Consider the following 72,089-nt stretch of genomic DNA (forward strand, 5'->3'; position numbering starts at 1 on the left):
ATCATGAACTGGGGCAGCAGGTGGATCTACAGGTGCTGCCCTAGCTGTTGTACGGGCCACACCCATGCCCCTACCACGGCCTCGACCGCGTCCTCGGCCTCTAGTGGCCCCAGCTGGTGGTACTGGTGGTCATTCATCCTGTCCGGTAGCACGTGTCCTCACCATCTGTGAGAGAATAGAATAAGAGAAGTTTAGTACTTGGATCAACAGATTCACACGACAAGAATTCAAGAATATGGATTTTTCCTAAAGGTTCTGCAGTCTCCCAAGGATAAATACAGACGTCTCCGTACCGATCTGCGAGACTCTACAAACCTGCTCATGACTCGTGAGACCTATGTAACCTAGGTTCTGATACCAACATATCACGACCCAAAAATCTAACCATGTTGTGATGGTGCCTATCGTGATACTAGGCCAGCCACTTATTTCCAAATACTCCTTTTTTCAAATAAAACTGAAGAAAACCATAGTTTTAACAGAAATCCAATAATATAAAAATATAAGTCAAAATCCGGCGGAAAGAAATGCAATCCCGACCTCGAGTGTCACTAAGTTATGAGCTAAAAACTACTACAACTGTTCGAAATAACATGACCAACACAGTCTGAGAATATCCAAAACAAATAACTAAAGGAAGATAAGGAAAGGAGAAGGCGGAACTGCGGTCGCCAAGCTGTTACCTCGCAATCTCCACAGAAAGTCTCCAAATGGCAAGATCAACAGCCGATACCGTGCCCCGAGATACCTGGATCTGCACACAAGGGTGTAGGGGTAATGTGAGTACACCAACTCAGTAAGTAACAAGTCCAAACTATGGACTGACGGGCAGTGACAAACCAAACCTCAACATGTAATAACATATATCTGAACAGGAAAAGTAGAAATGCTTACAGTTCAAGTAAACTTCAACAGTATTTAAATGCAGCGGACAGTACGAAGTTCAAAACTCAGAGATTTCACATATACAAATGCACAACTAGCATGATCAATGTTCCATGAACCTCCACTCACAAGTACGCAACCCCTCGGTACTGTATATGGTCATCCGGCCCAGGGAAGATCCATCCTGGAATATACATCACTGACCGCAGTCATCCAGTACCGAGGACACATACAGTCTAGCCTCACGGAGAAGATCCATCTCCCGGTATAATACTTAAGATAAGATCCATGTCCAGGGAAGATCCATCCTAAAAATCATCATCTGCGCTCACTGGGGGTGTAAAGACTCCGGATGGGCTTCTCTCATTAGCCCAAGCGTTATAACAAAGCCAACAAAGGCTTGTCCAATATCTCACTACGGTGTGAAGCCCAATCTCATACTGTCAATCAATATCAGGCTCTCGGCCTCACTCAGTCAATACTTTCTAGTCTCACACACACGGGCTAACATGTCATGATACAAGCCCGAGCAATGATATGATATGATATGTCAAGTAGCAATAATCGAGACTGAGGCATGATATAATATGCATGAACAGGACTGAGTATAGATTATAAATGAAGCTAATGATATGATAGCAAGAAATGACCTCTCGAGTCTCAACAATGTTGGCGTGCAGCTTTAACATGATAATTAGCATGATTTGCAGCTTATTAACTTAATCACATAATTACAACACATATATCAACATAAAAGAGTCACTAGGCAGTGCCATGGAATGATCCAGGCCGCCTTTCACATGGTGCACGCCCACATGCCCGTCACTTGGCATTTGCGTCACCTCAATAGTAATCATAGAACACACAGTTTGGGGTTTCGAACCCTCAGAACCAAGTTTGGAAGTGTTACTTACCTTAAGTCAAGCCAAACTCTAGCCCGCGACGTCTTTTCCTCTCGATTTGGCCTCCAAATGTCCCGAATCTAACCAAAATCACTATATAACCATCAAAATATGCTAAGGGAACAAAGCCCATTCGAAAATAATCAAATTACATCAAAATCCCGAAATTGATCAAAACCCGACCCCCGGGCCCACGTCTCGAAATCCGACAAAAATTTATATCAACAGAATCCTTATCCCCCCACGAGTTCATTCATACCAAAAGTACCAAAATCTGACCACAAATGACCTCTCAAATCCCTAATTTTAGGTCTCCAATTTTCCAAGCCCTAACCCCCAATTTGCTACTGATTTTTCCATAGATTTCAAGCTTACAACCTTAAAAATCATCATAAAAACGAGTTTATGGGCCAAGGACCTTACCTCTAAGAAACCCTCTTGAATTATCCTTTGAATTTGCTCCCCAAAGCTTCTTCCCGTTTGAAATATTATGAAAAATAACCCAAATTTGCGAAGGGTGAAATATATATGTTCTGACCCAGCAAAACTGCATTTGCGGTCCAATTATCGCACCTGCGGATTTCACTTATCCGCCCAACCACAGAACCTGCGATCAAATCCTCGCACTTGCGCCATCGCAGGTGCGCCCAAAGTTTCGCTTCTATGGCTCCAGCCCTTCCCTCTCTTGGATGCATCTACGACTTCACTTCTGCTTATGCGTGCTTGCACCTGCGGTCCCCGAGCCGTAGGTGCAATTATGACAGGAACTTAGCACTTCAGCTGCCAATTCCAACTCAAAACCTCTCGTCAACCATCTGAAATCATCCAGAGGCCCCCAGGACCTCAACCAAAAGTACGAACAAGTCATATACTACCTTCCAAACTTATACCAATCTTCAAAACACCTAAGACAATATCGAAACATCAATCTAACCACGAATTCAAGCCTAAGAACTCTAAAAACTTCTAAATTCCGCTTTCGATAAAAAATTCTATCAAACCTCGTCCGAATGACCTGAAATTTTGCACACACGTCACAAATGACTCAACAGACCTACTCCCACTTCCGGAATTCCATTCCGATCCCTATATCAAAATATCACCTATCAACCGGAAATGCCAAAAATCCAATTTCGCCAATTCAAGCCTAAATCTACTTCGGACCAACAAAACACATGCCGACCACGCTCCTAAGTCCCAAATCAGCTCCCGAAGCTATCTGAACCATCAGAATTCACATCCGATCCCTTTTCACATAAGTTAAAATTCGGTTGATTTTTCCAACTTAAGCTTACTCAAAAAAGACTAAGTGTCTCATTCCTCTTCAAAACCTCTCTGAACCTGAACCAACCAATCCGATGTCACATAATACAACTGATCAAGACAATAAGAAAAAAATGGGGGAAAACGGAGCGGTAACTCATGAAACGACCAGCAGGGTCGTTACACCCCCTCCTCTCGAGTTAAGATCGTACTCTCTTCAATTTTTCTCTTATCTAAACATGGCTTTCCCAAGCATAGCATAGATAGTAAATAGAACCTAACTGCTGGCCAGACAATTAAGTAGTTAATTACAGAATTAAAGAAACAACCATGTATTGGTGAATTATATTTAAGGTTAAGTCAACATTAAACAACAATATTTATGGATAAATCAAAACCCCAGAACTATGGGTTTTAGCCATTCATGATAATATCAAATCCAATGCATGAGTGTTGAACAATTGAAACTACTAAGAAAGATGAAGAAAAAACTGAGAATCCTTTCTCCCGAGTGTTTTGTGTCTTGTTCTCGTCTCCCAAAAATGACTCACCCCCTCCCCCCAAATAGGTTTAGAGCCCCTTTTATATATGTCAGGGGCGTGTAGGGTTGAAATCCCAAAGTCCCAACCGAATTAGGATAAAATCTGGCATTACACATACAAAACTCACGCACTATGAGTAAAATCTGAGGCGTTATGCATATAAATATGCATACTTTATGCTGAATATAAAGGTAGCAATTGATGCTCTTGGTACAGTGCTTCATGCTTTTGGCTCTCCAATCTAGTCGGTTGAAAATCTAATCATTGTTGAAGCTATGACAGTTAAAGAGATTTTGCAGATTGCTATTCGTAAAAGGCGCTTTTGGGAGGGGTTGGATGAGATTGTTCGTAGTATACCGCCTTCTGAGAGGTTATTCATAGGAGGAGATTTCAATGGTCATATTGGGTCATCTGTAGGTGGGTACACTGAGGTGCATGGTGGCTTTGGTTTCGGAGAGCGGAACGGAGGGGGCATTGCGTTGTTGGACTTTGCCAAGGTTTTCGATCTAGTCATTGCGAACTCGAGTTTTACGAAGCGGGATGAACATTTGGTTACTTACCAAAGTTTAGTGGCGAAGACTCAGATTGACTATCTCCTCCTCAGGAGATGCGACAGAAGGTTGTGTGAGGACTGCAAGGTTATCCCAGGTGAGACCCTCTCAACGCAGCATAGGCTTTTGGTGATGGACATTTGTATTAGGATAAGGAGGAAGAAGAGGTCAGTACAAGGACGCCCCAGGATTAGGTGGGGCGCTTTAACTAAGGATAAAGCTAAAGAGTTGGAAGGAAGGTTATCGGCAATGGGAGCTTGGAGAAGTGGTGGGGACGCAAACACAATATGGTCGACGACGGCGGACTGTATAAGAGAGGCGACGAGAGAGGTGTTAGGGATATCTATGGGCCACAATGGTGGTCACAAAGGAGATTGGTGGTGGAATGCAGTTGTCCAAGGTAAAGTGGAAGCGAAGAAGGCGGCTTACCTGCGGTTAGTAGGGAGCACTAACGAGGAGGAGAAGAGAGAGAACAGTCAAAGGTATAAGGTATCTAGGAAGGAGGCAAAGAGGGCAGTGACAGAGGCTAAGACGATAGCTTTTGCTCGTCTGTATGAGGAACTAAGGAACAAAGGCGGGAAGAAGAAGTTATTCCGACTCGCTAAGGTGAGAGAGAGGATAACTCGTGATCTAGATCAGGTGAGGTGCATAAAAGATGACGACGGCAAAGTTTTGATGGGAGATGACCAGATTAAGAGGATGTGGCAGACCTACTTTCATAAACTGCTAAGTGAAGAAGGAGATCAAGATATTAGACCTGGGGAATCGAGGAATGCCGACAGTCACCATGAATTAAGTAATTGTAGGGACATTGAGATCGATGAAGTCATGGAGGCAATGCGTAAGATGAGAAGGGGCAGAGCTACCGGGCCAGACGAAATTCCGGTTGAACTGTGGAGGTGTGTGGGTAGAGCAGGCTTGGAATGGCTTACTGCATTGTTTAGTGTTATATTCAAGACTAATAGGATGCCTGAAGAGTGGAGGTGGAGTACAATGGTCCCGTTGTATAAGAACAAAGGTGATGTCCAGAGCTGTAACAACTATAGGGGCATCAAATTACTAAGTCATACCATGAAAGTTTGGGAGAGAGTGGTAGAAATGAGAGTGCGAAGGACGGTGTCTATTTCAGACAACCAGTTCGGGTTCATGCCGGGGCGATCTACCACAGAAGCTATCCACCTTATTAGGAGGATGGTGGAACAGTACAGGGATAGGAAGAAGGATCTCCACATGGTGTTTATTGATCTGGAGAAAGCGTACGATAGGGTTCCTAGGGAGGTCTTATGGAGTTGCTTAGAGGATAAAGGGGTCACGATGGAATATATTAGGGTGATTAAAGACATGTATGATGGAGCTAAGACTCGGGTTAGGACAGTAGGAGGCGACTCTGAACATTTTCCAGTTAGTACGGGTTTGCACCAAGGGTCTGCGCTCAGCCCATTCCTATTTGCCCTGGTGATGGATGTACTGATTCATCATATTCAAGGGGAGGTGCCATGGTGCATGCTATTTGCTGATGACATTATTCTAATTGACGAGACACGAGGCGGCGTCAACGAGAGGCTAGAGATTTGGAGACATGCTCTTGAGTCTAAAGGTTTCAAGTTGAGCAGGACGAAGACGGAATACCTCGAGTGCAAATTTGGAGTTGAGCCGACGGAAGCGGGAGTTGAAGTGAGGCTTGACTCTCAAGTCATTCCCAAGAGGGGTAGTTTCAAGTACCTTGGATCGGTTATTCAGGGGATCGGGGAGATTGACGAGGATGTCACACACCGTATAGGGGTGGGGTGGATGAAGTGGAGGTTAGCGTCGGGAGTCTTGTGTGACAAGAAAGTGCCACCGTTACTAAAAGGTAAGTTTTATAGAGCAGTGGTTAGGCCTGCCATGTTATATGGAACTGAATGTTGGCCGGTAAAGAACTCACACATCCAGAAGATGAAAGTAGCAGAGATGAGGATGTTGAGGTGGATGTGCGGGCATACAAGGATGGATAAGATTAGGAATGAAGATATTCGAGAGAAGGTGGGTGTGGCCCCCATGGAGGACAAGATGCGGGAAGTAAGACTCAGATGGTTCGGGCACATTCAGAGGAGGAGCACTAATGCACCGGTGAGGAGGTGTGAGCGACTGGCGGTAGTGGGCACGCAGAGAGGTAGAGGACGACCTAAGAAGTATTGGGGTGAGGTGATCAGACAGGACATGGCGAGACTTAGGATTACTGAGGACATGGCCCTTGACAGGGAATTATGGAGGTCGAGTATTAAGGTTGTAGGTTAGGGGAGAGTTGTGAATATTTCTACAGCACAATAGAGTGAGACTAGCCAGTTAGGAGTTAGAATAAGAATGTCATTGGTCGTCTAGTGATGCAGGGCTTTACCTGCTAGTTTTTACTATATCAGCCATCTTTTTCGTATTTCATATTCGGTACTTCATATCTATTGTATTGTATTGCTGTTATTTTATTATGCATTTTTATGGTACTAATATATCGGCTTCTGTTGCTTTTTGAGCCGAGGATCTCCTGGAAACAGCCTCTCTACCCTTCGGGGTAGGGGTAAGGTCTGCGTACATATTACCCTCCCCAGACCCCACTTGTGGGATTATACTGGGTTGTTGTTGTTGTTGTTGCTATTCGTAAAAGTTGAAGGGAAATCTATTATATTCTACAAATGCAAAGGAGTTGGTAATGATAATATAGGGTCAAATATCATTTCCTTGAACCGCGCAAAACATGTGTGAAGATAAACGGTCACATGAAAGACAATTTAAATGTATTTCGCTTCTCTGTTATTATAAGAAATAAAAATAGAGTAGTCACCTTACTACTATTGAGAACTATAGAGTTAAGCCAAAAATAGATACTTACTTACTAACAATTAGCTATTAAGTCAGAACTGCTACCAATGATATTTAACATTCAACAAAACCTAGACAAAAAAAGAATTCTTTTCAATGGTTATGATTGAAATTTATTGAAAATATATGGATAATGCAATATACATTATTTAAGGAAAATTGAAGGTGATTTGGACTGGTTTAGCATTAAAATTCATTAACAATATTATAGATTTTTTTCCTCTCGCATCAAATTCAGTGTTTTTTTAATGGGAGAGTTTAATTGATCTCCTCTATTTGATAGAGAGCTTTTTCCTTGATCTTTGAAGTTTGAATTTGTAATGGATCCATATTTACTGAAGAAGATAGAGATACTTTCTATTGATTCCAACGATGAACAATACCGGATACAAAGAAAAGGAACCAACAAGAGCTAAACCAAATTAAAGAAAAGACTCAGTATTTCCATCAGGATATTCTCCGCAATTATCCCACTTTATTTTCATATAGCCTTATCTTAGTCAGGGTCCCAAACGTCACTTGACATGGATATTTGGGCCTGCTTCTCTTTCTAATGGATCCACTTTCACCATCCATGTTATCTTTGGCCGCATTCATAACAGGATTGCACGAACAATGGAATCGAAGAAGGGACAAGCAACAATACCCATCCCCATTTCGAGAATAAACTGGCTAAACTCAATAAGCTTCTTCACAACTTAACCTCCACAGAGCTCCAACTACACTGATCAAACTTCTCGAATCCAATTCGAGACCTGAATTTCTTCGTTTATATATATATATATATATATATATATATATATATATATCCGAAACTCGTTTACGTGTATCGAATTTAGAATAAGCTTGGGAGCTCCGAAGAGGCAAAAGTGGACTTTACTTGGTAATATGGTTGATATTGATAATATTTTATAAATTGACTAACATTGATATCATCTTTACTTTGAAAGGCCAAATTGGATAGTTATCTCGAAAGGAAAAAGAGACTCCCGAATATGGCTAAATTCTATAGTAAATAGTCCTTTGGGCCACTATAAGGCCTAGTCACAGGGTTTGGGATTTGTACCACCACGCACAAAGGAGGCCCAATTAACCATGCAACTAGATAAGGGGAGAAATTTAATAATAGCCAGATTTACAACTGGTCATTTAAAAATAGTCTAGTTTCAAAAGTAATCGAAATTTAGCCACTTTTCATGTAAAGATAAATCTGAGCGAAAATACTGTTCAAAACCCGGAAAATACGCTCGTATATTATACTGGAGTTCCAGCATAAGTATGCTTGAACTCCAGCATATTATACGGGAGTTCCAGGATAACTATGCTGGAACTCCAGCATAATATGTTGGAGTTCCAACATAATTACACAAGAACTCCAGCATAATATACTGGAGTTCCATCAAGTATAAATGTCCAGTATAATATACTGGAGTTTGGAGCACCGGTGCTCCAGTCTCCCATATATTATACAGGAGTCAGCAAAGTATATCGGTCCAGCATAATATGCTGGAGTTCGTACACAGATGCACCGAACTCCCGTATATTATGAGGGACCGGTCTCTGTTGCAGCAAAATAGTAGCTATTTTTCATTGACTTCGTAAACGGTGGCTATTTTTGAATGACCAGTCTGAAAACTGGCTATACCGTGCTATTTTAATCTGGGATAAGTGAAAAGCGCAGGAAAAAAAGAAAACCTTATAAAAATGCACATATAAATAAGTGTACCGGTAAAAGGAAAAACAGATTCAAAATCCAAAACACAGCGCAGTGATTGGTGAGTTTGTTTTTATCTCTCAAAATCTCTCATTCCCGCCCACTATTCATTGCCAGGCAAGCATGAATTTTCTCTTTTATCTTTTATTTAGTTTAATTTTATAATTGAATCTGCTCAGAGTTTGGATCTATTGAATGGATTGTAATTCGAAGATCTGAATTTGAATTTTTTTTATATCGGAATTGTTATGTGTATATCTGGGTTGTTGATTTGTTTGTGTCTATTGATGCTTAATCGAAGAACAAAAAACCCTAGTTTCTTATTCGAATTTGATCGTAATTGGAAGAATTTCTATTGGAATCGACATGAGAATCACATAGATTTAGTTCAGTAGTATTTTTTTTTTATGACCGGTGGTGTCAGGCCAGCTTGCGCACACCTGACTGTTCCAACAGTTTTCTGCAACCTTCTACCAGCACAGGTACCAGAGCTCGCCAAGGCTTAGACATATAGGAAGAAATTACCTGCTTTTTGCTAAACTCGAGACCTCATGACTATTCCTTGTTTGTAAACTCTAGCTCTGTTTTTTTTTTGTGTGGAAGAGGTGCAACAAATTAATTAAGGAGAAAAGAGAAGGAACTTGATGCCCGTGGTCAGAGTTAATTCTCTCTCCATCCCATTTTATTTGATGTTGTTTGATTAGATGTCAATTTTAATATGTTAATTTGACTGATGTATTACTCTCCTGTTTTGCTTTATGTGACATAGTTTGCCTGGATACTAATTTTAAGAAAGGAGGGAACCATAAAATTTTTGAAACTTGTAATTTTAAGCTTGTCATAAATATTTTGTATGTCATTAAGGGTAATATTGAAAGTCTAAATTAAATTGTTTTTAAATTTAGAAAGCTAGAATTCTTTCTGGGACGGCCCAAGTCGGAGATATTTCCAAATAAACTGGACGGCGGGGGAGTATATCAATTGCAGTGGGAGTTAGTTCGATAGAGAAAATACATGTCAAAATAAAAAAAGTAAGTTGTGCTTCTTCGTTTTCTTTGAATCTCAATTTGCTTCTTTAGAATTGACAGATTTTCAGTTGGAATTTGGTATGAGAATATCTCTCTTGTTTCAGTCCATTGATGTTATTCGGTTTTGTTATACCTTGCTTCTTAAAGAAAACACTGGTTCGGTAATTTTTTTGCCCTTTAACCGGAGGATGTTAAATACAAGGACAGAGGAGAAGAAAAATGATGTCTGCTAGTGAGAATAAATACCCAATTGTGCCGTCTAATTAACAGTGATTAACTGGACCCTGATTTTAAATGCTACAGTGGTTGAGAAATTAGTTTGATAGAGAAAAGCATCACTTCAAAGTTCAAAATTTGAATTCTTGAAAGTTGTAAAAATGATTTAGAATAAAATTATCTGCAAAATAATGTCAGATTTTAGGACGTTTTAAAATAGAAAGTCTATCACATTAATTAGGACGATGAGAGTAGTTGTTAATCGAACCCCCCCCCCCCCCCCGGCTCTCTCTCCTGAATTTGGCACTTTTCAGAAATCTATGCTAAAGTTGGGAACAAAGACAGAAATGATTTAGGATTGATCTTGAATTTAGATTTTTGAGAAAGAGTCTGTGAAATACTTTAACTTGAACCTACCCAAGCTTTGACTTAACCCTTTTCCTTCCCCCTTTGACAATTGATAGAGACTGTGAGTTGCTTTCTTGTCCTTCAGTCTAATTACAAACCTTGACTTTGTAATGCATTGGATGTGAGAATCTTACAGCTGAGTTAACTTTTGCATCTTGACTTTACAAGGTTTCAGATAGTAATGGTGATTGCATTCCAGACATCAGTTGATTGGGGTTAAACATTTCGAGTTTAGCCTAGTTGATTTTGAGGCAGTTATGAAAGGAGCTATTTGTAAGGAAATTTTTTAACAGTTTGTGATCCATAGCTGTAAAAATGAAACGGGAGAATCATTTTGGAAACTGAAATCAAGGGATATTTCAATGGGAAGAAGTGTGCTATTTGGTGTAATATGAAAGAGAATTTTATAATTAGTTAGAATATAAATGAGATAAAAACGGCTTCGCCTAGGCTTGAGTAGAAGAAGAGTTACTTGAACAAGGTTCATGGAAGTCGGCTTTGCATGATATTCACTAGATATTTCTCTCTGTTGCCATTTAAAGCTTTAGTTTCATCTTCTAAATTGAAAAGCTTTAGTCAGTAGACCGTGGGTCTTGAAAGTGTTCTAGATACAAGTATCGAAATTGATCCACAGTTTATTGTTTAATATTAGACTAGTAGCATTTTAGCGGAGAAAGTATTGGATTATGAGAACTTGGAAAGGTGAGATAAATAATGCTAGGACTATATGCTTCATTTGCAGGTTTGGGGCACAAGGTCAATAAAGAAGTATTTACCATCCATTATATATGTTCTTATTTTTTTATTGCTGTTTACATTTTGCTCCCAGGGTAGGGGTAAAGCTGCGTACATCCTACCCTCCCCACCTCACTTGTGGGATTTTCACTGGGTTGTTTGTCGTTGAAAATCAGATGAGAGGAATCATCACTAGACTTGCTGCTGGTGGAACTTGTTTGACTGAAAACACACTGCTTATTGTTGACTTTGCTTTTCCTGAATTATTGACATTACAAGAAGTAGATGTTGATTTAATTCATTTGGTGCTTCTATAGGGACTGAATTTTTCAAGTCTGCTGTTGTCAAAGATTTGATAAATGCCATGTAATACAAAATAAGAAGATTAGTTGAATGACATGTGATTTCTGAAGTAAAAATAAATGGAAATACTGAGTTTTTAAACTTCTTTTGCAGCAGAGCAAGAAATCTAGCCGATCGATGAAGAGAAAGAAAAGTGAGGTTCATGAAAATTACAGTGACAAGGAGAATGTTGGATCAAAAAAAGCAACACGTAGGATTGGTCGGCAACATCTGAATGCAGCAGGTTAGGCAACTGACATGAATCTGTAGACAATTGTTGATTGAGTTCCATTTTGTTTGGCTTATCTCTCAACTGGGCATATGACTTTTCTTGTGTACTTCCCAGGGGAATGTAGAAATGTTTCAGCTGGGGAAAATGATGGGATTTTGCCCGAACAGGCTGCTAAAGTATCCAGCCAAATACTCCCCAGAAGGGTGACTTGTTCCCCTGTAACAAAAGGAGATGCTGCAGCAGGGATTGGGAGTCAACAACTTGATTCACATAAGAAGATTAAGCTACAGCTTTTTCCAATAAATAAAAGTACCCGACAGAGATTGGAGAAGGTATAAGTCATGCATTAAATGAATAGAACTATGCGTAATGTGCACCAATTGAATCTTGATAGTTTTGGTATTTCTGGTAGGATGGCTGCAATCCATTCCAGGAACTTACTTTAAGTACTCACAAGAAGATATCATCAGTGATTAAGCACCTTAATGCGAAGTGGAATTCATCGAGCGTGGGGTTGGCGGAGCTCTTTCTATTCCCCTATAATATTAATACAGAAAACTTGGCATCAGAGAAGCGATGGAGCTCAAAAGATACCAACGTTTCTGCAGGACAAGTGTATGCAGCAATAGAAAGTCCTGCCATTTTTCGCTTAAGGTTTTAGACAGGTCTGATTCCATTTTTCGCATATAGCTCTTCAATCGAAAGGCTTTAATTTTGCTTCCAATTTTCTAGGTATGGCTGGTTTTCTGATGTTAAGCTCAAGGCCCCTGAGGTACCTGATATCTCCCCTCCCTCTGGCACTCATTCACAATCAAGGGGTATTAAGAGAATTTTTGCTGCTGCAATGGACATTGGAAATGACAAAATAGAAGGAGCTAAGTTGAAAAATGAAGAACTTAGTAAACCAATCTGCATGAATGAGCAGAAGATGCCTCTGAACATACCTATTGATAATATGGTAAGTAATTATGTCATTCTGGTTCTTTTGTTTAATATCTTGTTCTGTAAATCTTCTCAGTCATTCAATCTAATGCCATTTACGATATTGCTGATTTTAGTTTGCTTCAGTTAGGAACTTATGCTGAAAAAGCTGAACATAAAGCAAAATACTGCTGCCCCTTATATCTTGTGATTGCTGGGGTCTCTGGCAGCACTACTGATACTGTTAAGAGTTACCAGTTGCAAAAGCTTTAAGTAATTCATTGAAAATGTTGGTTTATGTTTAGTCAACAATGACATGCTGAAAATGTTGGTTTATGTTTAGTCAACAATGGCATGCCAATTGGAAGAGTTGGTGGAAAGAGTTGGTGTGGATGCTAGGAGGAAGCTTCCTCCTTTGATGTCACCCATGACATCAAGAGGAGGTAGTTTGATGTCACCAATGACATCAAGAGGAGGTCTTTACCTCTATAAATAGATGCACTCCTTCACTTGTAGAAATCATCCCAAAATAATACAATACATTGTAGTGAGTAGAGAGTTAAGAGAGAAATTCTCTTAAGTGTAATTGGGAAATCTCCCCTTCCTTTGTTAATATTAAAAGGACAATTGTTCTCTGGTGGACGTAGGATTATTTTGATCCGAACCACGTTAAATCTTGTGTTCTTTCTTTTACGTTTCCGCTAACAATTGGTATCAGAGCGACAGGATCCTTTAACGATCCAAGGAGGAAGAACAAGCAAATATGAGTTCCATGAAGTTTGAAATTGATAGATTCAATGGACGCAACAACTTCAATATCTGGAAGATCCAGATGATGGCGTTACTGCGGAGGGAAGGTTCAATCCATGCTATTGACGGAAAGTATCCTACGGATATATCAGCTCCCGACAAGGAGAAGATTGAAGGGGATGCATTGAGTGCAATCCAACTATCCCTTGCACCTAACGTGCTTTGTGAAGTGAGTACGGGTACCGAAGAGACGGCCAAACAGTTATGGGAAAAGCTAGAAGGGCTATACCAAGACCGATCAGTGACAACAAGGATGTTGTTACAACGGCGTCTTCACACATTTAAGATGGGGTCAGGTACTTCGTTACAAGATCATTTAGATGCGTTCAATAAACTTGTCATGGACTTACAGATTGCAGGAATTAAAAAGGAGGAGGAGACGCTTGCATGTGCTTTGCTATTTTCATTGACTTCAGGATATCGTGATATTGAGAATTCAATGATGTATAGCAAGGAGCCTATCAAGCTTGAGCAAGTGCGGCAGGCACTTAACTCTAGTGATGTGCGGAGGCACATTGAAGGAGATAGAGATGACCAGGCAAGTGGCCTCTTTGTAAGAGGCCGGACTAGCCAACAGGGAAAGACCAAATCAAAGCACAGATCAAAGTCTCGTGTGAACAAGAAGAATACAGAGTGTTGGGGTTGTGGCAAGAAGGGGCACTTTGAACGAGACTGCCCAATGTCAAAGTCCAAGGAAAAGGCGAGTGCATCCACAGTTGAACAGGTACATGATTTTGATAATGATTATGTACTAACAACATCGTGTAATAATAATAGTAGTTATGGAAACAAATGGGTGTTAGACTCTGCTTGCACTCTGCATATGACGTTCCGAAAAGACTGGTTTAGCAGCTATGAGAAAAGTGGAGGAACCGTAGTAATGGGCAATAATGCAACTTGTGCAATAGTTGGCATTGGCTCAGTTCGGGTTCGCTGCCATGATGGAATCGTGAGGACTATTACACAAGTCCGTCATGTTCCTGATCTGAAGAAGAATTTGATCTCCTTGGGTACTCTGGATGAACAAGGCTACAGGTACATGAGCGAAGCAGGAACTATGAAGGTGACTAAAGGTTCTTTAGTCATGCTGAAAGGCAAGCTGGAGAACGGCCTTTACACATTGGCCGGAAGCACCATTGTTGGCTCTGCAAATGCATCTACAGTGCAGTTATCTAATGATGACAAGGCAAGACTATGGCACATGAGACTGGGTCATATGAGCGCACGTGGACTGGAGATGTTGAGCAATCGTAAACTTTTGGAAGGTGAGAAGATCAACACGCTTGACTTCTGTGAGCACTGCGTTCTAGGGAAGCAGAAGAAGGTCAGCTTCAGCACTGGCAAACACAAGACAAGAGGAGTGCTAGACTACATCCATTCAGATTTATGGGGTCCTTCTAAACTTCCATCGAAGGGCGGAAAGAGGTATCTTCTCATTTTTATTGATGATTTCTCACGAAAGGTTTGGGTGTATTTTTTGAAGGCAAAAAGTGATGCTTTTGAAGCATTTAAAGAGTGGAAGATTTTGGTTGAAAATCAAATGGAGCGGAAAATCAAGTATCTTCGCACAGACAATGGCTTGGAGTTTTGCAATGAAGAGTTTAATGAATTCTGCAAGGTTCATGGGATCTCAAGACATAGGACTGTCAGGCATACCCCACAGCAGAATGGAGTTGCCGAGAGAATGAACAGAACTCTTCTTGAAAAGGCTCGTTGTATGCTCCTACAAGCCAAAATGTCCAAAGTATTTTGGGCTGAAGCAGTTCACACTGCTGCTCATATTGTCAATCGATCTCCAGCATCGGCAATTGACTTTAAGACTCCGAATGAGGTATGGTCAGGTGAACCCTCTAACTATTCATACTTACGAGTATTTGGGTGTCCAGCTTATTATCACGTTAATGAAGGAAAGCTTGAACCAAGGGCTAAGAAGGCCATATTCGTAGGGTATGTGGATGGAGTAAAAGGGTACAAACTTTGGTGTTTGTCTTTACTCAAATTTATAGTTAGTAGAGATGTCACCTTCGATGAATCCTCTATACTTGATCCCCGTAAAGTTTCCGTGGAGTTTTCAGGAAACAAGAACAACGAGCAGGTGGAGCTTCCGGTGGAGCTTGCCAAGGAAAAGGATCAAGAGACTCAGGTTAAAGATGAGTCAGAAGATGTAGGCGTTGAAGAACTTGCTGTCAATGAACCATACACAATTGCGAAGGGGAGGGAGAAGAGGCAGACACGAGAACCGGAACGCCTTATAAATCAAGCAAACTTGATTGCATATGCGTTCGTAGCTGCACAAGAAGAGATTAAAGATCTGGAGCCCTCCTCGTATATTGAAGCAACTTCTTGCAAGGATGCCGCACAATGGCGGTTAGCCATGACTGAAGAGATGGAGTCTCTTCACAAGAATCAGACATGGGTCTTAGTGAAAAGACAAAAGGGGAAGAGGACAGTTGGATGCAAGTGGGTCTACCGAAAGAAAGAGGGAATTCCTGAAGTGGAAGATGCTAGGTTCAAGGCGAGATTGGTTGCAAAAGGTTTCAGCCAAAAGGAGGGAATTGACTACAATGAGATTTTCTCTCCGGTCGTGAAGCATAGCTCAATTCGCGTGCTACTAGCATTGGTTGCACAATTTGACTTGGAGCTTCAACAGCTTGATGTCAAAACTGCTTTCTTACACGGTGATCTAGAAGAGACAATCTATATGGATCAACCTGAAGGTTTCCTAGCTGAGGGAAAAGAAGATCACGTATGCCAACTAAAGAAGTCTTTGTATGGTTTGAAGCAATCCCCTAGACAGTGGTACAAGAGGTTTGATGCATTCATGACTACACATGAATTCTCAAGGAGTGCATTTGATAGCTGTGTGTATCACAAGAAGATGTCTGGTAACTCAATGATTTATTTACTGTTGTATGTTGATGATATGCTTATTGCTGCTAACAACATTACAGAGATAAATGCTTTGAAGAAACTATTGAGTAAGGAATTTGACATGAAGGATTTAGGAGCTGCAAAGAAAATCCTTGGTATGGAGATTTCAAGAGAAGACGATGTTGTACATCTTTCTCAGAAGAGGTATATTGAAAGGGTTCTCGAGAGATTCAATATGCAAACGTGCAAGCCTGTAAGTACACCATTAGCTCCTCATTTTAAACTTTCAGAGTCACAAATGCCTCAGTCCGAGGATGAGGTGGAGCATATGTCAAAGATTCCTTATGCCAGTGCAGTTGGTAGTATTATGTATGCTATGGTATGCACACGTCCAGATATTGCTCAATCTGTAAGTGTGGTAAGTAGATACATGTCCAACCCAGGAAAGAGGCATTGGGAAGCTGTCAAGTGGATATTGAGATATCTCAAAGGAGCTTCTGGTGTTGGTCTTACCTTTCGAAAAAGTGGTACAGGTATTTCAATTCTCGGTTATGTGGATTCTGACTATGCAGGAGATCTTGACAGAAGAAGGTCCACAACTGGATACATCTTTACCCTCGTTGGCAGTGCCGTCAGTTGGAAGTCGACTTTGCAGTCGATTGTCGCTTTGTCTACGACAGAAGCAGAATACATGGCAGCAGCGGAGGCGGTAAAGGAAGCTATCTGGTTGAAAAGTTTAGTAGCGGAATTGAGTTTGGTTCAGCTGGAATCAACTCTTAGATGTGATAGTCAGAGTGCTATTCATCTAATGAAAAATCAGAGATTTCATGAGCGCACTAAACACATTGATGTCAGATTTCATTTTATTCGAGATGTTATTGATGAGGGAACTATCAAGGTCGTGAAGGTTATCACAGACGATAATGCTGCAGACATGTTGACCAAGATAGTCCCGCTCGCTAAGTTTGCACACTGCAAGGACTTGGCGGGGGTGTGCATCAACTGATGCAACTCCGAAGAGAACAGTTGCTAGGTGGAGGTGGTATGTTCAACAATGGTTTGATTCTTCTTGTTTCTTACAACGGGGTTGCCCAGTAAGCTTAGAAGTTTTGGCCAGAGTTGTTCACACGCTCGAAACGCAAACCAAGGTGGAGATTGAAAATGTTGGTTTATGTTTAGTCAACAATGGCATGCTGAAAATGTTGGTTTATGTTTAGTCAACAATGGCATGCCAATTGGAAGAGTTGGTGGAAAGAGTTGGTGTGGATGCTAGGAGGAAGCTTCCTCCTTTGATGTCACCCATGACATCAAGAGGAGGTAGTTTGATGTCACCAATGACATCAAGAGGAGGTCTTTACCTCTATAAATAGATGCACTCCTTCACTTGTAGAAATCATCCCAAAATAATACAATACATTGTAGTGAGTAGAGAGTTAAGAGAGAAATTCTCTTAAGTGTAATTGGGAAATCTCCCCTTCCTTTGTTAATATTAAAAGGGCAATTGTTCTCTGGTGGACGTAGGATTATTTTGGTCCGAACCACGTTAAATCTTGTGTTCTTTCTTTTACGTTTCCGCTAACATTCATAAATGAGATCCCAGTGCATTAGAAATACCTCACTACAGATATTTCTTTTAATGCTAATTAAAACTGATGTATAGTGGCTTGGGGAGAAAGAACTTGCAGGAAAGTAAAAAAATGTCCAGATTTAGTATGTTGTCAATGTATGAATAAATATATGTAGGCATACCCTATTAAATGCTGATAGGTTGGTAGCTAGGCACATCATTTGCTTGGGATGTCAAGTCTATTTCAAGTTGTACTGCAGTTCAAGGAAGTACGGGCTCAGGTGCCCGGTAAACTTCTCAAATTCCTATTTAAAATCCAATGTTAAAAACATTTGACAAACTCGATAAAGATGTACGTTTGCTCCTCTACCTCTGCATTCAGGCATTCCAAAGTGGGGTTTTTTTTTTTTTATAAGGAGGCTTATCAAAGTGGATTCTGATACCTGTTTCCTTGGGATATCTAACCCTCTCAATTGGACAGTTTGTTTCCGAAAATACTCTGGTGATTTGGATATTCTGAATCTGAAATTGGTATGCTTGTCCTGCAAAATGTATACAGCCCGCATGCACCATAAACTGACAACAGAAACAACCTAGGATATGTCGTGTTTATGTAACCTGTAGGCTGTGGCTAGGTCAAGCAAACCACTGTCGCAATAATTGGGAAAGACTCAATGCTCGAGATGTGTGCTTAAACAAAATTGACATGTTTTTTCTTTTATAGGATGAAAATACAGATTAATTAATTGTTGAAATTGCAACAAAAATTGGAGGTCCTTTACTGCATGTGTAAGATCAATTGTTAACGACTACCCTACCCTCTATGATTGTATTCTCACGTGTTCTAGAATCTAGCCTCTAGGACCGGTCTAACTAGATGATTTTTACTATCGGAAATTGTCATATATGTCTTGAATTTGGTCCTTGATACTCCTTTCTAGGTTGATGGAGCAAGAAAGCAAAATGTCCCTGCAAAGATGGTAAGTCCATGGGATGATATTTTCACTAACTTGAGCATTGGCGGATTGCTGTCTGAGGCATCTTTGCAAGGAAAGATCAGCAACTGGGAAACTAAAATGGATTTGCAGCCAATCCAGTTAGTTTCTGATATTAGTGTTGGAGGCTTGCTGTCTGAAGTGTCTTTGCAGGGGAAGATGTCTACTGGAATGAAACAAGAGAACAGAGTAGGATTGCAGCCATCTTCATTTGCTTCGTTTATTAGCTCAGGAAGCTTCTTTTCTGAAGCATCTTCTCAAGGAAAGGTTAGTGATTGCAATTTAGCTTCAAAAGGAAGCAAATCTGGATTGAAGGAAACGTCAGAGTATGGCCAGCACAATGAGTCAAAATTTTCATGGGATTTTAATCTCACTAATTTGAGCATTGGAGGATTGCTATCTGAGGTGTCTCTGCTGGAAAAAGTAAAAAAACATGACCAAGGAACTGAGGGCAAACCAAGCTCACAACCTACGTCATCTTTTCCTGATTCACTCGATGCTTTTATAGCTGCCCGCCTAAATTCACACCCTGAAATTTCAAAGTCATCATCTCATGAATTGCACTCGTCTATCTTGGATGCTGAAGAGACATGCCATGCATTTCCAGTGCGTAAAATTTCATCAGGAAACAAAAATGCAACTACTTCGTGTGGAACAGCTGGTCCTGGCAATTGTCATGAGTCAAGTTCGAAATCTTTCAGAATTCCATCATCCTCTAGTGCTCCTGAGGTTTGTTGCTCTATAATCTTTTCTGGTTTCCAGACTAAAAAAGCTTCATTTTAGCCATCATTAGTTTTTGGCTTTTGATAATATTGCTTCCATGTGATCAGTTCTCAATGTGGAGCTTCCTAATCTTGCTTCCTTCATTATCACATAACTTCTTGATGTTCTTATGGAAGGATGGACCATTTCTTAATTCTGGTGTTGTTATAGTGCACAACTCAAAGTGTGATTGCACAAGATCAACCATCTCAGCAACCAAGGACACCCCTCATTTCCCGTCCAAGGGGGGTTTCTGATGAAGACAACAGCGTTGGGCTAAAGGGCATCAAATGGGTACATTTCCGCTCTTTAACTAATCTTGTGTCCATTTGAAATTTTGCTTCTTGTCAAGGAACAGGAGAAGTTAACATATTCCTTTCCTATGTTTGTTGCAGGAAGACTCTTTAGGACCATTTGATCTTGGAATGCCTATCTTGCGACCGGTTAGTAGTGGAGACAGTGTTAGCCTCAGCGAGTTCAGTAAATAACATATTTATGTAGTCTTGAACTGATACCATAGACACTAGGAAAATTTTCCTCAGCTCGAGGATCAAATTCTTGAACAGTTGAAACTCGAAAAGTAAAAATGATGCTGTGAATTGTCCATAAAAATAGCTAAAAGAACGATATTGTGATTATCAAAGACTGGTATTTTTATGTAATATTAGCCTTAAGTTGGGCTTTTCATTTACTTCAACACCTAAGACAAGGACTTTGTAGTATCTTTCATATGGAAGTTGAGATATGTTAATGTGTAGAAAAAACATTCACTGAACATGGCCGTGTTTGGATTGATAGGGATAACACAGACAACTTAATTTTCATTTGACATTAATCTACAAGTTTGCAATGTCATAATAAGAAGAAACTACCACATTTAACCTATATCCATTTTTTTTTTAAAACTTTTAACTTTTACCCACTTTTTAAACTTCAACCCCCTTTCTCCTCCTCCTCTTCATCAAAGTTATATCCACCCTCAACCTCTTTCTTTTATCGAAGTGCCGATCCCAATTAGTTTACTAAGTACACTGAAAGAAAAATAAGTAACTGATTTGCGAAGATTGAGTTGGAACGTCGATTCAAAACTTCAGCAGGAAAGTTTATATTGAAGTACCAAACACCACATAGAAAGAATTTTACAATAATTGGTCAATTGGAAATTATGATAATTACTGCAGAATTTTCATACAGTACGTCTCATTTCACTTATTTATTAACTTGATTAAGACTCGATCTTGGTCCAATGATTGCACCACCAGTGTTCATTATTCAATTGATTAAGACTCGATCATACTTCTGGCGAAAGATGGCAAAATGAATTCTGCTTTGTGAATCTTAAAAAAAAAAAGACAAACAAAAACTTCAGCTCTAGAGCTCTAGAACTTTGGCTCTAATCGCCAGTTACAAAACAAAAACTTCAGCTCTAGAGCTGAAGCTTACAAACAAATATTTCAGCTCTAGAGCTGAAGTTCCCCAGTTACAAAACAAAAACTTCAGCTCTAGAGCTGAAGTTCGACTGTTACAAAACAAAAACTTCAGCTCTAGAGCTGAAGTTCGCCAGTTACAAACAAAAACTTCAGCTCTAGAGCTGAACTTCAGGCCCGGCTACTAGAATGCTGAAGTTTTGCATGATTGTCTTTGCTACTTCAGCCCCATATGCTGAAGTTATGCGAAAAAGCGGGTACGCTTGCAATTTTTTTTGCAAAGCGGACACAAGTTAAAACGTGACACAAAAGCGGGTATAGATGCAAATGCCCCCTGCGATCTGGTATTATGAAATCTTTGTTGAAGGGATTGTACTTCTTTTGTTGTCAATCACTTTTTTTGTTTGATGTAGATTGTCTAATCTGATTCAATTGGAATGTCCTCTGACATAGTTTTATAATCGAAGTATAGAAATCACCTTTTGAGCAGATAATTTACTATTATCGTAATGAAATTAAGTTATTGATCAACTAATTTTACTGATTATCTAAAGTATGAAAATATTTGAAAATCGAAAGGCCGAATACATAAATAGCCCCTTAAAATTTGTTAGCTAGACGCTCCAATCTAACTAGTAATCGGATAAATATCTCAACTCAGATGAAAATATTTAGTAGATTTACCTTGTGGCTACATATTCGCAAACAACTAAGATTATATACTTAGTAAACCATTGATAGTACCAAAATGTCTTTCTTTTCTTATAAATTCAAATCAAAGTTAATTCTCACAAATGAAAGACTCTTTCACCTGCTTTGATTTTAATAAACTCATACTTGAAGAAAAACTAATCATAAATTAATACAGATACAAAGGGCATTAACAAGAAAGTTGTTTCGCTCTTATTCTTTTTTAGGTCAAGCAAAGAAAAGAAAAAAGAATATATGAGTGACCTGAGTGAGGGCACAAAATATCTAAGTCTTTTAGTAAGAATATTCATATGTTAGATTATGCGATCGAACTTAGGGAAAGGTCAATTCAATTCTCGTTGGAAACGGAACTTTGTAAATTTTCCTCCGAAATGAAAGATCATTTCGATATCTTCAAACATATTCGAGGGTTAAATGTTCATGTCATTTCTTTCGATTCATCCATTTGGAAAGCTAATATAAAAAGGAATGAGCATTTATGTATACGTGGAGCGCAAAACAATACTCTATTGCCGGGTACGAACTCTTCTATAATTCCAATGATGGATGAGTCGGCAAGAAATATCATATGCTTTTTATTTATTTATAACTGATAATGGTGAAATTTTAGATTTCCATGATGCATAAGATGATAACACGTGGCGTATCCTAACTGCAGACCTAAAGAAAAGTCTCATTATTATTTATTTTAGGAAATTTTACCACCTATAGAATAGGTTAGTACCCTATTTATATTAAATAAATACCATTTTAAAATATTACATCCTATAAATACCTTTTATAGTTTATAGCAAAAAATCTAAATATAGTTCCATCCTACAATTAAGGCATCATATATGCTTTAAAATATTTTTCTCTCATTTTTTATATTTTCTCTCACTTAATTAGCGTATATCTCCTCTGACCAGCTTTTCTCTCTCTTCTTCCATACACTTTACCCTCTTCTCCCACAAACCTACGTTTCATAAATTTTCTCCCACCCTAAATCTCTATTTCTCCGCCATTGTCACTTCTACTCTCTTCTCCCACATACCCACGTTACTCAAATTCTTTGTCCTCTCTGTATTTTCACAGCATAATCAATCTTTATTATTATTTGGCATACAAAAACAGATCTATAAAACAACAAATTTCAGCAAGAAAAACGGAAGAAATATAGAGATAGAGAAAGTAGAGGAGAAAGAGATCTAACCGTCCATCTCAACGATAGGGTTTTCAACCTTGATTTGTCGAAAGCCATGTTTACAGATGAAAGAGGTGAAACTGTATTCACATGTATTCAGCAACATTCATTTATATATTTTAGATGTATTAAAAAGTTGTGATTATTCTCTTGTATTCAGTTTTAATCAGTTGTAATTAACTATTTTATTCAGCAGTAGTTAGTTGTATTCAAGTGTTTTATACAACTGTATTCAGTTGTAGTTAGTTATATTCAACTATTTTATTCAGCAGAAGTTAGTTGTATTTTGTTGCATTCAAGAGTTTTATTCAGCTGTATTCAATTGTATTTTGTTGTATTCAATAGAAAAAAAGGAGAAGAGAATTGAGAAGTTCGATCAGATGTGTTGCTCTGGTTTTTCCTTCTTTTCACGTTTTTGAGTTGCTTTCTTTGAGCAAAATACAAATTAGTGTGTACTCGTTTTAGTTCTTTGAGTTAAATTAGGAGACTATCATGTGATTTGATTTTCTTCCGTTTTTAACAAGTTTAAGTTCCCAGAATTTGCGCAAAAAAGTTACTGTATTTCACTGAAATTTTGCTTGAATACAGTTAAATACAGCTGAAATTTCGCTTGAATACAGTTAAATACAAATAACACTTAGCTGGATTTCCTGTTTTTGCGCCTATTTTTTTTCTTGTATTAATGAATACAGCCGTTTAAATACATGAAATACATTGTATAAAAACATAAAAGATATCTATAGAGCGTAATATAACAAAAGGTATCTATAAATGGCTAATTAGGACTAAAAGATTGTGCTTTATGAAAAATTCTCTTTATTTTAAGTCTTATTTTGAAACGATGGAGTTGCATCTTTGCAAAACAAGTAAATTCAAGATATAAAATGTTGATTCGTTCAGTTGCATCTTTTCAATAATTTGACTTACAAATAGTCAAAATATTGTAATTTCTCCTTTCTTAATTTCTTTACCTTTTTCTTGTTTTTTGTTTATTAGTTATTATAGCCTCAAGCTTTTTACACTACTTCAGTTACTCCAAGAATTGGATCCGTAATCCCTTTGATTATTTCAATTTTGCCCATTTTATATTATTTGACTAAGTAGATTTTATATTTGGGAACATACTTCTAAAGTAGATTTTATATTATTTGACTAAGTTTCTACCTGTATCCCTTTGATTGCTCCAGTTTTGTCCATTATGCTTCTTTTTGGATACATTTACATAAAATATAATTTGACTAGGTTCTACCAGCCAAAACCTTTTGGTTTATTACAAAATAAATAAAACTGTATCTCCAAAAACAAGAGTAAATTTCCTCGAGAAAGCAGAAGGAACCTGGTCATTAATTAACCATGGACTTAATTCATGAACTGTTTTCCATATTACGTTACATGACGACAAAAGCAAAGAATTCCTCGAAAATGACTCTTTTTACAATTATTACATTATTCCATTAAATATTTGCCGGTCTAGGGACAAAGAGAATTAAACTTCCTTAACATTTTTACCATTTCCTTTCTTTTATTTTATTAAAATGCTTCATTTTGTTAGTCATATCATCATCTTCTTCTACTTATTTGCATAGTTCTCTTAGTCATTACCACCACTTAGATTCAACACTTTTAGGAGATTCGTGACGTGAAGGGACCATCCATCAATGGGGTGTGTTCAAGGTAGGGGTTATGGTTTCTCTCCCGAGAGGTTTGAGAGCATGAAACTTGATAATGGTTATGTTAAAGGACGACGACGACAACAACAACAACAGAATAAGAGGGATATGAGTCGAATTAGGGAGCAAGAAGGGAATGGGAGGAATCATGGAGTTGAAGTAGAAAAGAGAATTATTAGTAGAGATCAAAAGGAGATGATCAAAGGAAGGGATGGAATTGGAAAATGGAAATAGAAATGGAGTTGGAGTTAGAATAGGAAATGAATTATCAAATAGAGGCACAAGGAAAATGGAAGGAGATGAATTGGTGGATGGATGGCCAAAATGGCTAGTTGATAACATTCCTAAAGAGGTTTTGGTTGGTCTAGTTCCAAAGACTGCTGATTCTTATGATAAGCTTGCTAAGGTAAGTTTCAACTCTTACGTGTTCAACCTTTAAGATTCTCAATAGTAAAACTCTTATTATTCGACATTATGAGTACAGAATCTAATATCTATTGAAATTTTAATTTTTTTATGTAAATATCATAGAAAATATTGGGTTCAACTGAATATCCATAGTAGATAATGTTCATCTGCATCTGCACCCCAATCCTATTTTTTTCGCTAAAATCAATGACAATATTATAAAACTATAAACAAAATGAATCGTGATTGTACATCTTATAATTTTTTCAAGATGTTGCCTTTGTGAATGAGACGTGAAGATGCTTTCTTAGTACGTACGTATTTAAGCTATTCAAAACGATAACCTAAACATGATTTGTATTATAAAAAATCCAAATATAAATGCATCTTATTTTTGCAGGTAGGGCAAGGGACATATAGCAATGTGTATAAAGCAAAAGATAGGAAGAGTGGGAAAATAGTAGCCTTAAAGAAGGTTAGATTTGATACATCAGAACCAGAGAGTGTAAAGTTTATGGCAAGAGAAATCATAATATTGAAGAAAGTTGATCATCCAAATATTATCAAGCTTGAAGGCTTAGCCACTTCAAGAATGCAATATAGTCTTTATTTGGTTTTTGATTTCATGGAATCTGATTTAACTAAACTTATCAATCGCACTGAAGGAAGACTCACTGAGCCTCAGGTAATTATTACTTAATTATTTTCCTCCTTTTCTAATGTTTAGAAAAAATTGCATAATTTAAGTGCTAATAGTAACTTCCTAATTATTTATAGTTTTTGCTCGTAATGTTTTGGAATGAAAAAAAAAATTATTAATGAAGAGCGATATATCTAAAATCACATGGAAAAAAGTTCTGTCAAAAGATTTAAAATATGTTATTATTTAGACATATCTAACGGAAGAAATAGAAGACGACAATGAAAGTTGAAAATAAGTATAGTTTGGAATTGAGTAGTAGTTATCAGACTTAAACAAGTAAACATACTCATTAAATCATCAACCTTTTTGGGAAACTAAACTTCACTATTATTTGTTATTTTTCTAAATAAACTTATCCTTAGGCCAATTTGAAGTTATTTTAAAGAAGAATAGTAGATTGGTGTCATATTTTAGGATTTTAGACTTTAGAATATTGATTAACAATTTAATTGAGTAAAAAAAACAGATAAAATCATGGATAATCCATGTAGACTTTTTTCATAACTATGTCTTCTATTAATAAAGTACTACTAGAAAAACAAAAATTAACGATGGATAAATTTTGTAGCTAACTAAAAAAATACGTCGCTAATCCTATTTAGCGATAGATTATCAAGAAAATTTTGTTAGCTATAATTTTTAGCGATAAATTAATAATGAATTTCGTAGCTAATTCTATTTTTTTTTTTATAGTGAGCCTAATAAAATGTACTGTAACACAACTTGCAGGTAAAACGTTACATGGAGCAGTTGCTCTACTTCAACATTGCCATGAGAGAGGGATACTACATAGGGATATTAAGGGGTCAAATCTGCTAATAGACAAGAATGGGATGCTCAAAATTGCTGATTTTGGGCTTGCAAATTTTTACCAGACAAAGACAAAGAGTTGGGATTGATCTTTGGAGTGCTGGTTGCCTTTTGGCTGAGATGTTTGTTGGAAGGCCTATTATGCCTGGTAGAAATGAGGTAAACAACATTTTTTAATTGTTTTTATTGTTGAAACCAGTGAATGTATTCGCGCTTCGCGCGAATTATTAGATTTTACGAATATCAAAAAATTTAAAATTTATTTTGTCTTCAAATTCAAATATTTCAATTTAACCAATTATATTATCCACACTTAGCTTTATACATTTTATATAATTCTCCATCACTTAGAGTTTTTAGTCTTCAAAAATACTTGATTGTTGTATAATCAATATAAGTGAAAAAATACTTTTATTTTTCTCAAAAGAAATTAAAGAAGGAAAAGAATTTCAAGAAAAACTTCTTCTGTGCATATGTTTAACAAATTCAAGACGGTTAGTTCGTTGTACATTTATTATGTGCATATAAATACTTAATTATAGGAATTTGTCTGTAATTTTTGTCTTTTATTTCCATTTCTTTTTCTTTTTAAACCCTTTTATCTTTAACTTTTCCTTTTTTTTCTCCCCCCTTTCTTACTTCTCTACCCAATCATTTTCTTTAAAAATGTCGAATCATTTTTTCTTTCTTCAACATCCTAATAATAAAGATAACTAACCAAAAAATAATAATATTCAAGTCTTAATATAAACTATGAAAAAAGATTTAATAATAGTGCATAAAAATATACTCCATTATAGGATATGATTATTATTTACGCATTGATTATCTAATTTAATTAGTGAATACGAAAAGAATCAGTTTAATTAGAGAACAAATAGTTAGCAACTTGAAAAGCACCAACATTTAAAAAAATTTCTTTTTTGATTATTGGACTTAAACAAATTTTCTTAGAATCCTTGCATTAATTTGATGCATGTCTTCTTCGTGCTGCTAGCCACTTCCTTATTTTCCAATTTTGTTTTACCATTTGGTCGTTTTAATACTTTCCTAGTGAATTATGTTTGGTTGATGATTATTAAGTAACTATAAAGATGAATCTTTCCATAAAACGCTCATATACAATTTTGGGATTGGTGAAAGCCAACAGGAATAATCTTCCATCACATGTAACATTTTTTTAAGTGGACGCCGAAATAAAATTAAAAGATAAGAAATAAAACAAAAGAAAATTTTTCTTGCACGAGAAAATTTTCCTTGCACACAAGTAATTTCTTTATTTTCTTCTTTTCCATAGAGATATGATCGACTATCCTTCAACATCCAATGTAAATTGCAGGAATATTTACATATTATAAATATTTACTAATCTTCTTTGCTAAACAAAAGATTAGAGAGCCTAAATAAGAAAAACAACTGGATAAATCTATTACATATTTAACTTTTTTTGGTTTCTCAAGTTGAACTTAACTTGACAACATAATACGGTTCAAGATTTCCTCCAAGCCAATATTATTATCTTTACACCATAAGACCACTCACTCTCCTATATAAAAATGGAAGCTTCAACTCCGCTTTCAACAAAAGTTGAAATTCCATTATCATTAGAAAACAATAATTATAGTAAAATTTAAATTCATTAAACCAATGAAAGAAATTAAATGTCCTCTTCTTCAGTTTGTTTTCAATTCCACAGCAAATGCTACCATTTCTTGTTAAGCAGCTAGGTTTTGCCGCTATTTTCAAATCACTGAATTTCACAAACAGATTCCAAAATCATACTGTGTAAAAAAAATATGAACTTTGCACGTATAAAGAAATTAAGACAAATAGGAGTAGGAAAAAGTTTATGAACTTAGAGAGTGAATCTAATTACCTTGAAGAAAAACATTCAATGTCAAGGTAGATATCATCAGGTGTACCACGCTCATAATGCAGATGAGATAGCACGAAATACCAAAATCTAGCAAAATGATGGGTCGTAATCGGTCAACCGTCTCCTCTAGGGATGCTAGACGCTCCCCATGATTCACCATGGTCAGAAATGGTGATGATGGCAAATGTTTTCCCTCGTCCGATGTCGAGCCTAGGCTCTGATACCAACTGTTACGCAACGCCTTCCTGATGATCTTTGGAAGGGCAACGTAAGGCTAAGCAACCGATGTCAGTGCGGTTGCTGTCCGCCAATGAGGTCCTCGCCGCACGCTAGACTAGATTGTCAGTGCCGTGCGGGAAAACCAATGTCGTGGGCAATTGCGGAAGCTTGAGAGAGAATTGGGTTTTGAATGCTGATGATGATTTTATTGATGACTGAAAATGATGATTACAATGATGTGGTGTCGAGGGGGAGAGACACCAGAAAATGCTGATTGAAATGTTTGATTGTTTGGTCCCCCTTAATAATGCTTAAAAAAAATAAACCAACATTACAAGACTAGTCCTAATAAAGCTGTAGAAGCACACTGAAATGAAAATGATGTAAACTAGCCTATGATTACAATGAAAAGGACTTAGATTATTACAAGGAAAAACTAAGTCCGATGGCAGCATCTTTGTCTTGCGGGTCAGGGTCTGCGCGCGCGTTGCTGTGGGCGCGCGCGACACTTGATGTGCTGGCCTGAGGCTGGGCACTGGTGCTTGGCATCAGGGTCTGTGCGCGAGGCGCTGTTGGAATGGGCCTGCAGCTGGGCGCTGGCGAGGCATCAGGATCTGCGCGCGCGGCATTGTCAGGGCGCGCGGCGCTGTTGTCATTGGCCAGCCCTTGGGCGCTGGCGAGAGGCATCGGTGGGGCGACAGAGGCACATGCGCGCTTGTCACTTGGCGCAGCCAAGACCACGGGGCCGACCATGGCGCTAGGCATTGTGAGGCTTGCTAGGCCGCCATGGGGCGCGACCAAGGGGTCATGGGGCATGTCTGGAAAGCAGCCCATGACATTCTCCCCCACCTGAGTTGGCGCCGTCCTCGGAGCCTTGTGATGATGATGATGATGATGATGTTTCTGATGGTTGTTGGATGGGAGGTCTGCGCCCCTCTGTTCTTTGAGCTTGCTGTTGTAGCGAAGCAATGATTTCATGCGGCTGACATGGAAGACTGGATGGATCTTCCACCAGGATGGAGTTTTGACCTGGTATGTGGACTTCCCAATGCGTTTTTCAATGGGCAGGGGCCCGATGTATTTTTGTTGCAGCCGAGGGTCATGGGTCCTTTCTGCAAACAAGTACTGCTTTGGGATGCGTAGCATTACTTTGTCCCCTGGTTGATGTTGGGAAAAGCAACGCTGTTGTTCGGTGAACCTTTTTGCCCGCTCTTGGGCCCTTGTGAGATAGCTCCGCACTATCTCCATGTTGCGCTCCCATTCGCTCGAGAAGTTGGCAGCTCGAGGAGATTTCGGCATGGTTGATGCATTCACCGTCTGCGGGAGAAGCGGTTGCTGTCCGGTAACAATTTCAAAAGGGCTCTTGTTTGTATGATGGCTCTTTTGAGAATTGAAACACAGTTGAGCAGCATCCAGGAGCTTCACCCAATGCTTCTGTGATCCGGTTGCGAAGTTGCGGAGATATTCCTCCAGCATGTCATCGAACCGGTCTGTCTGGCCATCCGATGGTGGATGGATGGATGTGTTGTGACTCAATGTTGACCCAAAGCACCTGAAGAGATGGGTCCAAAAGTTGCTAGTGAAGCGTGAGTCGCGCCTACTAACAATGTACTTGGGCAGGCCCCAATGTTTGACAATGTGCGAGAAGAAGAGTCGAGCTGTATCTTCCGCTGATGCATTTTGCGGGGCTGCTATGAAAGTTGCATAGTCTGAGAACTGATCTATGACAACCATGATGGATGCAAGATTGCCGACTTGGGGCAATCCCGTGATGAATCTGAGGGAAACACTTTCCCATGGTCTCTGAGGGACATGTAATGGCTGCGAGGGTCCCGGCTGTGATGAGTGATCCGACTTGTCCTTGTGGCATGGCTGACAAGTCTTCACACGATGATGAGCGTCACCAGTCTTTTGAGGCCGATGACATGATGACTGATTGTTGCTGCGAAGGGTAGCCTGAACCTGAGGTTCATGTCTGTTGACTACCTTCTCCAACTGCATGGCCGAGATGTTTTCAGCGGCCATCTTTATGGGAAAGCATGGTATGGTGCAGGGCTTGGCCCCGTTTTCTCCCATCATCAGGAGCATGTTGGCAAATGGTACTGGAATGGTGTTGGTTTGCCTCATGAAATCCAAACCCACTATGATGTCGAAGTCATCTATGATTGCGATGCGCAGGTCGATGCTTCCTTTGTATGGGCCAAGTTTCACTGGGACATTTGTAGCTGTTCCACCCAATGTCTGAGGTGGTGAGTTGATAGCCTTGACGCGGCCTTTGCTCTTTTGTACCACAAGACCTAGGCGCTCTACTTGCGTTGATGACAAGTAGTTATGGGTGGCACCCGTGTCTATCAATGCGTGAAGGGGCTTGCCGTTCACTTTCAATTCGACGAACATTAGGGTCCTCGCTTGCTTAGGAGGTCCTTCGTCCATCTTTTCTTTCCCTTTCCTGGTGATCGGGACTGATGTTTTCTTAGGAGGACATGCACTGGTCCCCGCTAAGGCATGAGGGATAGAGCCAACAATTGCATTGAAGGCGCCTACCTGGTCGTCGTCTGATGAGTCTGATGTGTCTAACTCATCCTCGACCGTCTGATGAGCATTGACCTTGATGTTTGGGCATTCATTGTTCCAATGTGCCCCGCCGCAATGACGGCATTCTGAGGGAGGCTTTCTCCCCTGATTGTTGTTGATGGATGCAGCACTGTTGCTGTTGGAGGGAGGAGTCTTAGTTTTTGATGCACTCCGATCTCCCCCACTTTTGCTTGGGCCACCATTGCTGGGATGGTGCCCGTTGGATCCCCCTCGGACAGACGGCTGGGGCCTGTCGTTCTGAGTTCCCAAATGATAGTCGCCAAGGCATTCTGCAGCTTGAATGGCCTTGGGCAGGGTGTCTACCCGTTGTCGCTGTAGTTCCATACGGGCATGAGGTTTCAAACCTTCTATGAATGCGAAGAGTTTGTCTTTGTCCCCCATGTCGCGTATGTTTAGCATGAGTGCGGAGAATTCGCGCACGTACTCCCTCACTGATCTGGTGTGGCGGAGGTCCCGTAGCTTTCTCCTTGCGTTGTATTCCACATTTTCGGGAAAGAACTGCAGGCGTATGGCTACCTTCAATTCGTCCCATGTCTGAAGAGTATCTTCACCGGCCTTGATGGCTTCGTGTTTGACCCGCCACCAAAGTTTGGCATCGCCCTGAAGATACATGGCAGCAGTCGCTACCTTTTTGGATTCCTCCAAATGGCCCACGGCATCGAAGTATTGTTCGATGTCGAAGATGAAGTTTTCCACTTCTTTAGCATCCCGGGATCCGTCGTATGGCTTTGGCTCCGGTATCTTAAGCTTTTGTGGAATGGGGGTGAGGTCTGCTGCACCCCTGATGTGATGGTTGCCTTCTCGAAGTAGGCTCTGTAAGGCAGCATTGACAACGTTGAGCTTGTCAGTCAAGTCGTTTATGGTTTGCTGCATGGCAGTTAGTCTGTCTGCCTCATGTTGCTGATGGGCTAAATCGTCGGCACGCTCCTGTTGGAGGTCCTCAAATTTGCCATGGATGTTGGCAGTTTCAATGGCTGCCGTTTGTCGGTCCTCGTCGGAGTCACGACTGATGTTTGCAATGTCATTTTCGGCCTGCCGCATTCGGCGGTCCAGGTCGTCCAACCTTTGCACTAGGTTGTTGCTTTGATCAGGCACCGTTTCTACGATGGGTCGTAATCGGTCAACCGTCTCTTCTAGGGATGCTAGACGCTCCCCATGATTCACCATGGTCAGAAATGGTGATGATGGCAAATGTTCCCTCGTCCGATGTCGAGCCTAGGCTCTGATACCAACTGTTACGCAACGCCTTCCTGATGATCTTTGGAAGGGCAACGTAAGGCTAAGCAACCGATGTCAGTGCGGTTGCTGTCCGCCAATGAGGTCCTCGCCGCACGCTAGACTAGATTGTCAGTGCCGTGCGGGAAAACCAATGTCGTGGGCAATTGCGGAAGCTTGAGAGAGAATTGGGTTTTGAATGCTGATGATGATTTTATTGATGACTGAAAATGATGATTACAATGATGTGGTGTCGAGGGGGAGAGACACCAGAAAATGCTGATTGAAATGTTTGATTGTTTGGTCCCCCTTAATAATGCTTAAAAAAAATAAACCAACATTACAAGACTAGTCCTAATAAAGCTGTAGAAGCACACTGAAATGAAAATGATGTAAACTAGCCTATGATTACAATGAAAAGGACTTAGATTATTACAAGGAAAAACTAAGTCCGATGGCAGCATCTTTGTCTTGCGGGTCAGGGTCTGCGCGCGCGTTGCTGTGGGCGCGCGCGACACTTGATGTGCTGGCCTGAGGCTGGGCACTGGTGCTTGGCATCAGGGTCTGTGCGCGAGGCGCTGTTGGAATGGGCCTGCAGCTGGGCGCTGGCGAGGCATCAGGATCTGCGCGCGCGGCATTGTCAGGGCGCGCGGCGCTGTTGTCATTGGCCAGCCCTTGGGCGCTGGCGAGAGGCATCGGTGGGGCGACAGAGGCACATGCGCGCTTGTCACTTGGCGCAGCCAAGACCACGGGGCCGACCATGGCGCTAGGCATTGTGAGGCTTGCTAGGCCGCCATGGGGCGCGGCCAAGGGGTCATGGGGCATGTCTGGAAAGCAGCCCATGACATAACACATGAGTATAACAATACAAATGACCCAAAAAAAAGAAGAATATAACAGTGTAAATTACGACTATGCAATAGAACAAAAAAAATACCGTAGACTTCACTGGTGTACTTGGAGAATTTTTCAATGCACATTTTAAGTTAAAATGGATGGATCATATCTTGATAGCACAATGAGACTTACGTTATATTGTCCTTTTATCTCCTACCTTTGATGCATTAATACACATTAGTAAAAATAATTAAAGGGGAGGGGAGAAGAACCATAACGTTTTGAGAATTTAACATAGATTTTTTGGCTTTTTAATTTTAATATAAGCTAAACTAATAGAATGGAGAAGGAAAAAAATCAAAAAAGCCAGAAAAAAGATAAATATGAAAGCTGCCCAAATAGGGATGCCACATCAGCTGGCCAATTCCCAGCTTTATATTTATATATAGATGTTAAACTTTTTAGGAAACTAAATATAAAACAGCAACATCAATAACAACAACAACAACAATAACAAAAATAGAAAATACGGTAAAAATAGCACGGGCTAGCCAATTTTCGTACTGGCAATTGAAAAATAGTCAGTGTTTGCAAAGTCATTGAAATATAGTCACTATTTTGCTGAAACACGGAAAGTTCCAGCATAATATTCTGGATTTTGGAGCTCATGTGTATAAACTCCCAGCATATTATATTGGAACTCCGGGGCCAGAAAGTTCCAGTATAATATGCTGGATTATGGAGCTCCCAGCTCCCATACAAACTTCAAGCATAATATGTTGGAACTCCAGCACATTGTGAAATTCCAGCATATTATGCTGGAATCTCATATGTAAGGGTGTGTTTTCCAGATTTTATCTTTACATGAAAAAATGGCTAAATTTCAGTTACTTTTGAAACTATGGCTATTTTCCAATTATTTCTGATTTCCCCCCCAAAAATACGCTATTGTTGAATTGGGCTTTTGCCTATTATTCAAGATTCTCCCTGTGGAAGTTCGGGTCGTGTCTTAATCTTAGTGTGACTGATCATTCAAAAAAGACCAGCTTCACATCATTGACTTGAATAGCCTTTACTTGACCAATTACCTAATAAATTACCAAGTTAAGGTCTGTTATACAAGTCATTTCTGACCATCTTTCCTATAGAGGGTGATTCATAATAAATTGATTAGTTTTATGCTGATTGTTAGCCTACTGCATCCTTCTCTTTTTTTCGGGGTTAGGACTAACAATATTAGCAAATTCACACGAGTAAAGTCAAATTAATAGAAAGTTGAAAATTAATGGTATGTAAAAGCTATAATAATACTATAACTTTTTTTTCCTTTCAGATAGAGCAACTTCACAAAATATTTAAGCTGTATGGGTCACCAGCAGAGGAGTATTGGAAGAAAGTGAAGCCACCAACAACATTTAGACCACCACAGAATTACAAGCCTTGTTTTGGTGAAGTATTTCCCAATTTTCCTCATTCTGCTTTTTCCCTTTTATACACACTTGTGCCTGTGGAACCTCACTTCCGTGGCACTGCTGCTACTGCTCTTCAAAATGAAGTTAAAATATTTCATGCCAAAAATATTGTACTATTCTATAACATCTACTAACAAAATGTCAAGTTGTTTTACTTTTTATCTTTTTCTGCTTTAACTATCCGGTATAAGCCAATTAATTTAGAATCGTGTCGGATATGCCATAAGAGGGATAAAGCACTCATATTAAAACATTTTTCATTCTCGAAACTCGAATTTGAGACTTGTTAAAAATTGAGATATCTCAATCAAAATAAGATCATCTTACACCGATTTAAACGAGAGTTAGTAGAATTTAAGGTGAAAATGATAAAGCCGATTATAGGACATGAAATGTGCGAGTTCGAATTGGCAAAAACTTACCCGTACCGGGTGTATATACCCAATTTAGGATTGACATCACATTTCTATCTTTTATTTCCCTCAGTTTTTCTTCTAACATAGGTTTCACTCTTCATCGCTGATTTAACAAGAAGCTAAAGTTTACTTTTTCAACGATGCAATTGCAAAATTAATGTACAATATTATGCCAAAAACTCAATTGAGAATATATTGTGGGAGACAAGTTTTGCAAGTAAACATAGGTTACTTTTTGCTTAGGAGTAAGCAAAACTAAAATATAACTTCAATAAATATGGAATTATCTTTATGTTTGAATTCATGAAAGTACCAGGAAAGAAATGTAGTCGGCCTCCTCCTCTTCTTTTTTTCTTATCAATAAATCCTAATAAACTACAACTTTATTTTTTCGTGTAATCTATGGAAGAATTTTTGAACAAATGGGCTTTTCCCAATTGTTTTCTTGTATTTTTGGTATACTTGCCGCTAGTTCAGGTTGACTTTAACATGGTTAAATAAAATAACATGTGTCATTTATTTATAGGATGAGTGTAAACACTCGGTGCAGATAAATATTTACCGTTTGCATTGGTAATATAGAGCATTAGTAACCTTATTGGAAGGCAGCTAAATAAGTTTTTTTTAAGTATAAGGGAGGTAAATACAAAAAGAAAAAAAAGAAGATTCGTTTTATAAATTTACTTTTTACTGATAGAATATGTGTATATTGTTGAGCACTAAATTTTCCTAAATATTGTCTTAGTTCTTTATAACAAGTCCATTAGCATGTGGGCTCTCTGAACTGCCAATCATCAAAGTAGAAGAGGATGCGCCGGGCCAATCCATTGATATCACAAGGTATGTTTTCGTAAAAATGGCGTGTGGCGGCCACTAAATAAGATGGTGTTTATTTTTTATCCATCAATTCTAATACCGAGTATAGCCACTACTCTATTAAAATTTATTTTGAAAAGATATTTTTACCCTTTCTTCCATTTCTTTTCTTCCCAAACCCTCGCTTCTCTCTGTACAGAAGTGGCTGGCTATGTGTGCTTCTCTCTCAATCTCTTATGTGCATTTTTTCTCTCAGTAACAATGGCTATGTCTCTGATCTTAAACTCGTCCTTCAGCCAAGCTATTCTAAGTTTACATCCTTAAATGTATTATAATTTATTAGTTCCTTTTGTATAAAGTGTCTTTTAATTCATGTGTTTGTGTCTCGAAAAAACACCATGAATGCCTTTTAGAAGATATTTCATGAAAGAGAAAATGAAGGTTCTGTAGTCTTTTAGTTTTTTAGTTGTTTCTTTTTGTTATTAGCTTTCTGTTGTGTAATTTGACATCAATCTTATATGTAAATTGCAATTATTATTATTATTATTATTATTATTATTATTATTATTATTATTTTTGTGAAAAGATACAATTAACGTTTGGTTTTCTGCTACGTTATGGATCTTGAACTTACAGTTACAAGTTTAAAAGTTAAGGACACTTGGTCCTGAACTTCGAGTTCCAAGTTCAAAAGTTAAGGACACTTGGTCCTGAACTTAGAATTACAAGTTCAAAAGTTAAGGACACTTCGTCCTGAACTTAGACTAACAAGCTCAAAAGTTAAGGACAATAGTCCCTGAACTTATAGTTACAAGTTCAAAAGTTAAGGACAATAGGTCCTGAAGTCCTGAACTTAGACTAACAATCTCAAAAGTTAAGGACAATAGATCCTGAACTTAGGCTAAGAAGCCCAAAAGTTAAGGACAATAGGTCATGAACTTACAGTTACAAGTTCAAAAGTTAAGGACAATAGGTCCTAAAGTCCTGAACTTAGACTAACAAGCTCAAAAGTTAAGGACAATAAGTCCTGAACTTAGGTTAAGAAGCCCAAAAGTTAAGGACAATAGGTCCTGAATTTAGACTAACAAGCTCAAAAATTAAGAACACTTGGTCCTGAACTTACAGTTACAAGTTCAAAAGTTAAGGATATATAGTCCTGAAGTCCTGAAGTTAAGGACATGAGCAGAAGGGTATTCTCGTCTAGGCAGTTAAAGTTTATTAAAGCTGTAGTTAAAGACTAAAGATATTTTAAACAATGGCTTAAAAGTAAATACATGTGTTATTAGTGGCTAACCGTGCACTTCTCCCTATGTTTTCACTTCTTCCATTGAACTAAGGTTTCTAGAAAAAAAAGAAAATCAATTTGAAATATAGAGTTTTTTGTTAAATTATAATTTATGTGAAAGAAATAGGCACTCTAAGGGGCTGCTATTTAGGAATTAACTAATGTATTCTGAATTTCAATTTCTCAATTTAATTTTTCGGGACATCAATATCCTGAATTGTCCTGAAACTAAGATTTTTAGTTTAAATATTTAGGAAAAAAATAAGTACTGAAAAATCTCTAAATAGCAGTCATAAGAACGACTGTTTGTGCACTAACCTAAGAAAAACCCATATTACACGCAAATTTCAATTTGAAATGAATGTTTTTTAAGAGCTAGTATTTAAGTTCTAATTGAAAGTTATAGAACTTGGAATTGATCGTGAATGCTACAAAGAAGAAAAAATAATTAGAAAGCACGATTTTACTTTTGCTGTTAGTTGTGTGGAGGTGGTATTAGTATATGCTTCTTTCTATTTTTATTTATTTATATAATTTATAAAGAGCAAACATAGGTAACTGGTCATATTCTTTTGTTTATTTCATTGCTTTTGCTTTTTCCATGATTAAGAGGCGCGCGCGGGGAGGGGGGGAATCAATATAATTTTGACTTTGGCCCTTAAAAGTTAAAAATATCTTTCTTTCTTTTTTTCTTTTTTCTTTTCCGACATTTGAAACCAAAACTCCCAAGTTTAAGTCGTTAATTATAGTGCTTAAGTTTTTCTTTTGCTTTAGTAAATTGCTCACCAAATTCTCTCTCACAACCCCATAATGTCATAATTACATATGTGATTATTAAAATGACTATTATTGTTCTAGAATGTAACTTAAGCATCCTCTTAGGCAGTGGCAGAGTTATGTTTGACACCCCTTCATCGAAAAATCATTTTGTAATACTAGAAAATATATATATATATATATATATATATATATTCTCTTTGTTTTTTCGTGGATTAATTTTTTTATATTTTAATATCCTATAATAAAAAATTTGACTTTGCCACTACTCCCATACAAAAGTAATCATAAAAGTGAAGTATTTAGGGACCAAGACAAGTTAAGTTCTTACACATACATGTCACAAAATATACAAATATGTCACAAAGTTCATTGTGTAATCATTTAGTCTTATTTCCATTATCCCGTTCAATATAAGAGGATAATTATATCAGGAGTACAAGAAGCCATCATTACATTATTTCTTTTTCTTCTATTTCATTTGATAAATTACAACGTACAACAGATCTATATTTTATTTGTAATATAAAATAAATATATGTTACATTTAGCTTTTTAAAAAGGCTTTTGATAATTAAATTAGAACAGAGATCATCAGTTATTTATTTATATATATATATATATATATATAATTTTTTCATACTACGCCAAATGAGTAAATGATGTAATTTCATTGAAAAGCCCCTATTTCTACTTGGAGTAAAGAAGGATTTATAGATTAGCTCTTCTGTGTTCTTTTAAATATTTTTTTGCTTTAATAATTAATTAAGATGCTTTATTTTATTTTCTCTAATCTTTTTCCCTCTATTCTTTCAATTTTAATGTGGAGGGAATTGCACCACAGGAAGAAATTAAAAGGCAAACGGGTTCGGAAAAATAAGGAGGGCTACCAAAATATACTCTCTAATATTTCTGAACATTCTGCAGAGGTAAACTCTTTCTCCTTTTCTTTTTAGTTTTTTATTAAATTATATATGAAAGGAAAAAAGAACTGATAGGAATTTGTCTCTTAAATTAACAAAATGAGAGCATAAAAATGCAACTTATGACCTATTTTTCAAATTTTTATAGTTTGAAGAATATATTTCTAGTTTTTAAACCTCACGCTACTCTTGAGCTCCAAAGAATAGTATTGAAAAATAGAATATTTTCTAGTGCGATACTGACTTAGTAGGCGTTTAGTCATAGATTCCAAATATTTTTGACTTTATTTGAAATTTATAAAGTTGGAATTTAAGATAAACTTATGTTTGGTTATACTTTTTATAAAGCAAGAGAGAACACTTTATTTGAAATTTATGAAGATGGAGTTAGAAAACAAGTTTGGAGCAATTTTCCAAATTTGGAATCCAACTACAAGTTGAATTTTAAACTTTTACAACCAAACACTATTTTTAAAATAAAGTAAAAAATTATTCCGGAAAAAAATGAATAAAATACAAGGCCAAATGGCTCTTTAATGATCTTATTTCAGTAAGAGCCATGTTTGGACTGGCTTAAAAGCTTTTAAGCCATTTTTAGATGTTGAGAGTATTTGGCAAAAAAGAAAACAGCTTAAAAAAAGTTAAAATTGGCTTAAAAAAAGCCAAAAGCCACAAATTGGCTGATCCCAACTCTTTTTTTTAGCTTAAAAGCCAACTATCTTTGACCAAATATTTTACCCTCTTATCCCTAATAATATTTATTATTCCAAAAATGTCCTTCACAACAAAATCTCAATTTAACTCTATTCTTTCACGTTCTCTATTCCTACGACTTCCTCCCTTGAATTTCTTCATTTTGCTCTTTTTCTTTCTGGTTCTTCTCCGGTTGGTAACACTTGATTTGATTCACATTTTGAGTTTTTACTTTATTTTTTTGTCCACCGCCACTCATCTAGATGGGATTATCTAAAGTATTTCCCAATTGTTTTCTTTTCATTTCATACTATTTTTTTATATCAATAATCATGCAATTCATATGTTTCCCCAGTAAGCTTGGAATTTCAAGAAATAAATAAAAAATTTACATGGTTGAAAGAAGTGAATAATAAGAGTTCAACAATTATATTTATAAAAATTATCTTAGGTGATCAGTTCAAAGTTAATTATTTCATATTTATATTAATAAGTTTAAAATAAAATATTATAGTAATAAGCTTCTTTATAGTGTTAGCAACTTTAAGGATATTTCAATCATTTTAATAGAAAAATTGCTTATTAGCACTTGTTTACCAAACATTTCAACAGTTTTTTTCAGCTCTACCACTTTTATCCAAACACATAACTGCTTATTTATAAAACTAGCTCCAGTACTTAAAAAGTGCTTTTAAGCACTTGTGCTTAAAAGCTGCTTTTTTTTTAAGCCAATCCAAATGAGCTCTAAATCATATCTTCTCTATTTTCTTGATCTTAAACCGAAGGAATGGTAAAATGGTATACATTTTTATTGTTTACCTCGAAAAATGGGAGTAATAATTAAATATGATTTGTGGTTTTAAAGATATGTGATTTATTCTAATACTAGTGAATATATAAGCAATATTAGGTTTAAGTAAGAAGAATTGATATACCAAATCAGTGTTGCTAGAGTAATAAGGACCTCGAGCTCGATTTTCTTGGGGGCCTCGAGGTGAGCTAAGAGCAATGAAATATGAACAATAAAATAAAAGCAATAAAGCTGAAGAACACTTGCTGAGCACAGTAAACAACAAAAGCAGGGTAGAATATTCTATTGCAGTGAATAATGTGTCTTTTACAAATGATTGAGGTCCCCTTAATATTGGAGGAGAAAACCCCCCAATATAGTACATTCCTAATTGTGATAAAGAATTCTATTGGTAAAGGTGTATGACAACCTAGTACGGACTTGTACCATTTCGTACAAATCGTATCTTTTAATTTATGCCTTGATCCACGTGTCCTTGAGAAATTCTCACTCTTTCTTGAGTGTCCTCGAGATTGTACTGCCCTCGATGTAGGTCGTGCCAAGCCTTCGATCTGCTTCCTCGAGGTGTGTGTCCTTCAGCCGGGTCCGACCCCTACTTCGAGTCTCCCAGACTCGGACTCATAGCCCAATTTGAGACTTCAAAATTGGGCTCCTTGATTTTGACTGTATACAGATAGTCCCCGCATTTTTTAGAATAAGATGATAAGAAACGATTTGAACCACAATTTTCCCGAGCCTCTCGCGATGATGTCATGCTCATGACATAGGCGCTTGAAGTGATCGAAATGTCCCGTCGGTCTATTTTCCCAAAAACATTGAATGCATACCAGCATTGGTCGGCCACTAGTGCCGCCGAACCATCATTTTCCTCCTATAAATATGAGGCGATTCCTTCAAGTAAAGAATTTTACTCTTTCTTCTCCCTTTTTCCATCTTCATCTCTTTCTCCAATCATCCATTTCTTCCGCCTCTTCAAGCGTTGGAAAATGCAAGGCTTCCGCCTGAAACACCATATCCTTGTGCAACTTGTTTTATTTGACTTACAATCATGGCCAAAACTTCCAAAACGATCCCCAAAAAGGATAAAGCATTGTCTTCTTCTGCCTCTCGGTCGGCCAAATCGGTGGTGCCCGACACTTGAGGAAATCAACCCCGGTAATTGCATTATTAAGAAAGACTTCGGCATCGAGAATCCTCCCAATGTCCTAGGCCGATATGAGCACGTATCTCGATACATTAGCTTGGTAACGAAGCAGCTTATCATGTCAAGAGGGACTACCACTGGGGGGATAAGGTTGAGGTTCATATCCCGAGCCCCGATGAAAGCATTACTACCCACAAGGAGGGATTTTTGAATATTTACACTTACCCCTTCACACTGGGTCCCTTCGATCCGGTGGTGATCGACTTCTACAGAACGTACGAAGCCACCCTCGGTCAGATTCACCCTTCCTTTTGGCGTATCGTGATCATGTTGCGGTATTTCTCTGAAAAGGCCAATGGTTTGGAATTCACCCTCAGCCACCTGATTTGGTTGTATCGGCCTCAGTTATTTTGAGGGCTTATCAAGCTGTAGCACCGAACAACAAAATCCTTCTTTGCCAGTACTGATGAACCCAAAGATCAAGGTTGGATGAGCCGGTTTGTTATAGTAAAGACTTCGGATGTCATCCCCGAGGACAAGATGCCATTCCAGAGAGGTGGAACTTTAACCGTAAGTGGAGTTTGTATTCCCTTTACCTATTCATACTTTGCTTCCATATTTCATAATGTTGTTATACTTCTTCTGGCAGCCAATGCTTGGGCGCCTCCAGCGGTGCCCGACCTCGAGGATTGGGTCCGAAAGTTAACTGCCACTTCTACCCACGACGAGCGCAAATGGCATGAGCTAGGGAAGGGCCAGTGGGAGGCCAAGAAGCACGGTAAGTGTCTTTTAACAGTTTCAAACGCTCATCATATATTGACAGTATTTTATTTACACATACTTGTGCAGGCCTCGACGATGCATCTGAAATGAGGCCAGCTCCGATTGAGGAAAAAGCCAAGCCTTCAAATCCAAAGTCTGAGAAGGACAATAAAAGAAAAAAGTTTTCAAAGCCCAAGGATCCTCAAAACAAGAAACCCTCTGCTCGAAGGCTGCGAAAAAGATTTGCTCAAACGGGCGGAAATTCGGTCCATGACTCCCCAGATAATAAAGAATATGATAATGAAGAGTCAGCATTGGTGACTCGGACCAAGAAGCCAGTCGAGGCCACCAAGCCTTCCGAACTGGAAACCTCATTCCGTGGAAAAGATGCCCCGAAGGAAGGAATGGGCTAGGACTATGTGTCCCCGGAGGTTGAGATCGTCCCTCCGTCCTCAACAACCATTCCAGAGGGGGTAGATACTGAGACCCCCAATTGTAATGAGAATGCCCCGAGTGAAGAACTCGAGGCCGCGACAATAGGTCACTCCCTTTCATTGCCAACCTTTTTCGAGGGGGAAATCGATGAAGCCAATCCTCTGCACATGCCCGATCCGAGTAAGGTCATTGGGGATGATCTTTTCCAGGGTTGCCACACCAGGATTGAGGATGCCGATGACCTGAATGATGCGTCCACTATCTTTGAGGAGGCTCAACATCTCCTTTCCCGGGTAAGTACTTACCTTTAGGATTGCAATTTTTTCTCTCTTTTCTTTTGACTAATATGTCTCCATTTCATGTATAGGTTGTTCAAAGTTCAGAGCTAAGCTGAGCCAATGTGAGGCCGAGCTCAAGAAAGTTTCGAGCGAAGAGAAAACCCTGAGACTCTTTTATAGCCAGAAGGAAGAGGAGCTTAAGGATCTCCGAACCGCACTGGCCAAAGCTCAAAAAGTGAGTCTGAGCTAGATGAGTAGGTAACTTTGATTTTAACAGAGTACGACCTTCTTATATCTCAGTTTGCAGCAGAAGCTAGATATGATTGGTAAGCTCCGAGGCGAGGTAGATCAAGTTCGGGCTAATTGTCATTAGTGGAAGAGGAACATGGATCAACTTGCTGCCGATAAGGAAGATATTGCGGCCCAAATAGCCTCGGTTATAGCTCAGTTTCGAGGTGTCGAAGCGAAGGGTCTGGCTCAGGCCAGGAAGATCGAGGGGTTAGAGGCTGAGCTGGCTAAAGCTCGTGATCTATTGCTATATATGCGAGGGAAGCCACGACCGTTCAAGCCGAGTTGAGGGAGGCCTCCGACCGAGGGAGAAGGAGCAATGAATTGGCTAAGTGCCAAGCCCGGAGGGAAACTCTCGAAGAAATCCATGCCCGAGGGTTCAACCTCGCCGAGGAGATAGCTGAAGCAAAGACACAGGAAACCGATGCTAGGTTTCTTGTCTCCTCTGATGATGAGGATATGGTGAGTGGCTCCCAGGATGAGGAAGGTGAAGAAGATGTTCCCGAAGGGGAGGAGACTTCCGAAGATAAGGCCGCTGAAAATGAAGACGATACTCCCGGGGGTGTGACCCCAAAAATAGATTAGGTTTCGTTTTTTGTGCAAGGGCCCCTTGTGGGCATTGTAATATATTTTGTAAACTTTCCTAATGAATATAAAGTATCTTTTTGCTCTATCCTCGATTTGTGTTGAATTTTATTTTATCCCCGTTTGTGGAAAATTTCGATGATTCAAACACTTAGCTCGAGTATTGGTTCGGACTCAGAATGCAGTAAACCCTTAGGCTTTTAATTGATCAATATCATACCCCTTAAGGTTTTGTTACTCCTCGAGCAAAGTTTAAATTGATTTGATGTGAGCTTGGGATGTCAGAATTCTTGAGTCTGATTCGAGGCCTCGACCTCTATATGTTTTGCCCTTTAAGTCTTCTAAGTTGGCCCTTAGGCTATACATCGGCCCTTAGGCTCTTTGAGCTAGGCCTTAGGCTCTTATATATTGGCCCTTAGGATCTTTAAGCTGGCCTTTAGGCTCTTATACATCGGTCCTTAGGCTCTTTAAGTTGGCCCTTAGGCTCTTAAGCTGGCCCTTAGGCTCTTAGACATTGACCCTTAGGCTCTTAGACATCGGCCCTTAGGCTCTTTAAATTGGGCCGTTTCGGCCTCTAAAATGGCTATAATTTTTTCCTCTTTTTCGGCTAAAAGACTTAGTAAATATTTGTATGCCTTAGCACGTGTTTTAGGTTCGATGTATCAGAACCTTATTAGTAATTTGTTTTTGTAAACATAATCGAATACCTCTTGAGGTTTTTCCGAAGACTGATGTTTATCGAAGCCTTTAAATAATTTGAGGGCTGAATTTATCGAAGCACATAGGTATTTCGAGGGTTGAATTTATCGAAGCCCTTTATATTTTGCTTTTGCCGAGGGTAGCCTGATTTAACCATTTTTTCGATGTTTGAAGGCCTTTAATTTATGGCAGAAGTCGGACGTCTCCGAGCTGCATTATTTTGGCCGTAGCCTTTATATGACTGTAGTATTTTATATGGCCATAGCCTTCGGGTATGTCACTTGGACTTGTTTCCTGATAACTCTTCGAACTTGTTCGAAGAGTTAGTCCCCTAGTATATTGGCCTTGGCCTTTGTTTCGAGGGGGTTCCTCTTTGAGGTCTTATGAGTCCGAGTTTTTGATGACTCGGATGTATTGATCGTCAGTGATAGTCCCCAAGTATTTTTGGGGTGCTTTGGCTCTTGCCACTTCCCATAGGATTGTAAGTGTAGAGCTCATGTGTCGTCCCCTTTTTCTCGCAAAAATCGGGTTCATGACATTTGGGAGAACAACTCATTCCTTTTGGGAATTGGGTTTAATTTGAAGAGTCGCCACTTAATGATTAGGGTGCATTAGGACATCAAGAGGGTTTGATTTGAGTAACCAGAGATTGGGTAAGGGCTTAAAATTATTCCAAGGGGAAGGTGTTAGACACCCCTCAGAATCCACTAATGTGGTTCCCGGCCAGACAATTATTGTGAGTTTAGGGTACAACTAACATATAGACAAATAAAGCTCAAGTAAGAGGGGATTTCACATATAAAGGTTTGAAAAATAAACAAAGTTTAAAAGAGCAATTTGAGGAAGCAAATTCTAGAATGAAAATGTTAAAGAAATAAGAATAAAGGAAAGGGGAGGGGGGGGGGGGTCCTAGGTTTACTAAAAATATGGATCACCCCACACAACGTCCGGTAATCACTCCTCAATGAGGGGCTACACGTGACGTTATCGTGTGGTCATCATATTCATATCTACCCTTTCCACCCCGTTAAGGTATTTAAAGCGCGGGTTGGTCTCGTTTACTTATTGCATGCTATTACCCGTCCCAATCCTATCAGTCCCGGAGGCATTTAGGACTACTAATCCTAAAAGGGAGGGATATTGGGCTTATTTGTAGTTTCAAAAGTTAAAAAAACTCTAAGGCGACGTACAAAACACGTATTGCAAGTTGGGGGAAAGCACATAACAAGCAGAGGCTCAGATATACCTCCTTGAACAAAGAAGCACGTAATCAACACGACTTACACATACTGTTTAGGTCTGATTATTATAGTTGAAGAAGGACGGTTACTGAGGCAGTTTTAGTTTATTACATAACTCAAATAAGAAGTCCGAGTCAGGCCTGCCTGCTGGTTGTAATAATTAAAAGAAACAAATTTAGCTTATAATTTTACTCTAAGGCTTGCCTAAGCGTTGGACAAGGATCCTATAGGCATAATATCTACTGGACTCAGAAAAAGCAATGAAACGGCAGGGTCTAAAACATACTGGTTAAACTTGCTAAATAAGGGTAATCAGATTATTAAAAGAGAGGCAGGATTTAAGCGAATTGATTAAAAGCTCTACAACTAACAGCACCCATTATTACTGATTTTAGATTTATGCTTAAGTAAAGTGGATCAGATTCGATTAGGAATTCCTATAGGCATGCTTTGTATGCGTTGCTGCTTTTAAACCTTGTAGACATAGTGTAAAAAATGCAGAAGTCTTATAGACATAGTATCTAAATGCATAGGACTGGTTTTAAACTTAGAAACATGGTATCTAGCTCGCATAATTTGTTTAAAACCTATGAGCATGGTATCTAGATCTAATTGAATATGCAGAATTGACAATCCTATAGGCATCATTTCTATATGAGGTTGAATATGCAGAATTCAGAATGGACCTATAGGCATGATTCCTATATGCATTTAGAATATGCAGAATTCAGAACACCTATATGCATAGTTTCTATATGCATTTTGAATATGCAGAATTGACAATCCTATAGGCATGATTTCTATATGAAGTTGAATATGCAAAATTCAGAATGGACCTATAGGCATGATTCCTATATGCATTTTGAATATGCAGAATTCAGAACACCTATAGGCATGTTTCTACCCTTTGCATACACATTTACCCACCCTTTTTCAATAGCCAGCCCCAAGCATTTATTACAAATTATTACAACCCAGAATAAATAAAATTACATCAGAAAAATACGAATAGAAGTACAACTAGAGGAAGCCTGATTCTGACTTTCTCACTGAGTTATGAAGTAAACCAACTCCAAGACCATTGATCCAAATCCTTTCTCAAATCTGAGTGTGTCAAAGTTCCCTAAGAGCCTCAATGGGACTCTGGGCAATGCTCACACCCAAATTGTTTTATCAGAATGGGATAAGTACAGTGTGGAAGGGCCAACCCTCAAATGTCCAAGTTCAGAAGGAGCTCAAAGGGGTCCTAAGACAAGGCTCACAATAGGGGGGGGGAAGAACTTAAGGACTAAGAAAGTGTGCAAGTGAAGAACATAATTCTAAAAGGGGGAAAGGAGAGAGAAACAGCTACAAATAAGTACACAAAAAAAGGGTTCAGGGGAATAGGGAGATTGTAAAGAGCCTATTGCCTAGGCAAGGGCAAACTTCAGGCATACCCAACAATGGAGGATGCTAGCATACCCATAAGCCTGCCAGACCACACACACTATTAGAGGCTAGGATCCCGAGGGATCAAGCTTGATTCATGGACAATAATTTGCAGTATTGCCATGCCTCAAACCATAGCATGAACACATAGGGGTAGGGGTTTGGGATTCATAATAGAACAGGCAGAAAGAAATTACAGCACGCTAGAGTAAGTGCATTGAACTATACATAAGTAGTAGGTAGACATGCAAGTAAAGGTAGTAAATAAACACATTGTTGTGATTGCTGAAAATCTTAATCAGAACATACCAGTTTAAAGAAAGCAAATAGAGAAAAAACAGGCAGCAGGACTTGCAAACAGGCCACAGTACAAGTAATAAGAGAGAATACTTTTAAGTGTAAGTGTGAGTTCAGAAAAGCTACGAGTGTTGGTGTGTCCTTGTGTCAATGAAAGAGTCAGGTATTTATAGTGTGAAAACAAGCAGAAAATAAGGTAAGGATTGTAGTTCAGAAATAATTAAGGAAATATGTGTCAATTAAAATCAAATCAGTATCAAAGACTTCCTTTAATTAAGGAATTAAATCAAATGGTAGCATGCAAGTGCTAAATAAAGGAAGAAATCATATAGGGCTGAATATGACCAATAAGGAAATATTTCCAGCATAGTACAAGTACACAGTAGGTAATAGAGGCTAGGTTCATCGGACTCTAATCAAGGAAAGGCCTGTAAGAATCACATACCAATATAATCAAGGTGAGGGGATCAAATCGACTTAAGTAGAAAACGTAGGGGTCGAAGGTTCGAAGGAAAGTATTCAAATAAATCCAAGAAGAAGGGAAATCAGAAAGAAGCAATTACAAGAGTGCAATCAGAGTTACACAAAGAGATTTGAAATCAGTCTACAATCAAAGGTTATTTTGAGAGGGAAATTTAGTATATAAAGGAGTGCATAACATTAGGCATGCAAGGCTGAACTCATGATAAAGAGAGACAGTCACATAGGTCCATTTCACCAACTTAGTAATAGAGAAAGGGGAGGGTATCAGAAGCATGCAAAAGGTCAAGTAGAAAGCTTTTCTGAAAACTGTAATCCAGTTCCAATGAGAGCAGGAAATCAAAATCACATAAAGCACAGAAGTTGAAACAAAGATTTCGAAACTTAGTCGAGCAACAGATGAAGCAACTTCAAAAACCCAAATAGGTCCAAAGAGATTAGGGTTTCGAAACCAAACAAGTTCAGAGATGAGGAACCAAAAAATCACGTAGCAAATAGCCTCAAAACTCAGATGAACCCCCAAATTCTAGGGTTTTACCATTGATCGAGTATAGAGACGAAAACAAGTAAATCAGGCAGAAATACTCAGGAAATAATTTCAAAAATCCCAAAAGCGAACTAAGACTCTTAGCATGCATTTTCCAGTAGAAGAAACTCATGAGAAGCATAGTAAAAGAACCAAACAATAAACATAGTAGAAGAACACATAAAGAAACACAGTAGAAGAAACTCATAAGAAACATAGTGGAAGAACCACATAAGAAACACATAAGGAAACCAGTAGAAGAAACTCATGAGAAACATAGTAGAACATGTTTAAAGTTCAAAAAAACCCTAAATCGGAAAAGATAAAGGTTTTAAAAGCAGAGTTTTTGAAAGAAACTTTTGAGAAAATGTTTACAAGTTTAGAGTAAGCACAGATCTACAATGGATCTAAAAGAATCAGAAGAACCTCGACAATTAGGATTTCAGAAGAAACCCAAAGAGTGAGAAAGACTTGGAAAACATCGATCTAAGCAAGAGAAGTCAATATCAGGCTCGAACAACCATGACTGGCCGGAGCAAGATTGGAGACATCCATGGAACTCGAATCGAACAACGTTTGGGCCCAGCTTTTTCATGGTTAGGCCTTGAAACTTTAGTAACCAGGCGTGTAAGAGTTATAGGAGGCCGGTATAGGACTTCAATGGCCTTGGAAGCCATGGATTCCGGTGATTTTAGGGTGGAAGTGGAGAGAGGCGGCTAGGGTTCGAGAAGCTTTGAGAGAGAATTGAGAGAAGGGGGGATTCAAGGGCGGCTACAGAAGCAAATGACATAGGGTTTAGGGGGTAGGTCAGGTTAAAAAGGAAGGGGTGAATATGAGCCGTTGATCACTAAAAGGGGGATCCGAGTGGGTTATTAAAAAGGGTCGTGGGTCGGGTAGATTTAGGAATTGGTCTGGGTAATTGAATTTGAAATTGGGTTTAATTGGGTTCCAAATCTGGCTAAAATTGAAATGTAAATGGGCTAACATTTAAATAGCCATTTTCTCTTATTTATTTTATAAAAAATAATAAAATAATTTTTGGAAATAAATTAAAGGTACTAAAATAATTAATAATACGTAATTATCAAATTAAAAATACTGGAGTCAATTTTATTATTATGAAAATAATTAAATCTTAAAATAGGCTAATATCGCAATTATACGCAATTTAGCTTTAAAAATACTAAATAAATTTGTAAAAATATGCAAAAATTATGCCAGTTATATTTTAATATAAATATGAGAATCTAATAAGTGAATCACCCAAAATGATAATTTTGGAGATAATTATTGAATTTTTCTTGATAAAATAGGGCAATAAATAGATTTAAAAATCTTTAAAAATTAAGAAAAAAATAATAAAACCTTGGGACATACTTATATATGCATATACATACTATTTTGAAAGTATTTTGCATATTAAAATATACAAGAAAAAATTGGGTATCAACAGCTGCCCATCTTTACCTGGGAAGGATGAAAGAGTTGTCCGGTAAAGATATGATTGCCAATTTTGACCGAATGAAATGGTTTGAAGAGGCTTGGCCATGCTCTGGCTCCTGATCTACCTACATATCCCTGGTTTTACAGGAATCAGGCCATATGTAGTTCAAGATCCGTCGACGGAGTAGGCCGATGGAGACTTTTCAAAAACGGACGCGATATTGAGGACGAGGTGAATGGTCAAAGTCTAATAGGGCTACGGGAACTGGAGCAGAATCGCTCCTACTGAGATGGCCGCCGCTCGACGTTTTACCTGCAAATGAGCAATACGAGCGTATATTGTGCATAAATTTAAACATGATGCAAGTTCCCGTCGGACTATGAATGTTGTCCTTGGACGGTTAGGATGACGTCCTTAGACCATGATGTCCTGGGCCATGAAGCGTATAATAAAGGATTTGCAGGCCATGAAATGATGCTCTCAGGCTATGAGAATGATGCCTCAGAATGATGATGCCTTTGAATAATGATATGCAAAAGATTAAAAGGGGTCATCAGGCCATGGCATGGCGTTCTCGGGCTATGAAAATGGTGCCTCCGAACAATGACGCCTTTGGACAATTTGGCGATCTTTCAGCCATGAGATACAATGTTTGGTGATCTTTTAGCCTATGCAAATGCAGGAGGTGGCGATCTTTCAGCCGTGCTAATGTAAATAAGGTGGCGATCTTTCAGCCGTGCAAATGAGGTGTCGATCTTTCAGCCATGCAAGTGTAAATAAAGCGGCAGTCTTTCAGCCATGCAAGTGGAAATAAAGCGGCGATCTTTCAGCCATGCTGGTGGAAATAAAGTGACGATCTTTCAGCCATGCCAGCATCAATAAAGTGGCGATTTTGCAGCCATGCAAGTGTAAATGAGGTGGCGATCTTTCAGCCATGCAAGTGGAGGTAGAGCTTAACCTCGGAAGGAAGAATAGTAGCCTTATGCAATGCAGAAAATGCAAATGGAAGTATAGCTTAACCTCGGAAGGCAGAATAGTAGCCTTATGCAATGCAGAAAAATGCAGATGGAGGTAGAGCTTAACCTAGGAAGGCAGAATAGTAGCCTTATGCAATGCAAGAATGCAGATGTAGGTAGGGCTTAACCTTGAAAGGCAGAATAGTAGCCTTATGCAATGCAAGAATGCAGATGGAGGTAGAGCTTAACTTCAGAAGGCAGAATAGTAGCCTTATGCAATGCAAGAATGCAGATGGAGGTAGAGCTTAACCTCGGAAGGCAGAATGGTAGCCTTACACAATGCAAGAATGCAGATGGAGGTAGAACTTAACCTCGGAAGGCAGAATGGTAGCCTTATGCAATGCAAGAATTCAGATGGAGACAGAGCTTAGTATTAGAAGGTAGAATGGTAGCCTTATGCAGGAAGTAAAAGGCGAATGATAATAGAATTTTTTAGCTGATAGAGGATTGTGCTATTGCGACTGCTGGGGATACTGTGTCTGCAGGGGACACTGCGTGCGGATAGCAGTTGTGAGTAAGTGCAATGGCTCTGAGAGTTGTATTTCTGAGCAATGTGAGTTTCGTGAGTGTACAGTATATTTGATGATTTTGTAACTCAAGTGCCTGCATCCAAAGAAAAATCGTGAGTTTTGTAAAGAGGGAGGTTAGTTCGTATCCCCGCTGGCTCTGCTTGACCTGCTCGGCTTTGATCTGGTGATACTGTATGTATCATTGGGGTAGCGTTGCTAAACCAAGCAATTTCAGAAATAAACATACATGATTTAGTGAAGCATAATATAAATACATAATTAAGAATAGTTTTTTAGATGAACCGACGACTGCGACGTGGTTCAGGACATTGCAACCCTTCTTGCTACGGAATTTTGAGGGTCCTCCTCAAAATTCTACCCCAGTTTACTGGGTTGATGCTTTTGACTGTTGTTTGCGATGATTGGCTGAAATTACTTCGGAATTTTGAGGGTCCTCCTCAAAATTCCACCCCAGTTTCCAATTGCGGGGGGAAATGAAATTTATATTACATTGTGACCGAACCCATAGGGATGCCTATGTATCCCTTCTTAAACATGAATCAAGTCAGGCGTAGTTCAAATTACATCATATAGGAAAGCATAAAGATTACACATAGTAATGCTTGACTGCATCAGAATTAATTGGCTTTGGCCAGACTCCTCCGTCCATTTCTACATGTATGAGGGCTCCTCCAGTCAAAACCCAGTGAACTATGTATGGACCCTACCAGTTGGGAAAGAATTTTCCTTTGGCTTCGTCTTGACGTGGAAAGATTTTCTTTAACACCAGTTGCCCCGGTGTGAACTGTCTTGGCTTGACTCTTTTGTTGAAGGCTCTGGACATTCTATTCTGATAAAGTTGACCATGGCAAACTGCATTCATCCTCTTTCCGTCTATGAGGGCTAGCTGTGAGCACATGATTTTTGCCCTATATGAATTACTCCCATAAATTCAAAACAAAATAACTTCTTTTCATTATTTGCAATTTTTGTGGATTTTGTGGCATTTTTTGATAATTGTTTGCATTTGTCTGTGCATTTTTTTATTTTTTGTTTAATTAATGAAAAATACAAAATATGCCGCATTTGCATTTAGAATCTGATTGTGCATTCTTAAATTAATTAGTAATTTAGTATTTTATAAAAATGGAAAAATCACAAAAACATAACTTATTTTTGCATTTTTATTTTTTAGTTTCGAATTTTGGTGATTTTTTTTTAATTTGGTATTTAATTAGTTGTGGGAATTATTATTTTGGGTTAATTAATTTAATTTGGTAGCATAATTTGATTTAGAGAGGAATTTAGGTGTTATTTTAATTTTTCTTGAAAAAAAAGAAGGGAAAAGAATTTTGGAAAATAAAAAGAAAAAGAGAAAATTTGATTTAAAGAGGATCAGATTTTTTTGGGCCAAAATTAATTCATTTTCCCCCAGCCCAATTAAAATTCCCGAATACCCGCCCCATCTGAGCCCAAAAACCCACCCAATACCCGGTCTGGTCCACCCCTTTTAAAACCAAACGACGTCGTTTGGGGTTGATAGATCTGAACCGTTGATCTCCTTTCATCCAACGGACCGGAACTCCTCACCCTACCCATATATATATGTCCGAACAAGACCACCCCCCTTAGGACCCCCCCTATATCATCGTCTCGCATACCCTCAAAGACCCCAACCAAACGCCACCTCGAACCACCGTCCGCCGCCCGCCGAAAATCGCCCACGGCGGCGGCCAGCGGCCAATCACCCCCATTTTTACACCACTGCTACTCCCCCACCTCCTCATCCCAAATCCACACTCTTTCCTCTCGAATCCCACTAGAAAGCCTCAAATTTTAGAACCTTATCCCGCCGCCCTAATTCCCACCGCCATTAATGGCGGCGCCACCTCCGTTCGCCACCAAAATTACACCCCATGACCACCAAGTCTCCCTCATTCCAAATCCCTAACCATTCGCCTTCGAATCATCCTGGAGTCTCTCGAATTTCAGATCGAAGTTTAACCTGAAATCCCGGAATGAATTGATTGGCGAGGTTATTAAAGATTTGAGGTTGAGATCGACTTTAGTCGTATGCTTTCAGGTGAGAACACACGATTAAGGTTTATCTCGGCCAAAAATCAAGGTTTCTTTGAAGATTAATTCAAAACTGTGTTCGTCTGGCTTGACAGGTATTTCTAATATTTTTTCTATTCCATTTTTCTTATCTTCTTCTACTTTTCTTCTTTTTATTCCGTGTTCTCAAAGTCATCACTACATGTGTTTCTTTTTAAGTTAGGATTAATGGTTAGTTATTAGGTTCTTCAATTTTGTTTGAATTCGTTAGGTTAGTTTGTTTGATTGTTCCCTTTAGTCTTGGGTTGATTGAAGGCATTTGGTTCGAAAGGCTGATTGAAATCCTAATTACCTTTCATTTTTCTTCCTTCTTGTTTCTCCTTAATTTCTGACTTGGACCTGGCCCCAAAAGAAGGGGACTCGCCCGGGTTGTCGAAGGCCCATATCTGGTTCGTCTTGGGTCAGCATTGACCCATACCCATTGGGTTTAAAAGGAAATAACAGGGGCATGGGGGTTAGTTTGGGTATTTGGTTGAGGGAATCTCTCTGATAACAGAAATATAAAGTATCTAGTAGGGGTTTTAATTTGAAGTTCAGATTGTTAGTAGGATAGCTTGGTTAACAAGTCAAAATTTAGGGATCTCTAAGCTAAAAGCAAATTTGAAAAGGGTTAAAGGGTAAAAACTAAAATCTGAAAGGTTGCCCTATTTACTTGCCTATAAAAGCATGCTTTCTTGCATTGAAAGAGAGGAGATAAAAATTCTGAAAAATGACAAACGGCTGAAAACTCTGAAATTGCACTGATTTCCAGCCTTTTTCTTGATGAAAAACTAATCAAAATTCTGTTTCAGCTGGGATTTTTAATTTTTTCCCATTAGTTAGAATCTTTGAAAAACTTCACATCTTGCATCTGGTTTGGAGATGGCTTGATTTTGGGGTTTCAAAAGTTGGTTTTGAGCTGTGGTGGGGCTTATTGGTTTATTGATATTGCTGGGGGTTTTGCTTTTGCTGCTGCCTACTGTTTCCTCACCTCTTTTTCCCTTTCAAATTCCAGGTACATGTTCTTGGGACTCATACAATGTGATACTCAAATTGAAGATTGAAATGGAAATGGAATGTTGAAGTCTTTAAGTTACTGACTCATAACTTAGCTTTATTTCTTTTATATATGAATCTCTTCTGCTTCATGCTTCTCCTAGTTAAGTTCTCTCATGTATAGTCGACCATTCTATTAAATGTTACATGTTTACTTTAGGATTTAAATATGGTCCTATTTGAATATAGTTGATGCAGAATATTTTGGACCCTATGTAGTGTGTGCTTAATGAGTCAGAAGTTGGATCCTACATCCCCTTATGTATTTAAGTAAAAGGACTGTATTAGAGCTATATTTTTACTGTATGATTCATTTAAAATGTCGTGGCATATGTGTCATGTTTAAACAACATTCAGATTCACGAAATAGCTAATTGAATGGATTCTAGGTTGTGGTCAGTTTATTTTCCTTTACAAGTTACTTCTGGACATGTACTGTTAGCAATATTCAAAGCTTCTGGGTATACTAGTTATTGGTTAGTGATGAGACTTATCAATTCGTGTTTTACTTGTAATTGTGATTGTTTTGCTTTAGCACAGACTCGATATTGAGTCTAGGATCTTCAGCCTTGTTCTTTAAAGGTTTTGAACTCATTGAGCCTTGGATACTGAGGTCCTTGCAAAGAAAAGGCCTGTTGCTGCTACTTGGGCTTGCTTCTTGAGCCCAGTAGCTTGCTCGTTTGGTTCACTGGATGTTTCCCTTTATAAGCGGATTTGTTTAATACATGCAAAAAATTGAAATAGACATTTAGTTAGTCAATTTGTGTTGATGAGTTAAGGTTCAGAAATAATTGTTAGTCCGATCTTGCTCTGCTTATAATTTTGGGCGATTTGTAGCCAGCCGATTTGGGCTTAAACGTCGACTTTGAGATTTAGGGCCTAATACTGGACTAGTTGACGAAAGTCAAGGCCAGCTGAGTTCGCCTGAGGTATGGCCTTGGACAGTCATCTCACTCAGGAAATTGGGCTCACGTTTGGGCCCAAATCTGAAGGCACCTGTGAATAGGATTTCGACTCAAAGTTTTTTTTTGTTAGAATTCTCAAGTTCATTTATCGCTTAAACTGATTAGTATTTAATTATGAGGTGAGCCATATTAAATAAAATGACAATTGTGTGGCCTTCGTTTTAATTAATGTTGTTTTGATCCTTAGAATTCGGGGCGCGCCATTTAGCAAATTTCACGGCCCCCGCAAAGTTGCAAACGCGTAGTTGCTTTAGGCGCGTCATTTAATAATATTACCTTCCTAAATTTGGGTGCACATTTATGTGCCCAAATCCAAATCTCAAGGATGTTAAAATATGTCAAAGACCACGGGTGCATTTATGTGACGTGGTTCAAGACGTGTTTTAATAACGTTGCAATCTTCTTAAAAATGAATAAAAGCAGTTAAGGTTGAAAATGCACATAGGTTTGAACATTTACTAAAATCAGATAATTAAGCCGAATATAACAATTGAGTGACCGTGCTAGAACCACGGAACTCGGGAATGCCTAACACCTTCTCCCGGGTTAACAAAATTCCTTACCCGGATTTCTGATTCGTGGACTGTGATACACAGTCAAATTTTTCCTCGATTCAGGATTTGGACCGGTGACTTGGGACACCATAAATCTCCCAAGTGGCGACTCTGAATCTTTAATAAAAATAATCCCGTTTCTATTGTCACTTTAAGTTGGAAAAAACTCCTTATATACACCTTTCTGGGGGTGTAAGTAAAAAAGGAGCTGTGACAGCTCTGGCGACTCTGCTGGGGATCGAACCCAGAATCTCTGGTTTAGGGTTCAGAATTCGAGCTTAGATGCATTGTTATATTTGGCTTTTTTTATTATCTGATTTTATTACATGTTTGAGCCTAATGTGCTAAATGTTGCTTTTTACCGCTTATATTATCTGAACTGTATATATAAACTGCTACGAAACCCCTCTCTTCTCTCTCCTAAGGAGTGCACACTGGTCGTGACTTCTTTCTATTAGTATCATATCCTAAATAGAACGTGGTTCAGATAAGTTGCAAAGCCGGATGATCTTTTGGTTACCGGTACTCAGCCCCCCTCGGCTCAAGTTGTCCGCTCGGGTAAGCCAGGTCTAGAACAGTATACCCAGGTTTTGAACCTAGAATAACTCAGCCTCATGCCGGATCCCTAGTAGGAACACTTGTTTGCATCATATGCATTTAACTTTGGGGACTCAACACAGGGGTTGGGTCCGTCTAGGACAGGTGTACCCAAAAAATAAAAGACCATCCTGATGCATCCTAATGTGCTACGTGTTGCAATCTTCAAGGGTAAAAGGGTCATTCAGTGGACCAATGATAGTTGAGGGCAGATGAAAAAAAAGAGAAAAAAAAGAGAGGGCGAAGTGTGAAAATAAAGCAAGCAGGGCCTAGTTATGTTTTGTTACACTTTTATTAAGAAAAAAAATGAAAAATCAAAAAGATTTTGCACTTTTTCATTGCTTTTCGAAAATCAAATCAGAAAAAAAAAGGAAAAATAAAATCCAAAAAAAAAGATGTTGTATGTTTCATCATTTTCAAGGAAAAGACAAAAAATATTTTTTCTCTAAAATTAGTTATTTTTGTTTTAATTCTCGCCCGTATCTAATCTGCCCGAACTACGCATACCTGATTCTCGTCTTTCGGGGCGTGATACGTAGGTAACCCACATAGGGTCCGGTCTTCCTAGTGAGTTTAGGTTATTGGCTTCGCGGGGTCTTAGCCAAATCTTGCATTGCTAGCCACTTTTAGCCACATAGGTTAATTTTAGAAAAATGGTCACAACCATGTCTTGCATGTGTCTAACAGGAAGGGTTACTGTCTCACATAACGTTCTAGGTCTTTAACTTATTTGGTTTTAACTTTCTCAGACAGGTGTGAATTTACTTACCGGAGTTTGAGCATGACAGAGCCCCAGGACCATCTAGCCAGGATCGCTCATTCAGGATTAGATTAAAAGAAGATTTTCTATTTTTTTTTATGTTTTGAGTCTGTTTTTCTTTTTATGTTGTCTTTTTACCTTCTAGTTTGTATAGTAATGTCAAGGTTTTTATTATTATTGTACTTTCTATTTTGCATCTGGAAAAAGTGTGTATAAATCAAAAATCCAAAAAACAAATTTGCGTTTTTATATTGCCGTTAGAAGTCTTATTTAGAATACTAATGCTAGGAATTGAAAAATAAAATTCATTTGAGGTGATTTTTCCTTTAGGCAATTAATATCTAGAACTTAAAATAAAAATTGTTTTTATATTTTCTTTACTATATTAGGACCAAAATTCAAAAAAAAAAGAATTTTCTTTTAGGACCTCTTTAAAAGTTTTCTTTAAGGTATTAATTCCAAAATCCAAAAAGATTTTTTTTTGAGGTTCTTCTTTGGGAAATTGATGAAAATGACTTGAAAAAAAAAATCTTTTTTTTACTAGAACTTTATGACAGTGTACATAGAAGGAAAAAAAATAACATACTTTTTCTTTGGTTTATTTTCAGAGTTTCTCCCTTAGGTAATTAAAAAAAAATTTGAAATCCAAAAATATTTTTTTATCTTGTTCATTTCCTGTTTCGAAATCTTTCCTCTATTTTTCTCTTTTAGGATTTTTCCTTAATAGAGTATTTGTTTCCAGAAAAAAGAATTCCATTAAGCTTGAGTTTAGAATAGGTTATAGAACATTAAGTCTAGAAAACTCAAAAAAGAAGAAGATTTGTTTCTTTTATTTCCCCTTTCTCAAAGTAGTCATTAAGGTAAAGAAAAAAAGAAAAAGAAAAGAAAAGAAAAAAGAGAATGTTAGTTTGTTTGCTTTATTATCAATCTTCCAGAACTACGCAAAGATCTGATTCATGCGGCGTCATGATACGTAGGCAACCTACATAGGGTTCGATCGAATTATTTTTTTATTATTAAAAGAAAAAAAAGAAAAAAGAAAAAGAAAAAAAAGAAGAGAAAGAAAGAAAAAGAAAAAAGGGTGAAATTATGGGACGTGAGAAATGAGAGGAAAGAAAAGAGTGATAATTAGAAAAAAAGAGGAAGGAAAATGGTCAAGAAGTGCTAGAAAGGAAAGAAAAGAGAAGATTGAAATGAACAAATTGGGATGATGCCAACTGACCGTTGTACCCTCGAAGTCATTTTAGAACCGATAACTGTGGCTAGGTACATTGCACATAAAGTGAGATTATCTTATGTTAAATGCCCTAACGCTAACGTGATGGCTTCGTTTTGCTAAGTCATAGCAGGAAGGTGGTTAGTTTGTGGCATTCGGGCGAGTCATCCATGCACGCTAGGTCAAACAACAAGACATCCATGACTAGTAAGAGAACGGACATAAGTGTTGTCGAATCGGAATTTGAGATGAAAGAAGAGGCCCGAAGGTTGAAACGCCAGATAATAGGGATGTACCAGGCTTGGATTAGTAGGCACCCTCTACCTTCATTCCCCATCAACTACCGCTACCATCACTATCACAGATTCCCAATGCTGTTGATCTCTCCCCACAACATGTCCCAGGTTTTACCCCTTGCCACAACTACCCTGGCATCTTGTCCCAGCCTTTTCATGCTCCACCCGCCAATACAAGTGCTTCATTCACTACCCCCATTTTTGCAGCTCCTCCCCATGCCAACATCCCTCTATCTTCTAGTAAAACCTTGTTCCAAGTTCTTGATGCCCAAAACTACGGTGCAAAACCAACTTTCAAGACCTCGGATCCATATTGTCGCACTCCTCACTTCGGGCCTCCCATTGAAATTGAAAAACCCGCTAAGATTGTGGAGCAAGATGAAGTATCTAGAAAACGTGTGATATTTGCAAAAGGGTCTTCGAATGGTGTCAGGGCAAGTCGGAAAAAGCCAAAGCTGGTGGTACTAGGGATGCCAAGCAAGCCTGTTGTAGTTGTGAAAAGGTCTCCCATTACCCCTGTTGCTATTAAATTAGTGACTCAGTTGCCAGCGGTTGAGGCAAAGGATGTCCCGTGGAACTACAAACGAGCGACAATGACCCACAATGGAAAAGAAGTGGAGGAAGAATTTGTTGAGATCGGAGGACCGACGCATTCCGGAGGATGTCTTACCTCCAAAGAATTAAGGAAGGCCAAGCTCTTCAAGGATATCCAAATGCCATTGAAGGAACCAGTTACCGAGGAAGAGGCCGAAAAGTTCATGAGGAAGATGAAAGTGCAAGACTATTCCATTGTTGAACAATTAAGGAAAACTCCAGCTAATATTTCTCTGTTATCTTTGTTGACACGTTCGGATGAACACCACGGGGCCATAATGAAAATTCTGAATGAGGCACATGTTCCTAATAATATCATAGTAAATCAATTAGAAAAGATTTCTAGCAGGATCTTCGAAGCAAATAGGACCACTTTTGCAGACAATGAGCTTCCTATAGAGGGTACAGAACACAATCGAGCTCTTTGTATCACGGTAAAATGCGAAAACTATTTTGTCACCAGGGTGTTGGTTGATAATGGATTTAGTGCAAATATTTGCCCTCTGTCCATTCTGCAAAAGTTGAAGATTGGCACCGAAAGAATCCACATGAATAGTGTAGGTGTTCGAGGTTTTGATGGGAAAGGGAAAGGTTCTGCTGGAAATATAACGCTTGAATTGGTGATAGGGCCAGTTGGTTTCAGTATGGAATTTCAAGTGCTAGACGTGGTTTCCCCGTATAATTTGTTATTGGGTAGGCCTTGGATACATACGGCTAAGGCAGTGCCATCGTCGCTACATCAAGTGGTGAAATTTGAGTGGGACAAACAAGAAATAGTTGTGCGTGGAAAGGAGGATTTATCCCTTTATGAAGATTCATTTGTCCCATTTATTGAGGCCGGAGATGATAAAGGACCTTTAGCTTATCAAACTTCCGAAACGATGTCTGTCGAAAGGATTCCTGAAGGAAAATGCATTCCAAGGCCGAGGCTATCACCTTCGATCTACATGGTAGATAATGAGATGTTGAAGTATGGTTTTGTGCCGGGTAAAGGTCTGGGCGCATCTTTGCGAGGTATCATGCAGCCAGTATCTCTGCGTAAAAATCTGGGTACATTTGAATCTGGGGTTCAAGCCTACACGGGGTGATGTGAAGAAGGATACAAAGTTGGAAAAGAAAGCATGGCCGCTCTTTAGGCCTATCCCACACCTCTTCAGAACTTTTATCGAGCCAGGGGCAGTGAGGCGTCTGGTGTCAGCAATTCCAAAGCATGTGGTTGTCTTGGATGAGGAGTTGATTTGAGAGGGTCCGAAGGCTATTTGATGAAGTGAACACGGAAGAAATTGGGGAAGGTTTTGCTGATGAAGAAGTGCATTTCGTCGGGCCAAATGTGAAGCTTAGCAATTGGGAAGTCGCTCCTCTCCCTACTCGGAGAGAGTTTTGGTAGTTTTCTTTGTTTTCCTTTCTATTTGGGTCATTCCAGGGTTGTGACCCAGATTTTTACTTTTTTGCTTGTTTGATGAACAAACCTTGTTATCCTTTATATTCAATGAAATGCAATTTCCCTTTTTCATCACTCCTGATAGTTTTTATTTTCTTTTTGTACAACTCTTTTATGCTGGTCTCAGTGATATGACATGCATGCAAAATTCTCAGCCTGGTCTTAAGAAAGTTAGTTTAGTCATGAGGCAATGAAACAATTTTGAAGATGTAGGGACATTTGAGGGAAATAAGTGAAGGCATTCCATCATGCCGCATCGGGTTGAAGCTAAAGGCAAGTTTGCCCAATTCGACAGGGGTCGTTCGTGGTAATGAGAATGAGAGTGTTGTCCAATGGTGCTTTGTAGTTAACAGGTGTAGAAGGCAAATGTGTGGATATGATTATCAGGTCTGGTACAATCAATGATGTTACCAATATATTCCTTGGTTTGTTTAATTGTGTTGTTCGTATTTGGCATGTTTTGGAGATTGGAATGACGAAGGCATTTTGTTCTGCTATCTAAACACCTTACCCTTTGGTACCCCCTTTGAGCCTTATTTATTTTTTTTCATACCCCTCTTTTGGAATCGGTAGCAGAGATCAGAAACACAAGCATGAAAGATAAGTAAAGGAAAAAGAGAAGAGAAAATAATGAAAAGAGGAAGAAGAAAAGAAGAAAAAAAAGAAGAAGAAAAATGAAGAAAAGGAGAGAAAAAAGGCAACAAAAACAACAAAAAGAGAGGAAAAAGGTAAAGAAAAGAAAAGAGAAAAAAAAGAGAAAGAAAAGAATGAAAAGAGAAAGAAAAAAAAGAGAAGAAAAACAACAAAAAGAGAAAAAGAAAGCAAAAAGGAAAAAGAAAAGAAAGAGAAAAGAGAAAATCACAACAACAAAGTAATTTCTATGACATGAACTACGTTCGACCTGATTCCTTTTAAGGATACGTAGGTAGCCTCACGGTTCGATCTCATCAAAACAAAAATCCAAAAGTCCCTGAGCAAGAAACTGGGGCAGAAGTTATGGTTGTTGTGAGAAATCTGATTCCGAAAGTTGTAATTTTTAACCCATTTGAATTGTTTTGAGCCTTTTATACCCTTTCTTTCTAACCCTGTCCAAAAGCCCACACTACGGTCCAAAGAAAGACCTTTTTATCAGTCTTCGAGAAATGCCAAGTCAAGCAGACAGAGGTGATTCATATTAGGGGCAACTCTCTGGGCCAAGCAGGAAAAATTAAAAAGGAGAGAGTCTTATTGGTGAAAACCCTCACAGGCATCGTAAGGCGATGAGAGCTGAGAAAAATAAAAAATGAGAGAGTCTTATTGGTGAAAACCTCACGGGCACCGTAAGCGACGAGAGCTGATAGAAATAAAAAATGAGAGAGTCTTATTTGTGAAAACCGTCACGGGCACCTTGAGGCGAAAGTAAGTTGAGAGATGAAAAATGAGGAAGGTCTGTTGGTGGAAAACCTTTCAAGGCACCGCAGGATGAACAAGGTCAAGGTTTGGGTGAAGAAGTCAAGTTATGGATACTCCGGGCAGCAAAGTATGGCAATTGAAAGTCGATTGGTTGGACAGACTGGCCTGATTAATCCGAAATGTATGTCATGATCATTGGTACCAGCTATTCCACTCAGATAAGTTTCTTCTCTTTCTCCCTTTTAGCAGTCATCTGGTTTTGGATTCTTCTTATCCTTAACTCGCAAAGTCATTGCATTTCATTTTTCTTTTGGGTTTTATTTCTCTAAGATGTTTCAATGTCGATTTTGTTTGAGCAAGAAAGAAAGGGTTTCAAAGCTCACTACCAACTTCCAAAATTGCGAAGCACAGTTTGGCCAGAACATACCAAAGACAACATGATGTAAAGCGGGATAAAAGAAGTCACCAGAAGTTTCATCGGTGAAATAATTTGGCAATTTCAGGGGAGATGCAAAGGTTCAAATAAAGGGGTTAGAGGTGTGAAACAACAGTATGGGTATAGAACACTCGGGTCATCAAAGGTCATGGGGTTTGAAAGTCAGACAGAAAGTCAAGCGGTGTCACACCTCCTTTTTACCTACCCCCGGAAGGGATATAAGGGAGTTTTTCCAACTAAAGGACAATCGAAACGGAATTTATTTATTTAAAGATTCAGAATCGCCACCTGGGATAATTATGGTGTCCCAGGTCACCGGTTGAATCCCGAATCGAGTAAACTTGACTCTGTATACAGTCTGCGAACACAGAAATCCGGGTAAGGAATTCTGTTAACCGGGGAGAATGTGTTAGGCATTCCCGAGTTCCGTGGTTCTAGCACGGTCGCTTTGATCATACTTGGCTTGACTAAATTGTCTAATTACTGATTTTAGAACCTATGTGGATTTACTTTTTACCGCTTTTTAATTAAGATAATTATCTTGAAACGGGTCACGCGTACGTGTACCCATTTGTTTGGCGCGTCAAAAATCATGTCACGCGAACGTGTCCACAATTAATAATATTTTTTTATTATTAAGAGAATTTGGCTGAAGTTGCACGTACGCATAGTCCGGTTTTATTTTTAGAATCGTGATCACGTCACGCGAACGTGTACGCAATCACGATGGTTTATTAAGCGGGCCTAAAGCAACTGCGACCATTTATCATTTTTTATAACTAGGTCATAAGATTAACACGAGGGCCATGTATGATTAAGTTGTAGATGGCACATCTCAAAACTCTATAAACTAAAATTGATTAGTGGCTTATTTAAACAACTTTATAAAAAAAATTGATCAAAGTTGCGAGAACGCATACTCCGAATTGGTTTTTAGAATCGTAATTATGTCACGCGAACGTGTACACAATTACAATTGTATACTAATCTATATTAAGATAAGAACTCGAATTTAATCCCAATTCTACGTTACCTTATCTAAAATCTAAGTCCAATCCCTAAAATATATAAATAATTTCAATCACCAATGATAAGGTTTTTCCCAGTTCTCACGCCCAACCTCGTTCATGTAGCATGGGAGAGGGGCAAATCACACAAATGATATAGCAATTGGAATATGGTATTACAAAGGAATAAAGTGACAGAACAAACTATCAACATATTCTGGAAAATGCCAGACATAGAATTCAGTGTATGCTCATATGCAATTTCTACTATGGTGTTACAAGCAGAAGAAAGTTGAATCACATTCTTGGGGAGGTCAAATATGAGATCTTAGAGCTGTTACTCAAATTCCATTACATCACCTCAATTGGGATTTTTAGGAATAATAAATCATAGAAATGAGCAACAGGTTGGGAACATACACTAATCAAATCACAGTTTTGCCTTCTGATTTCAAAATTAAACCTTCATTGAAGCTTCCATCACATTCTCACATTCACTTTCATTCATGGGCTATTCAACTCAGATACACCCATTATCGGACCATGTTATTGTCCCGGCAAATGTTCACAGTATCGATCCTAAGCTGTACACGAGAAACTTAAACTTTAACGAGCTTCAATCGCTAGGAAGGGATTTAACATGGATTAAGTTCAGACCATAGGATTAAGCTTACAATCAAAGAGCATAAGACATGGATTTAGCTAATTATCATTTCAAATGAGGAACATCTCCCTTAATCAAACACTAGGTTGTCGCACAAATGCACATTTTAGGTTAAAAGAAACAAACAAGCGGACCTGGACAGCTGCACTTCCTCCTCAATTATATAACTTGAAACTTAAACTTTCTGGTCTAATAGAATTATCAACAAGCACACAGGATCAAGTAGAATTAGAAAAGATATTCAGACGACCAACGGATTAAAGCACAACACCTACTGCTGGAATATCACATGATCAGGAAGATACACAGTGCCTTAACAGCAACAATATGGCCTTAACATGGCTAAATGAAGGCTGACAAACTACTACAAACTGGAGCTCAGCTACAAATGAAAAGAAACAGCAACAAATAGCAGAAATCCAATTGAATCCACTTAGTAACCTAGGAATGCAGCAGACTTTGTTCTGAATCAATAAAACAGTTATGCTCCTTTTTGTTAGATTGTTCTGAATTGGAAATCAGTCCAGAACTCTACTATTTTTGTTTGTTTTAGAGTTTTTTTTGCTTTTTCACATCTGGTGTTGATTCTCAATCTAAGAATGAAGCAGAATCCCTGTTAATCAAGCCATCAGTAGCTAGAGCATAATGCACCTTATCAGTTGTCGGCATGCAACAAACAAAACACGAAATAGACAAATGAAATTAAGACCCACACTCATACAACTCAAAATAGAAGCTACTGGGCTATTCCTTTATACCAAAAGAGAAGCTGTTTAACTATACTAATGAGCTCATTTGAACAGAGACAAAACGAACCCTTGGTTTACTGGAAATCCATGTCAAAAACCAAAGAAGACTTCATGGAAGAAAACTGGCGAACCAAGTCAAGCACTAAAAGACAATACTACATTCATCACCATCATCACATAGGCAGAACAGAAGTACAAGAAGTAGAGAAATTGACGTTCATTTCAGATTCAAACCTCAACAACAAAGGACTCGCCAAACCCATTTCCGAACATGTAAAGTAAGGATCAACTTGACTCTACTTCATGCTTGAAGACAAAGCTTAATGCTAGTTCATATAAGAATAAGCAAAGCATTCAAGAGATGATTTTCGATCTTGTTTTTTAGGACTGTGATTCAACAAAAAAGATGTTCATGAGAAAATTGGACGAGCAATTACTGAACCTTCATACAATAAACTTTAACTAGAAATATGCTTTGTTTGAGCAATTATAAATTCTGAAAAGGACATCAAGAGCATTCTGAGAGCAATATGGAACCAAGAATCACGCTGGGACTCAGAACAAATTCACAATAAGCAAATCTAAACTAGAGACTGCTTTAAGGGCAAAGATGAACCAGGGCTCGATCAACATACAAATAGCCATTACATTATGCGATACCGAAAGCACATACCTTAATAGCAGTAAAACAACTAGAGAAACCCAGCAGGAGCTGAAATCAGTAAGCTGGAGCAAACAGCTATGCAAAGAACAGTGAATCAACCAGCAACGAAACCTCGAATCTGGAATTCGAGTGAGAAAACAGGAAAGACTTCGAACAAGGACACACAACCAAAATTCATGAATGGACCTCGAATCAGAACCAAAATTCCAAATCCAAACACCGACTCAAACTTAAACTTCAATCAAACTCCATTCTTGAGAACCAAAAATCAAAACAAATGTTGAAATCTTTTGGTGATTTTCTGATTTCTTCTGAAACAAAACTTGAGTAAAAATCAAACACAAGCTATTTTTTGTATTTTTTGTTTTTTTGAAATGCAATACCAATGTAAAAAATGCAAAGAAACCTAGAACTTTTCCTCCAAAAAATTCCCTTTCTCAGAAGAGAAAAGCTCACCTTATATAGACCCTCTTGATTTTTCTCGAACCTTCGACACCCCCCGAAAATCTCTACAAATCTCCTTCTATGAATAATTTTCGGGACAGATGGAGGACGGGGATTGATTTTCATCCATCCACGACCCCCATATATCTAGCCAATCGATCAGGAGCTAAACGATGCGCAAAAAATATCTAAAAGGAATCTTTTATTCGTCAGAAACCATTACATTGGTGACGAGGACAGAGGGGGAATGCGTGAGGTGAGATTTGGGATTCACTTGCCCGAATATGGACTGAATTTGGGGCTTGGTTCGAGTGAGAGCGATGGAGAAGAAGCACAGTATGCGTCGATTTGGGACTTAGGGCTCATCCGTTTCTTTTAGGTTTAATAGATTATTTGGGGAACGAGTCGGGTTGCAGGCGGGTTTGGGGCGTGGGTATGGCGTAATTGGGCTGGGGTGAGGGAGTTCATTTTGGGCTTGGACAAGTTAAAACAAGACAACCCACTTTCTAACTTTTCAATTCCCTTTTCTTATTTCAAAATAATTCTTTTCTTCTTCTTTTTTTTTTAAAAAAAATTAAATTAAAATCTAAATTAAATCCTAGAACCTAATTAACCTGAAAACCCCTAATTAGACCTAAATAAAGATTATCACAATTAATTAAAATAAAATTACTCAAAATCAAAATTCAAATTAAAGCGTGCAAATTAAACTATTTTTGTGATTTTTCAATTATTATAAAATAACTAATTTACTACTTAATTCAAAAATGCAAAGTTAAATCCTAAATGCAAATGCGATATATTTTGTATTTTTCGTTAATTAAACAAAAATAAAAATGCACAGACAAATGTAAACAATTAACAGAAAATGCCACAAAGTCCACAAAAATTGCAAATAATGAAACGAAAATATTTTGTTTTGAATTTATGGGAGTAATTCATGTAGGGTAAAAATCACGTGCTCACAGCTGCCCCTCTTTGCTCGGAAACACGAAGAGTTTTCGTGCAAAGATAAAGTGAGCGGATACGAGCGATTTTTGCCCGTTTGAATACTCCGTGGGAAGCATTTTTGAAAGATTTGACTGCACCTGCTTCCGAGGTTGCCTACATATCCTTGGCTAAAAAGGAATCAGGTCAGTGTAGTTCGGGAATTTTTGGTAGCTGGGACTACCATGAAGCTGTGATTTCACTGTTGCTGATGTTGTTGCTGCTGCTTACTGAACCCCCTTACTACACCATGTCAAAATAAAACAAGAAGTTAGACTAGACTATGATCTATGGATTACAAAAGTCCTATCTATATCTTCAAACTTGATCTTGTAGTTCTTGTTGCCTTGTTGTCCTCTATTCTCTCGGTGACATCCATTTGTTACCACCTTGAATTGTAAGTTGAGATGTTTTTCCCTTCTTCAGGCGGGTGCCTGACTGCTGAACTGATATGTCTTCCCATGCTCTCCAGGCGGGCTCCTGATCGCTGAACTTGAATGTATTCCCATGCTATCCAGGCGGGCTCCTGACTTCAAAACGTGAATGTATCCCCATGCTATCCAGGTGGGCTCCTGACTTCAAAACGTGAATGTATTCCCATGCTATCCAGGCGGGCTCCTGACTTCAAAATGTGAATGTATTCCCATGCTATTCAGGCGGGCTCCTGACTTTAGCAAAATAGACAAAAACAAAGAAAATTTTCTGCCCCAGTTTGGGTATGTGGGCCTATGTATAAGTGTAAAACGAATCACATTACTGAATATCAATAAGAATTTTGAAAACCAAAACTTGAATTGTACTCCCTTGTTCTCCAGGCGGGCTCCTGATTGCTAAACTTGAAAGTATTCCCTGCTTTCCAGGCGGGCTCCTCACTTCAACTTGAAAGTACTCCCTGCTCTCCAGGCGGGCTCCTGACTTCAAAATAGACAAAACAAAGAATTTGAAAGCTAAAACTTAAATTTTACTCCCTTGTTCCCCAGGCGGGCTCCTGACTGCTACGCTTGAAAGTATTCCCTGCTCTCCAGGCGGGCTCCTGACTGCTGTATTTGAAAGTATTCCCTGCTCCCCAGGCGGGCTCCTGACTTCAACTTGAAATGTATTCCCTGCTCTCCAGGCGGGCTCCTGACTTTAGCAAAACAGATAAAACAAAGAAAATTTCCTGCCCCAGTTTGGTAGCAGGGCACATGGGTGAGTGTTAAACTAAATCATTCTACCAACTGTTACTAAGGATTTGAAAGCTAAGTCCTATTATCTAGGGAGGTCCTGACGATTAACAATTATAGATCTAAGCTGTATCTTCTAAAGGCATTACTTCCGCTAAGTCCTGTTATCTAAGAGGGTTTCAAACTACATCCTATTATCCAGGAAGGTCCTGAAAAACTCCTAATTGAATCCTATTTTAAACATGCAAACATTGAAACCAACTTATATTCCTTTGGGCTACATTTATGCTAAATTATGCTACTCATGATTGTTTTGAATTTTAACTAAGCCACATTTTCCAGGAGGGTCCTGAAAGTTTACGGTCAAACCTGATTAGTGCTTGCTTTTCCCTTATAGAGAGTTCCTCCGGAACAAACGAATTTTCCGCCACTGTTTTAATCAAAAAAAATTTGGTCAGTTTAAAATGGTGGTTAGCTAATGGCATTCTTGCTGAAGATCTTTCCGCTGCATTGTTTTGTTCTGAGTGGCTTCCCCGAACTGGCCCTGAACCGCTTTGACTTTCTGACTGAATTTCAAACCCCATGACCTTTGACGAGCCGAGTGTTCTATACCCATGCTGTTGTTTTACCTCTGACCTCTTTATCTGAACCTTTGCATCTCCCATGACATCACCAAACCATTCCACCGATAAAATTTCCGGTGATTCCTTGTACCCCCCTTTGCATCATGTTATCCTTAGTATGCTCTGACCATGCTATGCTTTGCAATTTGGAAGTGGTAGTGAGCTTTGAAATCCTTTTTCACTTGCTTTGGACAGGACTGACATTGAAACATCTTAGATAAATAAACCCAAAAGAAAATGAAATGCAATGACTTTGCGGGTTAAGGATAAGAAGAATCCAAAACCAGATGACTGCTACAAGGGAAAAAAGAAAAAGAAACTTTTCTGAGTGGAACAGCTGGTACCAATGATCATGACATGCATTTCAGATTAATCAGCCCAATCTGTCCAACCAATCAACTTTCAGTTGTCGTACTTTGTTGCCCCAGAATTTCCATAACCTGAGTTCTTCACCCAAATCCTGAACGTGTTCATGCTGCAGTGCCTTGAAAGGTTTTCACTAGCAGACCTCCTTCATTCGTTCATCTCTCAACTCACCTTCGCCTTACGGTTCCCGTGATGGTTTTCACCAATAAGACTCTCTCATTTTTATTTCTCTCAGTTCTCGTCGCCTTACGGTGCCCGCGAGGATTTTTACCAATAAGACTCTCTCATTTTTATTTCTTTTCCTTGCTTGAACTAGAGTGTTGCCCCTGACATGAATTACCTTTACCTGCATGACTTGGCATTTCTTGAAAACTGATCAGAAGGTCTTTATTTGGACCGTAATGTGGGCTTTTAGATGGGGTTAGAAAGAAAAGGTATAAAAGACTCAAAACAATTCAAATGGGTTAGAGTTACAACTTTCGGAATCAGGTTTCTCACAACAACCACAACTTCTGCCCCAGTTTCTTGCATGAGGATTTTTGGATTTTTGTTTTGACGAGACCGAACCGTGAGTCTGCCTACGTATCCTTAAAAGGAATCAGGTCGAACGTAGTTCATGTCGTAGAAATTACTTTGTTGTTGTAATTTTTCTTTTTCTCTTTCTTCTTTTTTTTCTCTTTTGCTTTTCTCTTTTTTTTCTTTTATCTCTTTTCTTCTTCTTTTTTTTCATTCTTTTCTTTCTCTTTCCTTTTCTTTCTCTTTTTCTTTTCTTCCTTTTCTTATCTTTCACGCTTGTGTTCCTGATATTCGCTACTGATTCCGAAGAGGGATATGAAAGAAAATAAATAAGACTCAAAAGGGGTGACGAGGGATAAAGTGTTTAGATAGTAGATCAAAACGCCTTCGTCATTTCAATCTTCAAAATATGTCAAATACAAACAAGTACAATCAATCACAATCATACATAGTATCTTTGACTGCATCAGAATTGATAGCCATTTCTACACATTTCCCTTCTACATCTGTCAAATATAACGCGTCATTGGACATCACTCTAGTTACAACAAATGGCCCCTGCCAGTTTGGGGCAATCTTTCCTTTTGCTTCAGCCTGATGAGCAAGATACGTCTCAACACTAACTGACCCACTTCGAACTTCCGCGGATGTACCTTCTTGTTATATGCTCTCGCCATTCTCTGTTGGTACAATTGGCTGTGACATACTGCTGCCAATCTCTTTTCATCAATCAGACTTAATTGCTCCAAGTGGGTTTTAACCAATTTCTACCTCATCAATTTCTGCCTTAGCGACAATCCGAAGGGATGGGATTTCAATTTCTACGGGTATTGCTGCCTCCGTGCCATACACCAACAAATAAGGAGTGGCCCTTACTAAAGTACGGACAGTAGTGCGATAACCCAGCAATGTAAACGCAGCTTTTCATGCCACTGCCTAGAACCTTCCACCATTTTTCGAAGTATCTTATTTATATTCTTGTTGGCCGCCTCGACTGCTCCATTTGCCTTAGGGCGGTAAGGGGTAGAATTGCGATGTGTAATCTTGAACTGCTGACATACCTCTTTCATCAGATGACTATTGAGACTAGCCCCATTGTCTGTAATGATCACCTTCGGTATCCCGAACCAGCAAATGATATTTGAGTGCACAAAATCAACCACCGCCTTCTTGGTTACCGACTTGAATGTTTTAGCCTCTACCCACTTGGTGAAATAATCGATGGCCACCAGAATAAACCTGTGCCTGTTGGACGCTGCTGGCTCGATTGGTCCAATGACATCCATTCCCCAAGCAACAAAGGGCCACGGTGCAGACATCATGTGTAATTCAGATGGTGGAGAATGAATCAAATCTCCGTGCACTTGGCATTGATGACATTTACGCACGAAACTGATACAATCTCGCTCAATAGTGAGCTAATAATAACCTGCTCGGAGAATCTTCTTTTCCAACACATACCCATTCATGTGCGGTCCACAGACTCCATAATGCACTTCAGTCATAATAGTTGTGGCCTGCCTAGCATCTATACATCTTAGCAATCCAAGGTCATGAGTCCTTTTGTATAGAACCCCTCCGCTGAAGAAAAATCCGCTTGCCAAACGACGAATCGTTCTCTTCTGATCACCTGTAGCTTGTACTGGATATACCCTCATCCGAATGTATTCCTTGATATCGTGGAACCACAGTTCTCTATCGAGTTCTTCTTCCACCATGTTACAATAGGCATGCTGATCACGGACCTGAATATGCAACGGGTCTACATAAGCCTTATCTGGATGATGTAGCATTGATGTCAGAGTAGCCAAAGCATCAACGACCTCATTATGAATCCTCGAAATATGCCTAAACTCTATTGATTGGAACCGTTGGCAAAGATCATGCAAACATAGTCTGTCCGGTATGAGTTTCAAATCCCGTGTT

The 72,089-nt window shown here is 38.6% G+C and overlaps 2 protein-coding genes and 1 pseudogene across 2 annotated transcripts; 2 read left to right on the forward strand and 1 right to left on the reverse strand.

Moving 5' to 3' along the window:
- The first annotated feature begins 8,746 nt into the window (after window positions 1-8,746).
- On the forward strand, window positions 8,747-20,375 carry LOC104248089 (TSL-kinase interacting protein 1-like). Its single transcript, XM_070153205.1, has 8 exons — window positions 8,747-8,830; window positions 11,560-11,686; window positions 11,789-12,006; window positions 12,087-12,328; window positions 12,407-12,632; window positions 18,785-19,567; window positions 19,772-19,894; window positions 19,996-20,375. The coding sequence occupies exons 2-8, from the start codon at window positions 11,581-11,583 to the stop codon at window positions 20,086-20,088; spliced, it is 1,791 nt and encodes a 596-aa protein (XP_070009306.1). The 5' UTR covers window positions 8,747-8,830; window positions 11,560-11,580; the 3' UTR covers window positions 20,089-20,375.
- A 4,505-nt stretch (window positions 20,376-24,880) lies between these two features.
- On the forward strand, window positions 24,881-42,766 carry LOC104248090 (probable serine/threonine-protein kinase At1g09600; annotated as a pseudogene).
- A 28,815-nt stretch (window positions 42,767-71,581) lies between these two features.
- On the reverse strand, window positions 71,582-71,956 carry LOC138876367 (uncharacterized). The gene has a single exon (XM_070155280.1). It carries the CDS (start codon window positions 71,954-71,956, stop codon window positions 71,582-71,584), a length of 375 nt encoding a protein of 124 aa, XP_070011381.1.
- Window positions 71,957-72,089: the final 133 nt, after the last annotated feature.

The sequence above is a fragment of the Nicotiana sylvestris genome, chromosome 8, assembly GCF_000393655.2.
Source record: "Nicotiana sylvestris chromosome 8, ASM39365v2, whole genome shotgun sequence".
Lineage (NCBI taxonomy): Eukaryota > Viridiplantae > Streptophyta > Magnoliopsida > Solanales > Solanaceae > Nicotiana > Nicotiana sylvestris.

Bases quoted from the DNA above. Each gene is read 5' to 3' on its own strand.
- LOC104248089 (XM_070153205.1), top strand. From the start codon at position 11,581: ATGAAGAGAAAGAAAAGTGAGGTTCATGAAAATTACAGTGACAAGGAG. The intron at 12,633-18,784 runs GTAAGTAATTAT...ACTCCTTTCTAG, and splicing joins ACATACCTATTGATAATATG to GTTGATGGAGCAAGAAAGCA. The intron at 19,568-19,771 runs GTTTGTTGCTCT...GTGTTGTTATAG, and splicing joins CATCCTCTAGTGCTCCTGAG to TGCACAACTCAAAGTGTGAT.
- LOC138876367 (XM_070155280.1), bottom strand. From the start codon at position 71,956: ATGCTACATCATCCAGATAAGGCTTATGTAGACCCGTTGCATATTCAG.